Source organism: Rhinopithecus roxellana, chromosome 9 (genome assembly GCF_007565055.1).
Source record: "Rhinopithecus roxellana isolate Shanxi Qingling chromosome 9, ASM756505v1, whole genome shotgun sequence".
Classification (NCBI taxonomy): Eukaryota; Metazoa; Chordata; class Mammalia; order Primates; family Cercopithecidae; genus Rhinopithecus; species Rhinopithecus roxellana.
In genome coordinates, this window is record NC_044557.1 from 8,405,217 (window position 1) to 8,475,959 (window position 70,743).

Genomic DNA, 70,743 nt, shown 5'->3' on the forward strand with positions numbered 1-70,743 from the left:
TTTAGTAGAGACGGGGTTTTGCCATGTTTCCCAGGCTGGTCTCGAACTCCTGACCTTGGGTGATCCACCTGCCTCAGCCTCCCAAAGTGTTGGGATTACAGGCGTGAGCCACCAAGCCCGGCAGAACTCCTACTTTTTAGAAGAGGAGACAGAGTCACAGAGTGGTTCCTCAGATGCCGTAAGTACAGAGTATTGAGACAATCAAATGAAAAAGATGAATCTTGAAACAGTGGTTTGCTCAGCAATCACATGTCTACTGCACACCTACCATGTGGCAGGCACTGGAGATACAAATACAAAAAGATACAGATTCTGTGTTCAAGAAGCTTCTAGAACTCCTGACATGCAAACAAGCAAAAGAGTGTTTGAAGAGTGGTGCTCTGACAGCCATGATGTACAGGGAGACTGGCGAGAGACCAGGCAGATGAAGCCCGTTAGCTGAACCTGGGATGTGCGCTGGGAAGACGGCCCAGCTTGTAGGGGCAGCATGAGCTCTGCACAGAGGTTGGAGGCTAAGAATTCCCCCACGCTGGGGCCCCACTGGCATGCACCTGTCAGGCTGCAAAGGACGTTGTTTTGTCTGCATGCAATCTGATTGGTAGGTACCATGCCATATTGGGTTTTCTATATACACACATATATTTTATATTAAATATATATAATATAAAATATATATAATATATAATATATATTGTATATAATATATATTATAAAACATATATAATATAAAATACATATCTATTTTATATTAAACAATCTTTATTTGGAAAATAGCACCTTACAGTCCTAATGCTAGCTATCAAACATCAATGACAGCAATTTCAGCGGGAACTAATGAACAGTAGCTAAACTAACAGGGGATCCATCAAAAGTGCTTTAAAGGGAGGAGCACCAGCTGATGTTGTGCCAAGTCTCTGGGCATTCAGGACCTGGCTACAGGAAAGCAGAATCAAACTGGCAGGTGCTCTGGTCCCAAACCCTGGCATTGTGACCCGCCTCTCTCCTGGGATCCCTGAACGTCCACAATCCCCCTGGCACTTCCAGGCCCCTGTGGGCTGTGGGTGGAGCCCTAGGGGCCAAAGGGCCACTCAGGAAAGGCTGAAATGGCCTTGGAGGCAGTTGGCTTCTGCCTGTTGTGATCATTTTCTTTCTGGAGTACCTGAAGCCCTCTCTCAGTAGGCTCAGTGGCCATCCAGCCTTCCTGGGCCATTTTCTCATGGAAAAGGATCTCCCTCTCTCTGAAAACTGAAAGTATCTTTTTTCAATTCCTGGGCCAGGTCTCAGGCCACATTCTTGTAGTGGTCACGGGTCTGACATGCGTGGCTCATGTTTTTGTGCACGGTCTCTGGTGGAGGTCCAGGCAGAGAGCTTGGTAGATGAATGGACAATCAGATGTTGCTGACTGCAAAGCCTCTCCAGATTTCTCTCCCCAGGGACTGGCCTTCAGCAAAGCCAGATCTAGTGCAAAGCCAGCAGGATTTGGAGTCTAAAGATCTGTGCTTCCTGACCTGCAACTGGTCCCCACCACAGTGCTTTGGTGGCTGGACTGCTAGCCAGGGTCCCACTACTCTGAGTTTCTGTATCTTCTTCTGTCAAATGAAAGTAATGAACTTCTCAGCCAGCTCAGAGGCTTTTGGTGAGGCCCATATGGAATAATGCACATAGAGAGCAATTCGGAAAAGACTGCAGCAAGGCATCTTACTAGGCAACAGGGGATTCTGCCTTTGCCCAGGTGAGTAATGCCCCTTAAATGGCAGATGGCAGATGGCGTTATTCAGGCTGAGAGAAACTGTGGGGAGGAGGCTTCCCTGGATGGAGATTTGGAGGTGAGGCTTCCCCAGCTGAGGTCACCTGATCTTGGGAGCAGGGAAGGCTTTCCTGCGAGGAAGAAGTGAGATGATGGGTGCCCCCCCCGTTCCTCTCACCAGCACCTCATTTATATCCAGCTTGTTCCTGGCTCAACCCCCCGAGGAAAGCAATGCACCGTCTGGCTCCACTGCCATGAAGGGTTAGGTAAATAAGCACATGGCTCCTTGGGGAATGTGTCCCGGCATGGGCCACTGCCCTCCCCACAGCCATCCCGGCAGATTTATGGGCTTCAGGTCACCGAAGCATGTGCCACTTCACTTTCACTTCCCTGGGATTTCCAGAGGGGTAGGGGTTTCCTAAAGACCTGTGTCTGGTGCTCTGTGATGTCCCAGCCAAGCCTTGAGCCCCTTCGTCAGGATCCGACCCCAGGTGTCACACTGCGGAGCCCCCTTCTACCTTCTCTTGGTCCCCAGTCCCCACCCCCACTTGGCATACAAGGCTTCCAGAAACTCCAGCCTCCCAGAAGCCAGCCCCTGTTCTTATACAGCATAGCGTGGGGATTTGTGGGAATGGGCCACTGCATCGACCAACCCAGTCGCCTCCCACCCTCCGTGGAGCGACCTGCTCGGTGCAGGCCCTGGGCAGAGAGGAGTGAATCGGATGTGGCATTTGTCCACAGGGTCAGCTCTGGGATGGGAAGAGATCCAATAGAGAAGTCCCACACTCTGTTTGCTGTCCTTGTATAAGGAACCGATGATCAATTTCCTCAGGATTCAAATCTAGAAAAGATTTTCCTTTTCCAAAGACAAAGAGAACTATGGGAGCTATTCATGCTGGCGTATGGCCTTTGTTCTCAGAAAACATGGCACAAAATCAATGTGCAAGGGTAGCACCCCTAAGAACCTGAGTATTTCACACGTCTGTCTCCCCTTTGTTTGTTGGGGTGGGGGTAATTACTGAGCATTCTGTATATGCATGGCATTGTACTAGATGGTTGGAGATGTGGAATGGGTGAGACAAAATAAGACAAGGTCCTGGCCTCTAAGAGCTCACTGCACTGTACAAGGTACCCAGAAGGGACCAGTTATAAATGTAGACGGGAGTGTCTGCAGGCACAGAGTGGGGTGAATATGACTAGGAATGGAGGAGGTCAGGCCTGGCTTCCTGGAGGAGGCAACACTACTAGGATAAGTGGGCGGATTTGCCAGATAAAATATAGGATGCCCAGTAAACGGAATTTCAGTTCAACAATGAATAATTTATTGTATATGTATGCCTCATGTAATATTTGAGACAGACTTAATAAGTTTTTTCTTGTTGATCTGGAATTCAAATTTTACTGGATGTTCTATTTTTTAATATTTACATTTAATTTTTATTTTTAAAGACAGGGTACCATTCTGTCACCCAAACTGGAGTCCATTGGTGTGATCATAGCTCACTGCAGCCTCGAACTCCTGGGCTCAAGCGATCCTCCTGCCTCAGCCTCCTAAGTAGTTGGGACTACAGGCATGCACCACTGTGCCTGTAGCTAATTCTTAATCAGCTAATTCTTAAAATTCTTAAAATTGTGCCTAATCAGCTAATTCTTAAAAATTATTATTATTTGTAGAAACAAGGTCTTGCTATGTTGCCCAGGCTGGTCTCAAACTCCTGGCCTCAAGCGATCCTCCTGCCTTACTTTCCCAAAGTTCTGGGATTACAGGTAGGAGCCACGATGCCTGGGCATGGGTGTCCTGTATTTCTATTTGTAAATCTGGGAACCCTATGAGTAGTAGTTTGTACAAAAGTAGTGAAGGGCATTACAGATAGAGAAAACAGCATGTGCACACAGCATGAGCCCAGGATGAGAGGCAAGCGAGAAGCCATTGGGTGGGAAAGTACAAGTACTTCTGGAGACTAGAAACTAGGCTGGTGCGGGGTGCTGGGGAGGTGACGCTGGAGAGGTCATGGGGGTCAGGGCTGGGTCCTGATATTATCCTGGAGCTTGGGCTTTTTCCTATGGACAAAGAGTGTGTGAAAATTTTAATCAGAGAAATAGTCCATTTGATATTTTTATTTCTATTTAAAAAGTCATCTTAAAATACGCCTTTTATTTTTAGTTCTCTTCTTTCTAGGAGGTGGTATGCAAATCTTCATTTATTTATATACATAGGCATATGTATATAAATTATAGGCATAAATATATTTATAATATAAATTATAAATTAATTAATGTAGTAATAAATGAACAAAAATTGTCAAGCCCAGTTTGACAGAGCCTCACCTGGAGAGTGGGCAGTTGTCACCATCTGAACACAGGGGCAGGGACGGTGACCTTGGCCTCCCAGCTTGGGGCCGGCTGAGGGTGTCTTCCTGGCTGCTTATGATAGGAACTCATCCTACGATGGCCTAGTAAGAAATTATAGGGAGCAGAGTTTCCCTTCAAGGAAGGAAGAACATTCTAGTGGACTGTTTGAACTTGGTGACTATATCCCAAACAAGTAAAAGGGATGCTCCATTAGCTTCTGTCAAGAATGGTGCAGAGGACTAGGTGTGGTGGCTCACACCTGTAATCCCAGCACTCTGGGAGGCCGAGGCAGGAGGATTGCTTGGGGCTAGGAGCTCAAACCAGCCTGAATAACAGCAAAATCCCATCGCTCCAAAAAAAAATAATAATAAATAAAAATAAAAATAAAAAAATAGCTGGGTGTGGTGGCCTGCGTCTGTAGTCCCAGCTACTTGGGAGGCTGAGGTGGGAGGATTGCCTGAGCCCAGGAGGTCAAGGCTGCAGTGAGCCAAGGTCCTGCCACTGCACTCCAGCCTGGGGAACAGAGTGAGACCCCGTATCGGAAAAAAAAAAAGATGAAGAGGGAGGGGTGCTTACTCTAAGAAGAGATGGGGCTGGAATTTGCCTTCAACTCTGAATTTTTAAGATGCTTCCCAGACATTCCCAGAGTTCAGGTAGCAGGTCAGGCCAGTTCTTGAAAGAGTTAGAAAGGTTCAGGATTACACATCTACAGAGGCAGAATGCAGAAGCAGCTTGTCCAAGTCAGAGCATGACCAGGTTTCATGGCATCTGACATCAAATACCATTTTGGCCCTTTCAGACTTGCCTGAAAGTCTGAGGATGTGCCTCGAGTGACCCTACATGCTGAGAATTCACACTTGTGAGCTAGCAGGGCAGCTGGGCAGGCATTAATAGCTCCATTTCACAGATGAGAAAACTAAGGCCAGAAAGAGGAAGTGCGATTCCCGTGAGTCAACCCAGCCAGTTAGGAGCAGAGCTGAGGCTGTAGCCTGTGTCCCCTGACTGTGGACCAGCATGCTTTCCTTGGCATTGCCCCTGACCCACGGACACCCAACTTCAAGCGGAGCTCCCTCCCCAGTGCTGCTGGCTGAGGGAGAGTGAGGTGAGTGTATCTTTGGAGAGGATGGCAGAAATCACTGATGATATGATAGTGGAACACAATGGGAGCTATGGCTGGGAAGGCTCCCTTCCCAGTTTTTCCAGGAGAAGCCAGGAAAAAGCTCTGTGTGTGGGAAGAGGCCACCTGGGAGGCACCTGGGGGGACCCTCTGTGACCCTCTGTGGAGGCTGAAGAACTGAGAATGCCTCCTCAGGCTGGTATTTTGAAGCAACAGAGGACGTACTTCCAGGCTTCATGCATGGGCATCTAGCAGTGTGGGAAAATCAGAACTTTTGGGAAATGAGAAACGTAAGTTAAAGCTGCATTTTGCCTCTATTTATTTAAGCCATTCAAGAAGAAGGGAGGATATGTCTCCTGGACCACAGTTCTCATACTCAGGAACCCTCATATCTGGGAGCTCTGTTATGTCAGTTGCATGTTTAAAGGACCTTTGTTCCAGAATCTTCTCCTGTACACACAGGAGTGCATGCACACACAAACACATACACACTTGCCATTAGGAAACGGGGGACTGGATTTTGAAGTGCAAACATTTGACAATAAGTAAAAGGGCAAAAGTACTGTGTGTACCTCTGCAATACAAAGTCTTCAGGTTGTTCTGCCTGGCGCTGTTATGCAGCATGGGAATTGCCTGGAAGGGTGGGGGGCGGGCGGTCCCTCTCCCACATCCCAGGAATAGATTAAAGTCTCTCGGTGGGACTGAGGTCTAGGGTCTTTCCTCTCCAGCTGGGTCTGGGAGGAGTCAGGAATGCACTGGATATAGGATTCTGGGGTCTTCTCCCATCACTGCCTTTTCCACAGAGAGACAATTGTGTTCCTAGCAGGGGTCAGTAAAGCAGTAGGACCACTAGGGGTGGGTGGGGGATGTGGCAACTGGAGGTGATCAAAGTCTACTCGGAGTGAACAGACACAGGCGAGGTCTTCCCCTGAATGGATTTGTGAGATTTACTCTTGACTTGGGACTTCCAGGGCAGTCACCTGGATGAATTTCCAGCATTTAACGGTGGACAGACACAAGCTCTCCCGCCATTCGGGAAAACTGAAATGTGAGTGAGCGGTTGGCTAAGCCTGGGTTCAGAGGTGAGAGGATGTTATCTGCAAACACCCATCTTTTCAGTGAGCAAACAGACACATTTGGCTTGAGGCAGAGGACCTGGCTCTAGGAGACAAAAAGACCCCCTACCAAACAGCATTTTTCTCTAAATGCCCCTTGAATTGAGACACAGTTGCCGGGTCTCCTACGGTCTATTCTCTGTGAGGAATGTCTTCCTCAGCTCCACAGGCTGGCCTCACCAATTGTCTTGGGATTAACCCTTGGCCATCCAAATCTTGCTTTCTCTTCTCTGTGTCTTCCTCCCAGCCCCCATGTCACCTCTTGGGTGTCAAGGCATCTTCCATTGGCCATGAAATGACAGAGAAGTCAACCCTCTGCAGAAGCCTCCTGTGTGCATGGTGGAATCACTGTGTCTGTATGGGCACGATTGCTTTAAGAAAACAGCCCTGCTTCTTCACAAACTCTAGTCATTTCACTTGGAATCTGTCCATCAAGAAATTAGATTGCAGAGTCCAAAGCAAGCTCCCTAGAGCTTCACAAACAAGCTGGCCGGCAAGGCAGCGCCTCCTAAGGTGTCTCTGTGGAGCGCTAAGATGTGTGGCCCCTTTGCCACATGGGGTGTGCGCTCAGATTCGGTTATGAACATATCGGCCTCTCTCCACCCGTACTTAGGGACAGAAGGTGTGGAGACTCCAGGAACTTCATGAACTGTTTGCTGTGGTCTTCTGTCCCGGGATAGTCCGGGTCTCACTCCCAGCTCTCCGGAGCTTAACCCTCCCTCTCAGGGGAATGTTTGAAATCTACGAAGAATTCTCAGGAATTCGAGGTAGAGGGTGGCAGAGAGACTTCCGTTCCTGGGGGCCGAGCTGTTTGTGCTGATGCTGTCCTCTTGGCGTCTGCCCTAGTGGGGACCCTTGGTTCTGACTTGACGTTCCTGGACTGGGTCTGACCTTAGCATATGTGTCTGAGTGATGGACTTGGTATTCACACCAGCCACGCCGATAAGGGCACATGTGTTTTTAATGTTTTGTCTTTCCACACCACAAACACACAGATGTGCTGTCGCCTGGGGTAGGACTTGAGTAGAGTTTTTCTATTTAAATCTATCTATCTATCTATCTATCTATCTATCTATCTATCTATCTATCTATCTATCTATCTAAAAAAGTGTCCTCCCAAAGCTAATACCGTTGCTAGCAGGACTTCCCGCCACACCGGGCAAAGTCCACTCACTGCCCCAGTGTTGAGGGCCACCATGGGCGGCCCCACCTGGAGAGGTGGTGCTCACAGCAAACAACTCCAACTGCGCCCTCGCCTCGCCTTTCAGCGAGTCCAGCCAGGCCCGCTGGAGATTTACAAGCAGACCTCCCTCGCTTCAGCGTTCCTGACCCCCAGTTAGTTGGGAAACGACCTGTCTGCACCGCAGCTAGAGAACCGAGGAGAGGAGCCTCTAGTCTAAAGGGCTGTTGGTTGAAATTAGGAAACAGCGTAAAAAAGAAAAAAAAAAAAAAAAAAAAAAGTCTGGGAGGCCGAGGGCAGGCGGATCACCTGAGGTCAGGAGTTTCGAGACCAGCCTGGCTAACATGGTGAAACCCCGTCTCTACTAAAAATACAAAAAATGAGCCGGCATGGTGGCGCGCGGCTGTAATCCCAGCTGCTCGGGAGGCTGAGGCAGGAGAGTCGCTTGAACCTGGGAGGTTGCAATGAGCCGAGATCGTGCCACTGCACTCCAACTTGGGCAACAACAGCGAAACTCCGTCTCAAAAAAAAAAAAAAAAAAAAAAAAAAAAAAAAGCCTTCATAATGTCATGGGTTTGCAAGTATGATCCAGGCTCCTTGCTTCTCTGCAAGCCAGTGCGAGTTAATTACAGGGTCTGCCCTGGTCTCTCTCCACCCCACGCTGCGATCCATTCCCCCTCTTTTTTCCCCCTTGTCTCTTTCTTCCTCCCCCTTTTATTTATGTATTTTTGGTTTTGTTTTTTAAGGGATGTTGAGCTGTGCCTGGTTCTAGTAAACCGAACCCGCTCGCGAGGGAGGCGATTGGCTCCCGCGCCGGTGACGGACGTGGTAACCAGTGCGGCTCGCCCCGCCGGGAGCTGATTGGCTGCGCGGGGCGGCTCCGAGGGCTCGGCCGTAGGAGCCCCGCGCACTCCAGCCCTGCAGCCTCGCTAGTCGGTGCCCCACGCCCTCCGCCCCGCGCCTTCCTGCTTGCTGTGCCTCCTGGAGCCTGGGCGCACCCAGCCGCAGGGCCGCCTCCCCGCCCGCGCCGCCTCCGACCGCAGGCCGAGGGCCGCCACCGGCCGGGGGGACCGGGCAGCAGCTTGCGGCCGCACAGCTGGACAGCGCTGGGGACTGCGCCTTTTGTCCCAGGAGGTCCCTGGAAGTTTGCGGCGGGACGCGCGCGGGGAGGCGGCGGAGGCAGCCCCGACGTCGCGGGGGACAGGGAGCAGAGCCGGCATGGGCAGTGGGCGCAGCGCGGGGGGCTGCCGGGGGCCAGCCCTGGGAGTGCTGCTGGCGCTGGGCGCCGCGCTCCTGGCCGTGGGCTTGGCCAGCGAGTACGACTACGTGAGCTTCCAGTCGGACATCGGCCCGTACCAGAGCGGGCGCTTCTACACCAAGCCGCCGCAGTGCGTGGACATCCCCGCGGATCTGCGGCTGTGCCACAACGTAGGCTACAAGAAGATGGTGCTGCCCAACCTGCTGGAGCACGAGACCATGGCGGAGGTGAAGCAGCAGGCCAGCAGCTGGGTACCCCTGCTCAACAAGAACTGCCACGCCGGCACTCAGGTCTTCCTCTGCTCGCTGTTCGCGCCCGTCTGCCTGGATCGGCCCATCTACCCGTGCCGCTGGCTCTGCGAGGCCGTGCGCGACTCGTGCGAGCCGGTCATGCAGTTCTTCGGCTTCTACTGGCCCGAGATGCTCAAGTGTGACAAGTTCCCGGAGGGGGACGTCTGCATCGCCATGACGCCGCCCAATGCCACCGAAGCCTCCAAGCCCCAAGGTAAGGCTGCCCTCTCCCACGTACGCGAGCCGCCCCCGCCTCCCCCCGACTCCCCCGGCCGGGGCTGCAGGAGAACCCGCGCCATCCTACGCCTGCCCGCCGCTGGGTCCAGGCGCTGGGGACTGACGGCCCGAGGTTGCTCGCATGCTGTGCACGTGATTCCTAAGCGCGTCTGGTCTGTCCCAGGTATCGCTCAGCGCCCCTCGCGACCCAGGTGCACGGCGGGGCTGGCCCGGGAGCGGCGGATCTGCGCCTCGGCCTCGCAGGGACTAGCTGTGGTCTCCGGAGCCACTCTTCCTGAGATCCAGCTTCGCCTTTTCCATACCTGAAACAAAGCCTTGCGCTTTAAATAACAGGGAAGCTTCCCTCTCCTCTGGGAGAACTCCGAGACCCTATCGAAGTTTTTAACCTCCTAGACGGGAGGAAAAAACCAAAACCCAAAGTGCAGAAAGTTCAGGAAGGCCGAGAGAATGTTTGGCGCAGCTTTTGTTTATTTTCATAGGTTAGACAAAGATTTAAAAAATAAAACCAAGCCCTTTCCTTCACTGGTCATTCAGTCAAGTAGCTTCGGGATTGCTGCAGAACTGGCTGAGAAAGTTTAGGAACCATGGAGACTTCTGTTTCTCCACCCCTTCCAGGTACCAACTCTGCCCTCGCAGGGCTAGGGGTGGAAAGTCTTTTCTCCCTCCCTCTCGCGTACCCCCTGCTTCTCTCATTTACACAAATCCTCAGCTCATTAGAAAGATAAAAATGTAATTAGCTCATTGTTCATCTCCTCCCGGGGAGAGGAGCTCTGCAAATTGGAGACTTGCCTAACAGCCTGAGGGACCGGCCCAAGGTTCCTCTCAGAACCCACTTATTCTTGAGGGGGAAGAAAACAATTCTGGGAAGTCAAAATGAAATAAATATAAATATAAAATACACACATCACAGACCTGACTTCGATAGCAGTAAATTCAACCCAGAATTCGTTGGAAGCGAAGTTTAGGCTCTGAGGTGTGGAGAGGGTCAGGGATGGGGGAGCTGTACCCCAGCTGCGCTTAGCAACACACAGGCTTCCTGAGGGCTTTTTGAGGAGGGCCTTTAGGGTGGGGGAGAACGGTTGCCTACACTTAGCTCACCTGAAGTGTCTTTAACCTCTGTTATTGATGCTAAAAGAGGGGCGTACAGTCACCTGGCTCCTCAGAGTGAGGATTTGGGCAGGTTGGGGAAAGGGACACCCCAAATTTTGGATGCTTTTGCTTATTCTAAGGAGGGAGGAGATGGGTCCACAGTGACTGACGTTGGATGGCTGGGTGGAAACGGCACTGATTGTCCGCAGTGGCCAGGTCTGGGCACCGCTGCTCTCAGGGTCAACTGGTGGGAGTGGAGTGAGGGTAGCGGATACATCTGCACTTTGCGAGCGAAAACTGAGCAGTTACCTGGAGCAAACAAAGGGCCTTGTGTTCTGTTGGCGTGCACCCATCCCCTGAAGCCTGCGGGAATTTCCTTCTCCCCTTCCTCAGCCAGTGGGGATTAGCCCAGCCCTGCCCCGAGAGGCTGTGCCCAGCCCTGAGCTGGAGTCCATTCCCAATGGCCACCGATGGTCTCTTTCTGGGACTGGCTGCAGACGTGAGTAGACACCTTAGGGGGATCGGCTGCGGAAAAGGTGCTGCAGTCCACAGGGAACATGGGGGGATTGGACGGGTTGCCTGCAGAAGAGAGGAAAGAATCCTCACCCCAGCCCCCAAAAGGCTGTGATGGGATGGGGAAACCCCATAATCGCTGTCTTCCGGACACCTTTTGCCCCTTGGCTGCAGTTCCACCAGTCGGCGCCCTTCTCAGCCTGGCTGGGAACCGTCCTCACTCTCCTCCCAGCAGCGCTCAGGTAGTCACCCTCTCAAGACAGGTCTTTGAGGAACAAAGAGAAAAGCGGAGAGAGGGCCGGTCGGAAGTGGAGCTTGAGACTGGTTTTCCCCTCAGTGGTTTTGGTGGGGGGCTCTGCCCTGAGAGGGCACACCATCCTCCCCAGGACTGCAATCCCTGGTGTAAGGGAGCCCCACGTGATTTCCTCCCAGGTCCCTGTGGAGGGGAGGTGGGGCGTGTGTGTGTGTAGGTGTGTAGAGGGCAGGTCAAGACAAACCTGACTACTGATCCTCATAACCTTATGGCTTGTGGCTGTGGGGTAATAAGTGGTACTTTCCAATGAGAATACGTACGCATGCACTACTCTTTTATTCATTTATTCTTTATGCTTTTATTCTTTAAAATTAAAATGCATTTTCAAAGCAGTGTTGTATCTTTGCATACTGGTTTCTTTTCACACACTTGAGCATATTCAGTTTTGGGGTATTGGCCAGCTCTCCGTGGTCATGTGTTACTAAGGAGAAACCTGATAATGAGAAATGACTTGACATTTTTCTGCCCACAAAGGCCGATACCCAAGCCATAGCAGCTTCTGTTATGGAAGAGGCATTTGTTCTTTTTCTAGGGAAGTTATTTCTAAATTTGGCACTTCCATGAGAACTGTGAACTCCCAGGCTAATGCATTGTTGTCTCCCTCTCTGCCTGGTGTTGCTGGTTGAAGTTGTATGAGCCAGCGCACTGGGTTTGATTTTGTTGTTGTTTGGGCATGTGGTGCATTTAATCAGCCTGGCAGAGGCCACAGAGCCCTCAGTTCCCCAGAAAGCCTTCCTTAGGGCTCCTTTTTAGTCCCCCCAGGAACTGGCCAGGGAAGATTGTGGGGGTTGTATGTGAGAGAGGGAAAGAGAGGAGAGAGAGAGAGAGAGAGAGAGAGAGAGAGAGAGAGAGAGAGAGAGAGAGAGAGAGTGCACTTGTGTGTGTGGATTGATATATTACAAAAATCACTTAATCCTGATTCAGTTGTTGGGCTGTCTCCTCCACACCCCCTTAAATATTAATAAACACAAAATATTTTGGTTTTTTTTTTGTTCATTTGCTCTAAACATTATTTGAAACACACCTGAAAACAGCTGTTTAGTTCCATCTTTCAGAAAGATGACTGGGTGGATTTCTCCTGCAGATGCAGCCTGTATGGCCCTAAGACGTACCAATGAGGTGCAGATTAATACCACATCACACATTTCTCTTTCTCTCTCTGGATCAGTCTGCTCCAGAGTCAGCCGTTAGAAAAGATGAGATAGGGGAAAGCTGTGATAAAAACACACAGAGCCCACCCCAATGAGCTCCTGCCATTCTGAGAGGCACTGAAGTCAAAACATATTTGACTGGACTGAGGAAAATGTCCCTGAGAAGTGCAGAGCCATCCTTGGCCAGTTGGGTCAGGCAAACTTCAAGTGTCCAGAGGAGATGCAGTGAGTGTGTGGAGTGGGCAGAAATGTGCCCTTTATATTCGGATCACTGTGACTTCGCTATTTGGTCAAGATAGTATTCACAGAACCTTGCAATGTGTGTTTGTGTAAATCCCACTTTTCTTTTTTCAAAATAACCTAAACAAGGAAAACCCAAAAGCACAGTTCACTCTCCTTGTGCAAGTAACCTGGTCTTTTCCATGTTGTCACACTTCCTCTTCCCCAAGTGGAAGCAAAAACCATAATGCAAAATTCTTGTCTCCTTTGTGAGAATTACCACCTCTAGAACCCAATCTCAAGTTCTGGGTGCAAAGCAAATTTCCAGCATCTGGGCTAAGGACAGTCATGCCATCATCTGCTTGGAGCGTGGTTCTTAACTGCACTGAGAATCTGGAAGGTGTTTGCTCCTGGGTGCAGAGTAAAGGTGGGAGAAGAATGTGGCAATAAAAACTAAGGATGGGGTCTCTGCTGGGCCCTGCAGGGACCCTGCTTGGAAGTGGGGAGTGGTCTATGGGCCACCTGTGTCCTGAGGGCAGCCTTGAGCTGGGGGTGCTCTGCAGGTCCACTCTTCTCTTCCACTTGTGGAGCCTTTGCCTATTTCGATGTCTGAGCCATAGCGGGAGCTGATGGGAAGGGAGATGCTGCCACGGAAGCCACGGTGGAGGAGGATGAAGAACAGTGGGCTCCAAGCACACCAAGCCCCACCTGCTCTCCCTGAGCGCAGTGTCAGGTGTGACTTTCCTGTGCTCTTCAGCTCCAGCCTGGCTTGGCCTCCTGTGCTGTGCCTGGGGGTGGGGTGCCCCTAGAATGTGCTCATGATATTTCCTAGACAGTCAGTAAGCTCCAGGCTGCTTGATAGGTGAGGATGATGACAATGATGATAAACCACTTCAGCTCTTGGAGGAAAGCGCTGTCCCGCTCTCCCTCTGTCCTGGGAAGCAGGGGTCCTTTACCTCTTCCGACTTCAGAAGTATATTGGCTTGGAGGAGGCCTCTGCCCTGGCCTCAGATATCTCCTCCCAGGCAGTGGAGCTGCCTCCCAGCGTTATGCACGTCTGCCCCCACACACCTCCTCTTCAAAACACTTCACAGTTGCCCAGGAAAGAGCCTCCGAAGGGCCCCTTCCTATCCAGCCCTGTCCTCCCATTTGGCAGTGCCTGCTAGTGCCCCACCCCGCCCGCCTGCCCTGGCCTCCTGCTGCGGTGGCCCTTTTGGAGAGGAGGTGTTCAGGGGCTGAGGGTTGGAGTTTGTGAGTCTGGCTGAGTTTCTTTCTCTCTTGGCTCCCGGAGATCTGGTCAGAGGGATCAGCAGGCTAGCTGGGAGTGTGGAAATGGGAAGGGGGCAGGAATCAGAGGGTGGTATTGAAAGGAGAAGGGAGACGATGGGAAACAAACACCGGGAAGAGATCTCTGTGAGTTCGTAAGCCAGCTTTTCCCGGCACTCACAGCGTCCCACAAGTCATCATTCACGTGACCTGCCCCCACCCAGCCTCAGGTCATGCTGGCTTAAATAACTGTGTCACATTTAGCAGCTCTGGGCCAAAATGTTTCAAGAAACCTGTGCCTGCTCTGGTTGTAGACCCTGGGCTCAAGGCTTCTTCTTTTCAATTCTCAGGTCCCCTTCATAAGTTCCAGAAGACCTTTAGTCACTTTCAGCCTGGACCCAGGGCGGATCTCTTCCCCAGGGGCTGCTCCCTTCCTGCTCTGTAACTTACAGTTCCATTTCTCCCTACTTCCTTTCCCAGGCACAACGGTATGTCCTCCCTGTGACAATGAGTTGAAATCCGAAGCCATCATTGAACATCTCTGCGCCAGCGAGTTTGGTAAGAAAGCGTTTCTAGCTGCCTCTGGAAGGTTTGGAACCTCCTGGTCTGTGTCCCTGCCGGATGGAGGCCCTGCTGGTGTATCTCGTTGCAGCTTTCTACATTCTCTACCTCATTCCTCTCCAAATAGCTGCTTTTCTCAGGCAGATGGGAGACTAGACAGGGTTCAGAACCAGCCAATTTTTATGAAGGCCATACTTTGCCCTCCTTTGTGGGGGATCGCTGGACAGATTTTTGGGGATCTTCTCTGGGCATGCAGGGAGTCTGAATTGGGGACAGGTCGAGAGGAGCAGGGAAGGAAGCTCCTTCTCGGAAGCTGCAGGAGGTACAAGTTGCCACCTGTTCCTGCATCTGGTTGAGCCCGGCTTTTTCCGGACTGGCTCTTTTTTTTTTTTTTTTTTTTTTTTTTTTAACATCTACCCCTAGGTGTCAGCATGACTCTGTCCAGGATTTAAATGGCTGCCCTCCGGGTGCCTTCCCAGGGAGGGGAGATTTCAATGCTTAGGGGATTCAGAGGAGGGTCCTTACCAGGTTCTGCAAGGCAAAGAAAGTGGACATTCCCATAGTAGTGTGGTTTTTCTCTCTTCTTCCCGTCACTCTCCATCAAAAGAGAATTCTGAACCAGCACTCTAAGCTCCAGGAGGAGGAGGAGCTGGTGGGGATCAGGGGGAGGTGGGAGAGATGCCAGGGGCCTTGGCGCCTTTCAGGGATGGTCTGTTATAGTCTGACCTGCAGAAGACCTGAATTCACCACACCCTGAGAGTCTCTCCTCTGAGCCAAGTAAATGTATACGGCATTCCTTTGGAGGGCCAGCTCCCTCTCTTGCATGTCTATCTGACATGGATGCAGAAAAGTGGCTCTGGCCAAGCCACACTTTCGGAAGGATCAGTGTGATGCTGAACAATGTGTTTCTCATAATTCCTGCCTTGTGTCCCTGAGATCGGCTTTCTTGCAGAATTCTTATCTGGAAAAGTGTAAAGATAGGTGATGGGAGTCCATTCGGAGGCATCCCAGGCCATGTTTTCATTAATCAAACATGATAAAGTACATGGAAGGGTCTTGTTCCTGCAAAGAGCCCTGTCAAAGTAAGCTGCACACACGTGGGAGGACACAGGCAAGTCGGAGGGAATCATGCCTCATGACAGTCATTCTCAGGGTATTGCAATTGTGGATGAAGATGGAAGCTGGATGTAGATGGCCACCAGAGCTGAACTGGAGACCGTGTATCTTATTTCCAGGCATGGGGAAGATTGATGTGTTCTCTATGATGCAGCAGTGTGAGTTACTTGTCTGTTTCTGCATTAACTCAAATTTGTCAGTGAGGATTCCCTGTATACCTAGTGCTTTTTGAGTTCTATAGATACAGATTGAGGGTGAAACTCTCCTCTAAGTAAATGTAATACATGAGTATTATTTTTTTAAAAAGACAGAAATTGGAGGATTCAGACCCTTTGCCACATAGGCTGAAGAGGCAAGCCTTGGGAAAGAATTTGAATCTGGCAAGGTTGACCTTAAGGTGTAGGGCAGGGGTCTAGGGGGCACTCAGGTAACTCACTTGGAACAGACATCTTCTTCCCATGGCAGCAGGCACCTGCCAAATCAGCCAGCATCCTGTACACAGAAGAGGATGGAGGATCTCATGTCGATAACTAATCAGGGTTTGTGGAATCTGAGTGATTAGCTGTTTGGGATTGGGTTCCTTTAGCCCTGACAATATTTTCTTCTTGGGTTCACAGAACTTTTGGGTTCCTCCTAGACCTAGATCTTATCCAGTCCTCTTATTTGATAAAGAAGGAATTTGACTTTCCCAACTGGAGTCCTTTTACACTCTGCCACCTGGCCTCCTCACTTAAGAGTCGATGCACAGCCTCTGAGCTTTGCCACGGAGGCGCTGACCTCCTTAGTGTGCATATGGTGTATGGCAGGCTTCTTTGAGCTGGTTGCAGGAGAAACCTTTTTGGTTTTTTGTCTGTAATGTTCTCATAAAACAATATATAGGAATTTTTTTTCTTTCTCTCTCTGCAGGGGCTGAGCTTAGCTCTGCCCTTCTTAGCACCTCAGAGAATGCACCCTTGTCGAGAAACGTGTTTCCTAGCTCAGCTCACTTCAAGTAAGTGAGGCAGTCAGCCACACTGATGGGATTCAGTTAGGAAACAAAGAAATTGAACAATGCAAGCTGACACACAGCAGAGAAGAAAGAGAATGCTTGACTCTCTCCTCCAGGGATCAAACTTTGCATTAAGTGGCCCTGACATCCCCAGTGGGAAGACATCAGGTTGCTGGAAGGCTCTCTGTGAGCTCCGGGAATAAGGGGGTGCATTTCCCTGGGTAAGCAGCACCCTTGTCCCCCTGCCACTGCATCTGTGGTCCCTGGCAGCCTCTGTGGAGCTGGGCATGTCTGATCCATGACCTTCTCCCCATGCAGTGCGCTGTAACCCCTTGGCAGATCTGCTTAGTCACTCGTGTCTCCAGCCCTGCACTGTGCCCCCTCAGTTCAGGGCACATTTTTTCCCCAATAGGAAAAAACATGAGCAGAAAAGCCTGGGTGCTGATGCTCAGGAGTGCAGCTGATCAGCCTGGATCAAGCACCAGATGTGGGAGCCAAGACTTAGACTGGGCAAAGTCACCGCATTGAACATGGCGACCAGCCTGCCTGCTGGCTTCCGTCAGCTCGCAGGGCTCTGTTTTTTGTTCTCTCTCTGCTTTTCCTGCTCTGTGACAACAGGGTGCCACTCTTGCCTCTTAAATAGCCCAATATAGTATTTGCGAGCCGCCACACTAATCATCTTGCTGTTAACAGCTCAGCACTCACAGCCATCTTCCCTTTGGGTTGGTTTATTACAGGGATATGAGGATCTGATTTATTTATAATTGCGGTGAGGTTAATTCCTGCCTCTGGCCACTTTCTCTGGCTTCTTCTGCAGTATCTGTAAACACCCATAAGCTTTTGTGGGGGAAATTTGCATGGTGATAGACTTCTGCTAGGAGAGTTCAGAGCTTCCACTTGTACTGCTTTCTTCAGTGTTTTGAGCTTGAGAGTTCAGGTGGCAATTTCTTCAGCCCAGTATTTTCTCCTTATGGAAAAGGATTTCTTTGCCCCTAGAAACTTTCCTTGCCGTCTGGAAGGATTCTTTTTTTCCATTTATATATTTCCTCATAAAGAGAAAAGCTGTACTATGCAACATTAAGGTTAGTCAAATAGGAAGGAAAAGAACATCAGCTTTCACAGTTAGCATTAGCGAGTATTTCCTAGTAGAAATATTTTCAGAGTTTCCCACACCTACATACCTCCACTAATCTGTTCTCACTCTGCCTCCAACTTCTTTCAAGGTGTCTTGGCTGTGCTGCTGTTTGGGGGACAGTGTTTTAGTCTGACGGGCAGTTTGAGCTCTTGCAGAAAGTAGGCTCAGCCTTTCCAAAGCAAATCTTGGGTTTCCTCCCAAAGATGAAGCAAACTGGCTGCTAGCACAGTCACTGCAGCACCTGCAGGCTGCCTGAGAGCAGGCTCTGTGTCTGATGCCATATTTTACCTGGTGGGAGACGCCTGTTAATTGTGAGACACACTATTCAGTTTGTACTACTGACAGAAAAAACAGAAAAACAAAAAAATATACTTCTTGCAGAAATGCGCAGAAAACCTGTGTCTTGGAATGAACAAAGTAAGGCCTATTTGCAAGGCCTATTTGCACTCAAATAGTCCCCGGCACAGTGTCTTATACATGGTGGACATAAAATGAAAGTTTGTCAGCTGAGTGTATGAATGACAGGGGATACTGGATGTGGAATGGAATTTTTTTTTTTTTTTTTTTTTTGAGACTGAGTCTTGCTCTACCCTGGCTGGAGTGCAATGGCGTGATCTCAGCTCACTGTAATCTCTGCCCCCCCGGGCTCAAGCAATTCTCCTGCCTCAGTCTCCCAAGTAGCTGGGACTACAGGCGCCTACCATCACACCTGGCTAATTTTTGTGTTTTCAGTAGAGATGGGGTTTCACCATGTTGGCCAGGCTGGTCTTGAACTCCTGACCCCAAGTGATCCCCCGACCTTGGCCTCCCAAAATGCTGGGATTACAGGCATGATGGACTTTTTTTTTTTTTTTTTTTTTTAAAGGAGAAGGCTCTTTTCAAGGTGGGTATCGGCAACTTGTGTATTAAGTTCAGGGAAAACTACATGCCCTGTTTTGGGTGACTGAGCATATAAGCATCCAGAATCTCATTCAGTCAAATAAAATTAGACATGGAAGGAATTGTTACCCCAGGAGTGGAATTCGTAAGTGGAAAACAACTGAGTTTTATTGTTACTGAAAATACATATCCTATCCACAGATCTGTACGAAATGGAGCAGTTAGGATGTTTTATGTGCGTCAAAACCTGAGATTGGTCGATTGCTCAGTGCACTAGAGGGGTGACTCCCAGCTGAGAGCCTGTGTCTCTTTTTGAGCAGCCTTCTTGTGCATGGGAGGTGGGGGGTGGGGTGGGCGGGCAGTGAAGAGATGGAGGCCGAGCCAGTGTTTGTCTTTTTGCATCTGGCTTATTTTACTATGCATCATGTTCTCATCTTTGGATATGATTACAAACTCTCATAAGAAGGGGAGTGGAGAGAAGGATTTGCCCTCAAGTTCATCTTTATTTTCTGAAGCTTTTCTGGAGGTGAGTAGAGAAGGGACAAGGGACGAGTGGGACAAGGGGGCTGTTCACAGCTCATGCGAACTGCCCATTTCTTTGGGTGCTGTGTTGCTCACCTGTACCACTTAAATTTTTTTAATGGATATAAAATAGTTGCACATATTTATGGAGTATGTTTGATATTTTGATAAAAGCATCCAATGTGTAATGATCAAACCTGGGTAATTGGGGCTGGCATGCTGTCTCACATCTGTAATCTCAGTGCTTTGGGAGGGTGAGGCAGAAGGACTGCTTGAGGTCAGGAGTTCCAGACCAGCCTCAAAACCACAGGAAACATACTGAAACCCCATCCCCATTACAAATTAAATATTAACTGGGTATGGTGGCACACACCTGTAGTCCCAGCTACTTGGGAGGCTGAGGTGGGAGGATTGCTTGAACCCAGGAATTTGAGGCTACAGTGAGCCATGATCCACTGTACTCCAGCCTGGGCAACAAAGCAGGACTCTGTCTCAAAAAAAAAAAAAAAAAAAAAAAAAAAAAAAAAAAAAAAAAATTGAGTAATTGGGATATCTACTACCTGAAATCCTGATCTTTGTGTTGGAAATGTTCCAAATCTACTCTTCTAGGTAATTTGAAATATACAGTAAATGATCGTTAGCTATAGTTGCCTAGCTGTACTACTGAAGACTATATCCTACATCTTATCCTTTGAAAATACAGAACGCTTCACGAACTCACGTTTTTCTTACATGGTGGCCATGTGAATCTTCTCTGTATTGTTCCAGTTTTACCATGTGTGCTACTGAAGCGAGCCCCGGTACCACTTTCCCATTGTAAAGCAGTGTTGAGTTGGTTAGGACATCAGAGATCAGCCAGTCCATGCCCTCACCTTACTGACTGAAGGAAATAAGACAAAAAAAATAAAGGAGTTAGGCATTCAATGACCCAGGAGCACTGTACCTGGAACCCTGTTACTGCCCGCCAGCACTTCCCTGGCAGCCAGGCCAGATTGCACACCCTTGCTCCTTCCCAGCCTCTCACACCCATCACGGTGGACAGTAGTTGAGGAGCTTCCTGGGCAGGGGCATCAGGTGCTCCTTTACCCTCAGGGTTTGTAGAATTTAAATGGACTGATGTCTGTGCCCAGCACACAGAAGGAGCTCAGCAATCAGTGGCTCCCTTATTGGTGGGAAAGCCAGCAGTGTAGCAGAATGGAAAGAACACAGGCTCTGGGCCAAACAGACTTGGATTAAATCCCAACCCATTAAGCTAAGCGACCACCAGAAAGTCTCTTAACCTCCCTCAGCCTGGCTCCTCATCAGCCAACTGTGGATGAGAATTCCTACATGACTGTGTTGGGAGAATTGGATTTAATCAAGTGTGGACAGTTCCTGGAATATGGTGGCTGTTCAATCTGTAATAATTATTAAGTCTTCTTATTGGAAAGAATTGTTTTAGGATGAAATTTAGCCCAGGAAGGAAAATTCTAGCACTAATGAAATCAGCTTGTTGGGGGAGAAGTTTTTGAGGAAGAAGAATGGAATATGCTAGTTAATTCTCTGGTTAACAGAGGATTCAACTGAAGAAGTGTTTTTAAAAACCCATTTGGAAGACCTTTAATAGCTTTAGGCTGCTGGGCGCAGTGGCTCATGCCTGTAATCCCAGCACTTTGGGAGGCCAAGGTGGGTGGATCACCTGAGGTCAGAAGTTCAAGACCAGCCTGGCCAAAATGGCAAAACCCCATCTCTACTAAAAATACAAAAATTAGCCGGGCATGGTGGCAGGCGCCTGTAATCCCAGCTACTCAGGAGGCTGAGGCAGAAGAATCGCTTGAACCTAGAGACCAAGGTTGCAGTGAGTTGAGATTGCGCTGCTGCACTCCAGTCTGGATGACAGTGCGAAACTCTTTCTCAAAAGAAAAAAAAAACCCACAAAAAAACTGCTTTATGCAGCTTCAAGGTGCTGTAGTTAACAATAACAATAACAAACAACTCCCCCTCGGAAAGCCAAACCCTAACTAGAAGTTAGGAGAGCTGGGTTTTAGTGAGATGACATCCTTATGTCAAGGTAAACCTGGAAGCCTCCAGACAGTGATGAGGGCTGAATATGGGAGCTGTGACTGCCTGGTGTTCCAGGATAGGGCCACTGAAGTTTCATTTGTGTGTTTTTTAGAAACCCTGTACCTAACGTGTTCTCCTTCTAATTTAGCAGGACTTATGTACGAGGGACTTCAGAGCCCCTTTGTGCTGTTTTACTTCCCTCTGTCCTCCTTTTTTTTCCAGCAGTATCTCTGGGGCAGTTTTCCCTTCCCCGACCCCAACACCTGCCTTGTGATATTCACTTCCTTTAACTAAAAAATAGACTATGCATTATAAGGCGAATGAGCGTTTAAATATTGGTAAGTTTCATCCAGTTTTGCAGAAATGTGCTGGAAGCCCCAATCTCTCTGTGTGTGTGTGTGTGTGTGTGTGTGTGTGTGTGTGTGTGTGTGTGTTTAAGAAGAACAAATGGCCAAGGAAATGTCAGACTATTGCCCTGCCTCGACCTTAGGGCAGCCAATTAAACATGCGTTCGCTTTGGAAGGCTTCTCAAAGGCCTGTAGATTGTGCTTGAAATCTTTGTTTAGTCTTTCAGAACACTGTCACACGGATGATTTATCAAAGAAAGTTGTTTATCTGGCAGTAAAATAAACTCTGGGCCTGTTCAGACTAAGATTTCCCGTGAATTTTTACCAAGGTAAACACTACTAACTGGCAGGTTGCAAACTCCGTGTGAAAACCAGACACATACAATACATATTTGAACTACAGCTTTGCTGTGTATGGGGTCTGGCCTGCCGCTCGTGCTTGTCACTCCCACCGTGCTCAGAGGACCTGGCACCGCAGTCTGTCTGTCTGGGAGACCAAGAAGAGGGACTTGCCCCATCGTCAGTGTGTGCAGGAGCTGCCCCTGTAGCGTGAGCCTCCCTGGGTTTGAGTGCCTCTTACTGCTGGCACCTGGGGACTTCCTAATTCAGAGGGGGCAGGCTCAGGACAGTTCCCCTTCGCATCCCGCAAATAGTTGGTGATGAGTTATGAGGACAGTGAACCAGAAGCAGCCAGCTTAGGTTTCTTTGAAAATAGACATTTGTTGAACCACCTTGGCAGGGGACTGGACATGTTGACTGATTTGGGAGCCGGGACCAGGGCGTGGTGGTAGGGAGTGAAGTCATCTTCTGGATTCTGCTGAGTGTTAATGACAGTGGCAAAAAAAAAAAAAAAAAAAATTGCTGCAGATACTCCCCCAGTGTCTCTAGCTTTGCTAGTGGGTGGCTGTGGGAGACCCATTCGGGAATTAGGTAAGTCGAGTTCTGTGAGTGCCGTGCCGCAGCACATATTTAAGTGAGGGGGTGGATGGACACATGAATGGTGATGATGGGGAAGAAATGAAATGAAGTCTTCCAGGTCTTTCCAGGGAAGGTACTGTAGTGATTTTTTTTTTTTTTTTTTTTTTTTTTTTTTTTTTTTTTTTTGACAGCCTCTTGTTCTTGTCGCCCAGGCTGGTATGCAGTGGTGTGATCTCAGCTCATTGCAACCTCTGCCTCCTGGGCTCAAGCGTTTCTTCTACCTCAGCCTCCCAAGTAGCTGGGATTACAGGCACCCACCACTATGCTCGGCTAATTTTTTTTCTTTTTCTTTTCCTTTTCTTTTTTTTTTTTTTTTTTTTTGAGATGGAGTCTCTCTCTCTCGCCTAGGCTGGAATGCAGTGTCGTGATCTCAGCTCACTGAAACCTCTGCCTCCTGGGTTCAAGCAATTCTCCTGCCTCAGCCTCCTGAGTAGCTGGGATTACAGACGTGTGCCACCATGCCTGGCTAATTTTTGTATTTTTAGTAGAGACAGGGTTTCACCATGTTGGCCAGGCTGGTCTCGAACTCCTGACCTCATGATCTGCCCACCTTGGCCCCCCAAAGTGCTGGGATTCCAGGCGTGAGCCACTGCACCGGCCTGTAGTGAATGATAGTGGTTTTTTCAGGGAGACTGCTGGATTATAAACTGCTTGTTCTTACAGTCCCAGCCAGCCCCAGATGCTGGAGTTTCCGTGTCCCACTAGCCTTGGGGTTCTTCCTGCAGGGCTGAGTTTAAAGATGGTTGTGGGTAGCTCCCATAACTCATGCTGCACCCTGGGTCCTTCTCATCCCAACTCCTCAAAGGGGCAGGAGCAGGAACTGGGGACTCCTGAGAGAAGGTGACATTTGTGTCTGTTTGGGCTTTTGGGGTTGGGATCTCGGTGCATGTGCAGAGCTTCCATATAGATGTTTGAGTCTTAAATGTAAAAGGTGTTGGTCTGTTAGGTTTGGGGGGCTGTGAGCTTGAGAGCTGAGGTTATTTGACAGCTCTTAGGGACTGATGTGCAGGTAGTAGATGCTTACTGACTTGCATTTATTTGAAGGCATAAAAGAGGTATTTTCTGTAGGGCAGGAATTAAGGGAAATCATTTACAAATTCTGAAAGGATGTCTGTGAGTTGTAAAGAGATGCCAAAATAGTACTTTGGCAGTGGGGAGAAAACGAGAAACCAGCTTCCCTAAATGATGTTCTTTCTCATTCAGGCAGGATTATGAGGGGGATTTTCTCTCTCTTGTTTTCTCTAGCCCTTCCATCAGCTTTCTCCGCAGGACATTTCCTTTTGGGACTACCTCAGATGTGTTCTCTTCTCTTTGTGAGCTCTTTGAAAATTATTTCACACTGGTGTCTTCCGCAACGGGTGCATTCAGCTTTGGGGAATGGCTTATGGCTGAAGGAAATCCCCAACTGTATGTCGGTGGCACCAGAGCTAGAAACAAGCCTGGATAAGCACTTTAAACCCTGAGAACAGCTGGTGCCTGGAGAGCACATTCCCTCCTGCGGTACTCCATAGGGTGGCCGTGCCAGCCCGCTGTGCTTGCCTCTCAGGCTCATAGATAGCCTGGGCACCCTCCACTTTTCCTTTGGTCTCAGCACCATATGGAGGACCCTGTTCTTGCCCTCGACATATTTAAGAATCTGGAGGCCAGGTGTGGTGGCTCACGCCCGTAATTCCAGTGCTTTGGGAGGCTGAGGCAGGAAGATTGAGCCCAGGAGTTCAAGACCTTGTCTCTACAAAAAATAAAAAAAAAGCCAGATGTGGTGGCACATTGTGGTCCCAGCTACTTGGTGGGACATGCATTTGAGCCTGCAAGGTCGAGGTTGCAGTGTGCTGTGTTCAGGACACTGCACTCTAGCCTGGGTCTGAGAGAGGGCGAGACCTTGTCTCAAAACAGAAAGAAAAACAAACCCCCCCACAAAACCCCCAAGAATCTGGTGGGTGAGACAGGCCTTTGCCACGCTTGTTTGTCTCTGTTCTTTGGTATCTTCAGATGCCTTTGTGTGTAGTTCTAGCTCTCAGACCTGAAGGAGGGAGGGGTCTTCGGTGGGGCCTGGAGAAATTCAGGGAAGTTTCCTGGAGGAGATGAGGATCTAACTGTCAGGCTGAAGATTAATGGAAAAAGTAGAGGAGGGCATTCCTGGTGTCAGGAGATGAGGACAGGGAAAGGAAGTTAAGACTCAAAGCAAGTAGTAATTCTTCAATTGATGAAACCTAAGCTGGTAAATAAATACAGAGGAGAATGTTGGTTTGTCATTTGTCAGTTACAACAACTCACTTCCCATTCTGTGTTCTGGTTAGCCCTGGCCCACAGCGTGGGGACTCAAAGGCTGGATCGAGGTATGGGAGGGGGAGTTGCTTCTTCCGATTTGCAGCTGTCTGTGTACCCAGCTCAAAGGGTGACGAGGTCCCAGCAAGACTGCACCTGCTCCTGTGATGCAGCAGTTGGAATGAATGGCCCATGTGTTTCAGGGGTTCCTCGTGGTTGTGGCCATGAGCTCGAGTCAGAGATGACACCCAGGGAGTGCATAGCTGCGAGGGGAAGGAGTTCAGTCAGGTAGGTACTTGTTGTCAGCCCTGGGCAAGGTGCTGAGAAGTGCACAGGCAAGATTTGAGCCTTGAGAGTGGCCTCTCATCTCCACGTAACTCGCAGCCACTGCTTCCACTCACAGGATGCAGGGCTGGCTGGAAAGAGTCCTGACCTTTGTTCTGAGATGTAGAGGCACTAAAAACCAAGATGTCCGCACAATGCCAAATGCCAGCCGGCACCCAAACTCTCCAGTTACAGGGTCTTTACTCTTAACACACATTCATTTAAAAATAGGCTCATGATGTGTGTTTTTGCATGTGTTTTCTTTTGAAAATCTAACCACCTGCAGAACGTGTGCACTCTTGCAGAGATAATTCAACAATCGTTGGGCTTTTACTGAGTCCTGCTTAGTCTATACCACATCTGTTGACTAGAATCCACATCCAAAAAGATTTTAGCTATGTAGACAGAAGTGTTGATATCATTTCTTCCCAGGGCTTGGGAAGAGGGAAGTCTCCATAATTGTATTAGTTTGTTCTCATACGGCTATAAAGTTACTACACCATTCTGGATACTTTATAAAGAAAAGAGGCTTAATTGACTCACAGGTCCACATGGCTGGGGAGACCTCAGGAAACTTACAGCCATGGCATAAGGGGGAGCAGGCACGTCTTACATGGTGGCAGGTGAGAGTGTGTGAAGGAAGTGAAGGGGGAAGAGCCCCTTATAAAACCATCAGCTCTTGTGAGAACTCACTCACTATCATGAGAACAGCATGGGGGAAACTGTCCCTGTGATCCAGTCACCTCCCACCAAGTCTCTCCCTCAACACCTGGGGATTATAGTTCAAGAAGAGATTTGGGTGGACACAAATCCTAACCATATCAATAATCAAAGCCAAAAAGGGCTGCTATGGGGTCCTTGCTGCAAAGAATTCTGCAGCGTCTCCTCCCTCCAAGTGCTCTGAACCCGAGTTAAGCCCTGGGTAAGGAAGGTGAAAACTCTGTTGGCCATAGATAGCTTTTACCTGCACACCTGAGTCCAGGAGTGGAGGTTTTTAATGGTGTAATTCTGCCTGGGGTGTGTTGCCTTTGAAGTGTGTTATGAGTGTGAAGCCCTGCAGTGAGCCTCGGGCTGGCCAGACACGGGCTGGTGAGTTTTGGAGGAGAGGTTGAGGGTGTCTGTATTGAGGGTCCCTTGGCCACACTGGGGTACCTCGCTGTCCGCACTCTTGGGGCCTGTTTGAGGCAGAAGCTTTGGGTTTGTCACAGGCTTCGCCAAGGTGCCTCTGTCCATGCTCCCGCCCTGGTTCACAGTGCCTTTGTGCTGCTCCTCATGGTGTTTCCTGCCTCAGGGAGGAAACGCCTGGATTAACCTAATCTCATGTTAGTGTCAGAGACCCAGTCAAGGCTAATTGCATGGTGTGCGTGCTGGGCTCCACGCTGGTGAGTGTCCAGAAAATGGTCATGGGGTGTGACTGGGAAGTAGTTCTGCTCTGCCAGGACTTACCATCTAGAGGAGGTCAGGAGATGCAGAGATGCCTGTGATAGAGAAGAGCTGGGAGCCACGGGAGCATAGAGCAGGGAGCTGGTCTTCAAGGAAATGATAAAGGGGAGCTGCAGAGATGAGAGACCCTGTGCTGTCCTCCATGGACCTGGTAGGCATTTGTCAGGCAGCAAAGGTGGGCCTAGGAAGATAATCCCAGCGGAGATCAGACCAGGAGCTGCGACGCTGCACTGGGGAGTGGTGAATCTCTTTGTGGTTAGCTTATCAGGCTGTGGTGGTGAGTGTCCAGAAATGATGACAAAACAGGCAAAAGACAGCTTGTGCAGCTATCTGACTGCTTTCTTACAGAATGGAGATTTGGCCTTGTTGGCAACACAGAGACACTGGGAACCTATTTTAAAACATGACTGTCTTATATCTTTAAAAAAGACCTCAAAAAAAAAAAAAAAAAAAAAAAAGGAGGAGGAAGAGGAGGACAAGAAGAGGAAGACCTCATTAATCAAATAATAAAGTCCTAATGGCAGAACTGCAGACACCAGTGGTGAGACGTTTTGGACAGGGAGCCTCTGAGTGAGGGTGGGAGGGAGAGAGGAGCCCTGGAGCCATGTCCCTGAGGAGAGGGCTCGGGGTGGTGCCTGTTGGGTCTGGGCCTGCTCAGGGCCACCCACTTGAAGGAGCCCTCGGGAGGTGGCTGATGAGGTCAGCATAGCTGCCCTGGCTGTCAGGGAAGGGGCCATCTGCAGCGGTCAGTGCCCCGGGACACCTGCGTTCTGCGTGTGCAGTGTGGGAGCCAGAACCTGTAATCAACTCATATATGGGTCACTGCAGAACTGGCCGTTACCAAGAGCAGTTGGTCATTAGGATCCATAAATGGCCCGGACTTTTCTCTCCAGACCTTGTTATTGACCAGGGGCAGGAGGCACAGTGCCTCCGGAGCCAGCCCTAAAGCATTGCACTGGGAATGGCATCCATGAGGGCCTGTGGGGCTGGGTTAGCCCAGGTGTCTGGAGCTTCCCTGAAAGAGGGAGGCAGGAGAGGCTGCAGTGACAATAAGGGACAAGGGGAGGTGCGTGTGTGGTATGTGTTTATGCCTCTGTGCACATGGGGCTATGTCTGCGAGATGTGGGTGCCTGTTGATGCCTGTGTGTAGCCGGGGGACACAAGGGATCACCTACTGTGCACACATGTGTGTTTGTGTCTGTGTTTGCCTGTGTATGGGTCAGTCTGTGAAGTGTGGGTGTAGACAGATGTGGGTAGTGTGTGGTGTGATGGGCTGTGTACATGTACCCTCCTGCACGTCTGTCTGTGTGTGCATAGCACATCTGCCTGGTGAGCCTGGCTGTGCCGAGCAGCTGCCTTTTCCAGCTGACCTGACCTTCCCAGGGACTTGGTCTCCACTGGTGAGACCCGAGGCTCACTTCGTCCCCCAGCACTTGAGAGAGACACTGTCTAGAAGATGCTGCTAATCCACCATCCTCCAGAAGAGTTTCTGACAAGCCCAGAAGGGATTTCTTTACAGTGATGCCATTATACAAACTGAGTGCCATCTTTGTAAGTTTAGGGAACACTCCTATGGTCTTGGTATTTTGTTTATTACTTTGAGTGCCAAATAGACCTCTTTTATTTAGGTTTCAGTGTTTGCAGCAAGTCCATTTAGAACTGCTGGTTCTCTGGGCAGGAGTCACTTCCTTAGCTGATTCCAGCGGTTAGCAGGGATTGGCATAAAGGCTGTGCTGTAATCCCTAGGATTTAAAGAGTGCATTGGAAAGAACACGTATAGCCTTAGGAGTTGTACAGGTATGAGCCCAGTGCCTGGTTCTACCACCTACTGTGTCAGCACCCGCAAGTCACCAAAGCACTCTGTGGCTCAGTTTACCCACTAGTTAAAAAACAAAAACAAAGACTTCTGCAGATAAAATATGGAGTAAGAAAAAAATTAACACAAGTTCTGGAGTCCTGGCACCTAGTTTCTGCACTGCTACTGAACTGTTTATGACTTTGGGCAGTCAGCTCAAATCTCCAAGCCTGTTTCCTTAAGCGCGTTGAAGGGGTCACCATAGGTGATCTGTGAGTCTCCTCCAGCTCTGCAGTTGGGTGGTTTTGTTCTGTGGCAAAAACTCTGTGACTTGCTCTCTAGGTGTAAAATCTTGGTTGGCACCTCCTGCTCCCCAGGCAAGGACCCTGGGAACACCGGCCTTCACCTTGAGTGCATGGGGAAGAGAAGCCTCTATGTGCCTGAGAGGGTGGAGCAGATGAAAACTGAGTTGGACGCATTCATTGAAGGGTAAAGTTGGGGTTGCAGTGGAGGGCGTAGGACCACTGCAAAGGGCAGTGCATTGTATAAACTGTGAATCAGTGGTCTCTGACCAGAGCTGGGAGCTACTGGACATCGTGGTCCTAGCGCCATCTTCTTGAGCTGGTCCCTGCATTTGCATCCTCTCTCCTGAATGTGTCTCTGTGCTGCTGCTTCTTCCCGTGTTCTCAGAAACCCAGCGACAGACGTCATAGGAGCCCCTTCCCTTGCATAGGGTAGGAGAGAGCCTCCTTTGGGGAAGCAGTTTGGAAGCGGTTACTTTCTAAAACTCAGAACTGAGTTTTCATTCCTGCCCACAATTTACTAGTCACATGGCTTTGGCCAAAGGCAGTGCTTGGAACCACAGTTTTCTCATTTGCCGAATGATGGCCATCATGCATCCCCCACAGAGCTGGTGTGTAGACCCCATGAGTGTATGGAAGAGTCTTGGAAACTACAAAGTGCAATGTAGTTTTTATTTATTGGACAGGGTCTCTGTTGCCCAGGCTGGACTGCAGTGGCACAATCACGGCTCAGTGCAGCCTCGAACTCCTGGGCTCAAACGATCTTTCTGCCTCTGCCTCCCAAGTACAGGGACTACAGGTGCATACCACAACGCGTGGCTAATTTTTATTTTTATTTTATGTTTTTGGAGACAGAGTCTCATTCTGTCATCCAGGCTGGAGTGCGATGGTACAATCTTGGCTCACTGCAACCTCTGCCTCCCGGGTTCAAGTGATTCTCCTGCCTCAGCCTCCTGAGTAGCTGGGATTACAGGCACCCACCACCACACCTGGCTAGTTTTTGTATTTTTAGTAGAGACAGGGTTTCATCATGTTGGCCAGGCTGGTCTTGAACTCCTGACCTCAGGTGATCCACCTGCCTCAGCCTCCCAAAGTGCTGAGATTACAGGCATAAGCCTCTGTGCCCTGCCAAATTTTTAATTTTTTAAAAATAGAAACGGGGTCTCGCTAGTTGCCCAGGCTGGTCTTGAACTCCTGGCCTCAAGTTATCCTCCTGCCTATAGGCATGAGCTACCATGTCCAGTGTACAAAGTGCAGTTCTCCTCTAACTCGTCATTCACCCCGTGGCGGCCAGTCCCAGCTGCCCTCTCACAGCTCCGTGTGGCATCCCTGGAAGGGCTTCCTGGTTATGAGAAGGCTGTCAGGATGCCCTGTGGCCCCTTCCCTTAAAGCATTTGTGACACATGCTGCACTTTCCTTAAACCATAACAGGTGAATGCATTTTATAGATATACCAAATTGAAGCCAGGATAGTAAAGGTAATGTATTTCTCAGAGAAGTTTAAAAAGAACTTCAGAGGTTATTATAATACACACCGATCTATCCCCTCACCTTCTCTGTGGACTCACAGGGAGAGCACATATTAGCTGAAGACCCCAAGATTGAAAGCATTAAATCAGAGAGGATGCTTGAAAAATCCAGGCTTGAGATGTAGAGCCAGGCTCACCCCCAAAGAGGGAACGGAGCCCAGAGCAGGCCCTGGTACAGGTGGGATGGATGCATCGGGGCCACCAGCCTGCCGTGGTACGTGACCTGGTGCTCTTACCTACCCTCCATGCTGTTCCTGTGAGCCGATGCCAGCATCTAGAATGAGCACTCAGCATCGCTTCGGCCATGGCGGCCGATGGCAGAGATTTTGTGTAAGAGGAACTGTGAGCTGAGAGAAAATGAGCTGGCACGCCTGTCATTCCTACACATTTCCCACTTTCTCAGGGCCTGGCCATTCTCTTCTCCATGTTCCCCCTTCAAATGGACAAGCCCATGTGTTTCAGGATGTCCACCTCTTAGGACTGCAGGTGTTAGGAGGAAAACAGATGTGAGGGCCAAGGCTGTGCAGTCCCACAAAGGGAACACTCCTGTGTGGCACCGGCAGAACTGGGCTTGAGGAAATGAAACTTTGTTCAGTAGAGGGGCGGACTGCCTTGTTCCGTGGTAGGGTCCCACTGTGGAAGTTATTCAGAGACCTGGCGGCCTTTTAGCTGTGATACCTGGAGGCCTGCACTGGACAGGAAGCCAGAGGCATGACCCACAGGACTCTTTTGCAGCCCTTCAGATGCCACACTTAGGGCACTCACTATGTGCTTTCTGGCTAGTGACTTCTCCCCAGAAGTTGGCTGTGTTGGTGGGTGAACCTTTCTTCTGGTGGAGTGTAAGATTATCTTCCTGAGGAGGGTAGAGGAGCCAACTAGGGACCCCATCTTTTTAGGCCACCAGCAGTGTACGAATCCCACCCTTGAAATTAGCTCCTAGCTGCCCCCGACCTCGTGTGTAGACCCACTCTTCAGTGAAGAAAGAGATGACACCAGGGTATGTAAAGACAGAATCCTGGAGTCATTCCATGTTGCGTGTCTTGGAGAGGAAGGCCAGATGGCCTGGAGCATTCTAGTGGCCGTGACTCTTTGGGAACGGACCTCCAGTTGCCAGCAAGGAGGCCCCGTGGACATGGAATGAAGTCCAGGCCCGGGGCTGAACCCCCTCCCCCTGCCGCTATTTCTTTCATCCAAGGAGGAGCCACTGGCCCCACACTCCCTCTGCCTCCTTTGGTGTCGATTTTCCTGATGACTTTGGAAAACAAATCCTTTTTTGCCTTTACAGTTGTGTCCGCGTGTGTGTGCAGCGGGGGAGGCGGTGGGAAGGTTGAGCTGGAACCGCCCCTGCCTCGGAACAGGAGTAGAATCCATGTATTGTGTTGGGTTTTCCCTGTGACTGACAGCTCTTTGCCCGGAGCCTTCTTCGCTTACAGACTTAATGTATCTCCTGGCAGGTTTCCTTGTTTTGGATGATTACTCGAAGTCGGGAACAGGCAAGCCCAGGGAGGAACACAGAGTGTTTCTCTCTCTCGGGTTCATCGTCCCCATCCCTGTCCCCCCATTCCCGATGCTCTTTGGGAGTGGGGTGGTGCCAGGAATCAGTTCTGGGCCAGCTGGAAACTCTGCGCTTCTGCCTTACCCACCCACGCCCTCCCCCTGCCTGGTTCCATAGAATGAGGACCCTGAGTTGGACTGGAAACGTTACCTGTGCCTCCTCTGGAGCCCTCAGCCTAAGAGTTCCTGGGGACTCACACCCCAAAACTCCACACAGAACACCAAAGGGTGGCCACTTCCGAGGCGGCTGGGAGGGATCATTGGCACCCCCGACCCCAGCCTGGACCTGGCCATCCCATCCGGTAGAGCCTCCATCCTGCTTGAGCTAACGGAGCACGCCTGTCTGTCCTAGGTCCCTGCCTCACCCCAGAATGCTCTTCAGAGGAGGCAGGGCAGGGGCACTCCCTGGCACTCGCAGGGGTTCAGTGCTTCCTGATTTGGAAGGGCTGGAGGGCTGGGCCACAGCTTGGCTGCTGTATCTGACTGTGGTCCTGGGATGAGTGCGGCCAGGCGGGCTGACCTCAGGGTCCGTGGCTCCCGGCTTTCCTGCCTCACTGCAGCTGCATTTCTGTCAGGAAATAACTTATCTGATAGTAAGCTGGGGCTGCACTTCTTCAGCCTGGAGTGGGGCTTAGTTCTCTGGTTTTTGGCATTTTGTTCTGGCAGGGAAGTGGGGAGCGGCTTGCTTGCATTTGTGGAAGAAAGGAGGGAGGCTGACTGAGCCTGTGGGGCTGGAACCCGAGGGGCTGGGGCGTCACCCTTCCAGAAATGTGTGCCTGAAGGGAATAGTGTGTGGGGAACGAGGGGCAGGGGTCAGCAGTGGCTCCAGGGAGTCGGGAGTCCTGGTTCTGGTGCAAGCTCAGATGGTGACGGCTGAGGGGCTGGGGGCCTCATTTTCTCTCTGGGCCTTCGTTTTCTAATTGGTAAAATGAGACTTTGGTTAGGTGGCCTCTTAAATCCCGTTGTGCTTTAATATTCTGTGCATCTATATGTGAGGCTCGTGTTCCTTAAACACTCATGTGCCACAAAGCACAATTTTTCTTCAGAGGAAATCTCACCTGGAACTCCATTGTGGAAAACCAGGCAGCATAGGCCACCAGGTTGGAAGCAGAGGGGACTAAGTGTCAGGCTGGCTTGGCCTCCACTTACTCTTGGGGTACATCTGTGGGACATGGGGAAGAGTGAGTGTCTGACCTCAGGGAAGAAGGGCAGAGTGAACTCAATGAGACACTGAATCTGTACTTTCTCCCTGGACTGGGGCATCGGCCCTGGCCTCACAGCCTGGGGGTACGCATGATGGCAGGCCATGTCAGCCTGCCAGCCTGCACTTGCCTGCACTTTCTAGCTGCTCCCAGAGGCTTTGCCTCTGCCTCACCCCAGAATGCTCTTCAGAGGAGGCAGGGGAGACCCCTCCCCCTATGCCACCCTCCCTAGGCTCTGTAGAGTGAGCAGGTGTGGTCCTGCAGGCTGGGCTCTGTGGAGTGAGCAGGTGCAGTCCCTGCAGGTCACTTCATTTGCTGCTGTCCTGAATGGCTGTCCTGGCTGCTGTCAGCCATGCTGGAGGTCCCTGGGTATTTGCAGCCCAGCATCTCCTGAGCGGTAGTTCCATTGCCAGCGTGAGGGTCCCTGTAGCACTCTCAGCCATCACAGTGCCGCCAGAGCACTGTGTCCAGCGCATGAATGGGGTTCACTGAGGGTGGGGCCCTCCAGCAATGTTCTCCGGGCCCTGGTGTGTCCCAGCCTCTCGTGAAAGAGCTCTTCAGTGTGATTACCCAGCACTTTCTTCCTGCAGTTGTGGCTGGTTTCCATAGTAGCCACTGTGCTGCACCTGGAGCTGCTGTTCTCCTCCTCTTCTTCCATTTGAGTCTGGGCTAATGAACCAGACTCTTTCTTACTATTCTTGGATTATCTAGCTTCCCATCCTCATTCAGTGATGAGGCTCCGGTCAGCCACTCTAGATGTGCCTGCCTAGGTTTGGATCCTACTTGCTGACAGTCTTTAAGTTTGCCATGGCAAACAGGTAATGCTGGTGGGGCTGTAGGCAATCCCCCAGAGGGTCCCCTGGCCCAGCTAGGATACCTTGTGTACAGCAGTAGGTTGGATGTAACAGTCAGGCCGAGCAAAGTAACAAGCTCTAATCAACTCTTTGTGTTAGCCCAACTCATCAATAGATACAAGAAAATTGGAGGAGTTTGGCCGGGCGTGGTGGCTTACACCTGTAATCCCAGCACTTTGGGAGGCCGAGGCGGATGGATCACCTGAGGTCAGGAGTTAGAGACCAGCCTGACCAACATGGCAAAACCCTGTCTCTACTGAAAATACAAAAATTAGGCAGATGTGGTGGCGGGTGCCTGTAATCCCAGCTACTCTCGGGAGGCTGAGGCAGGAGAATCACTTGAACCTGCGAGGCAGAGGTTACAGTGAGCCGATATTGTGCCACTGCACTCCAGCCTGGATGACAGAGTGAAACTCTGTCTCAAAAAAAAAAAAACAAAAGAAAGTTGGAGGAGTTTAATTTTTTTTAGTTTCTGTAAAAATAGCATTGATCTGAATGATTTTTACAAGTTCAGCTGCTGACTTTGGCCTGATCTTCTGATCACTTCATTGAATTGTCTTTAAGTAAATCTTGAGCATGGCTGAAACAGCATTCGGGGGCTTGCACGTTTTCTGTCTAGATGGTCTCATGGGGTTTCTTATCCGGCCAGCAGGTCTGTCTAATGCAGATAACGTGACCTATTCGCAGGACAAGGCCTAACGATCACCCTTCTCCCATTCTGTGGGAGGCACACACACTCTGAAGGAGACTCGGGGGAGGAGATAGATGTGACACCTACCTGGTGGTCTAATTCTGACACCTGTCAGGGAAAAGTGCTTTTTACTGTAGCAAAGGGAAGGAAAAACAAAGACATGACTGACTTGAAACTTAATAAAGAAAGATATTGAAATCTACATCTAGAAAGAAAGGAAGAAACAGGATGGAGACTCATGTCGTCCAAGGTCATGTAATAAAAGCAAGAATCTAAATTCAGCAGTGCTCTTACCGGTGAGATACGTTGGAATCTTCGTTCTTTTGGAGTGGAATGAAGAAGAATGAGATCATAGATCGCCACAGAGAGCTTCTTGAAAGAACATAAGGAAATGAATCAAAATTTCTAAAGCTGGAGTTATTTTGGCCCGATCAGTGTAAAAAAACGTTATTTGCATGTCTCTGGCTTTTCCTGAAAGCAGGGCAGTACTTTAAAATTGGACAGAAAGCTAGGAAAATAAAATAAATGAATGGATGAATAAAGTATAGATAAACATGTATATAACTCTGTACATATATTTGTGTGTATAATTTAGTTTTGAATATGTAGTTTCAAAAAGGCAATGTATTCACATTGTGTAAAATAAAAAATGTCCAAATAATGCAGAATTAAAAGTAAGAGGAACATGTTGCCATGTTCAAAATGCTTTCCCATGCTTGACCTTATTTTCATTTTATTTTAAAATTTATTTATTTATTTCTATTTCAGATTTCCAAACAAGCATTTTTTTTTTCTTTCGTGTTTTTGGAGGCAGGGTCTTGCTCTGCCTCCCAGGTTGGAGTGCAGTGGCACAATCATAGCCTGACTTCCTGGGCTCAAGCAGTCCTCCCACCTCAGCCTTCTGAGTAGCTGGGACTACAGACCCACACGACTAAACCCGACTAGTTAAAAAAAAAAATGTAGAGACTGAGTCTTGCTATGTTGCCCAGGCTGGTCTCAAACTCCTGGACTCAAGCCATCCCCCTACCTTGGCCTCCCAGAGTGTTGGGATTATAGGCCTGAGTCACCCTGCATGGCCAAAACCTAATTTTTAACATTACAAAACACAGAGTTACAAGGTGCACACATCTGAACACCTTCGGTGAGAGTCCCTTTGCCATGCAGGCAAACCAGGGACAGTGAGAGGCAGATGTGGGAGGCAACCAACCAGCTACCCAAAAGGCCCTTAGCAACCCAGTCCTACAGGGTGATGAGAGGAATGGAGGGGCCACCTCTTGTGCCCCTGGCCCTGAGTCTCTGAAGGTCTCCAGCAGTCTTGTGAATTGTCCTAGCAGTTAATTTCAAGCTCTACATACAAATGAGGACCCTTTAAAAGCTGTTTATTTGTTGACCATGAGGCACGACATATGCATTTGCCAGAGGTGCTCTGGGCGAATCATGGTCAGGGTAGGTGAGAACACCAGAGAGCGGTCAGCAAGGTTGGAAGGGGATCCTAGAGTTTGAGACTGTGCCTTTCCCAGTTGGCCATGTATATGAAATTTATCACCTCGTAGGCTGTGGGGGTTTCCCCTGTGCACAGCACGCACCTCCTCAGGTTACTGATCGTGCTCAGCCAGGGTGTGTGCGGTATGCGAGGGATGGCTTCACAGTGAGCCCTCAGTCAATGACTGATTGACCCTGTGACTGTTGTTTATATTATGCCCCTTTAGACACATCCATCCACAAGAGATAGGAGCCACAACGGTGCCTGGATAGCTCCTGAGGACTGACTAGCTGCCTCCACATCCTTAATGTGTCTGAACTCTTTGGATGGCAGCCGTGGGCTGAACCCTTCTGTACTCTGAAGGGACTTTGCCTCTAGCTATGGGTGTGTGCGAGCTGACATTTGTCTTTTATTTTCCCCTGTCTGTGGCTGCAACATCAATCCCCCAATGCTGAGGGAGTGAGGGGCACTGCACTCCCACTCCATTGGCAAATCCTTGAAGGGCCTGCCTGGCCCCCTGGATGTGTCCAGCTGCGTAACAGGGCAAAGCTTGCTGGTGAAGGCTGGTGAGGTGGGCTGTGATAGCAGCCCTGATGCACACTGGAGGCTTTGGGGAGGAGGTGCAGTAGAGAGGACTCCCACTCCCTCCCTGCACAGGGTGGAAGGCCACGAATGAGGTAGGAGCACTTGGCAGGCGGCAAGAGAGGCTGGAAAAGGAAATAGAGGAGAGGGAGCTGTATACATTAGAGGTGGTCATGCCTGCTGGGAGCTCATGGGCCTGTCCCATGGGACTCAGCCTTGGCCCCCAAACCTGGATGTTGACTGTCTTCAGTAGGAAGAGAAGCATGGTCCCTGGAGAGTACTTGGAACATTGAAAGAATCTGTCCGTTGTGAAGCCACTTGGTAGAGATACTTAGAAAGCACTTGCCTTCTGCATGCTAGGGGCGCATCTGGGAGTTGGGGAAGGTGTTCCAGATTGCGGGCTGAGCACTCGTTCCTGCAAAGCTCTGTCTCTGTGTGCCCTGAGTCTTGGCCCATCCAGTAGCCTTCTGTGGTCTCCTGTAGGGCTGGGGCTGTTTGTCCCTCTGTGGGTGCTAATTTGACCCCGTGGGTCAGCAGCCCCTGCCGCCATGGGAAAGTTTTTCATTTGTTTCTTCTCAAGAAATGGCTTCCTGAAGAAGCAGAAAGGGTGTGCAGAGTTGGGGTCTTATGGGATTTTATTGCCGCTTGCTCCCTTCAGCTGTCAGAACCTCTGCCCTGTGACTTGTGTGTAGGGTCCAGATGGGTTGAGAGAAAGGAAAGACCCAGGGAGGGTCCGAGGACCTGGAAGCAGGAGTCAGGGCATTCAGCTTGAGGTTGATGCCACCTGGCTGCCCTGAATGCGTGCCAGCAGAGTAGGGCAGGGAGTGCAAATTCTAGAAAATAGAGGTAAGGCCGGCTTTGAGATAGGACTGGGTGCCGATTCCTCTTAACTTTTTAGATTCTTGGCTTCAGCCAGACCTGTCTCAGGCCAAGACACTTTTCAGTTTTGAGAGGCCAGCGTTCCTCTGCATCCTGTTTGGTGTACGTTGCCATCTCACTGGATGATTGTGTGCCTCTGGCAGGGCTTTACTGCACCGCCCCCCGACCCTCCACCCCACAAAGAAAAACTGTATGAGCTCTGTCAGCCCTCCCCCGCACCCCCCTGACTTGGGAGGGAAGCCTGGTGCTGCCCATCTTATGCTGGGGAAGGTGTGCAACTTGGGCCCAGGCTCAGACTGGACCTCGTGCCCACCAAGGGCTGGAGTCGGAGCAGGCCGCCAGGGTGCCTCTGTCTTCAAGCCTTCCTGCTGTTGACATAAAGCCTAGAAAGATGAAAAAAAGAAAGAGACTATTCAGGTATAGAAAGTTGGATAAATAGGTGGGGTCAGAAATGGGAATAAGCAAGAACCTTGAACTGTGATTGTGACACTATCAGGTCCAGAGAGACGAGGCCTCTATTTTTGCTTTGGAGAGAATCGTGTGATGGCGAGGATGAAGGATTTTGGACATAGGTATTTTTTGTGCTTTCTTAGCTTTGTATTTTGGAGCTGTCTCTGATGGATCAGAGGGATGTTTCCCTCTCTAAATCCCTTTGTACCTAGAAAGCTCTTGGAGGGAAAAGGGGCCAGTGAGACCCTTCTCTGCCCCTAGGCCTGAAAAGCAGCTATCCCCAGTAGAAAGGGGACCCCAAGACAGAGGCCTCCTGTTCTGCTTATGTGGTTCATTTTGCTTCTGATAGTATTTATATGTTGTGAGTCAGGCTTCTGGGATCAAAGTCCAGCTCTGCCATGGACTAGTTGTGGGATTTGAACCTTTCTGTCCTAGTTTCTTCATCTAGAAACTGGATGTCATTATTGGAGTATCTGCCTTCTAGGCTGTTAGAGGTGTCCCGGAGTGCATCTGCTGATAGGTGCATAGACCAGACCCCGGCCTGGGCGAGCACTCAGTGACCACTGGCTCTTGCTGTTGTTGTTAGTGCTGAAGTGGAGGTCTGTGCAGAGAGTTCCAGTCTCATGAGTGAGTCTATGAACATCCAGGCAGTGGCTGAGCTCTTTCCATCTCTCTGTTCATTTGTGTGCCCCATGAGTGTTTAGCTGAGCCGCCTGATGCATCGGGCATTGCACTAGTCATTGAACAGAGAGTGGATGAGTTGTGGGCCATGTCCTACATGAGCTCGCAGAGGGGAGGAGGAGAGGTGGGAGCACTCCTGGGTCGTTCTCCTGCAGAGCTCTGCTGCATCAATGTTGAGGCAAGGAGAGCCAGGAAGACCAAGGCTAGACTGGGCTGGGGAGGCATCAGGGAGAAGATGGTCTGTAGCTTAGCCTGAAGCACAGGTGACCTGCACCCCTTTCCTTCAGAGGGAACAAACCGAGAACATGATAAAGGGAGAAGAGTGAGGTGCACCTGCTGTCATTTTGCAGAGGCATTGGACTAACTTTGTCAGAGGTCTCTCAGTGAAGGGGTCAGCAGTCCCCTAGGTCTCTGCTCCCCATCTGTCACATGGGATGGCACGAAGACCTGCTGATTATTATGTGTGGAGTGTGTCAGGTGTTTTTCGGGAGCTGTCTTTGAGTTTAGACAACTTTGTGACCAAAATGGTGCTCTTGTGCTGCTGTGTGCCCTGGAGGGCTGGCCTCAGGCATATACAAGCAAGGCCTCTGGGGGTGGAGCGGCTTGGGCATTGTTGCCATCTGAGATGTGGGATGTTCCCATTGTGTGGTCTGGGATTCTCTACCGGATTTCAAAGACAGGGAAAGGAAATAGGAAGATGCAGCTGTAAATCGCCATTTCAGGCAGGGAGACTGAGATGAATGGGTCCATTTCAATGAATGAATATATTCATTTTGCAAATGGCTACGCTGGGAGCCAGAGAAGTAAAATGATTTTACCCAAGTTTATGCTAAAGGTTAATGGTGGAGTCTAATCCACTAAAACGTGGGTGGTGGGGTTGGTCAGCTGGGGTCTGCTGACTCTCCACGTGGGGTCCTTTCCTCTGAAATGTCCTGCTTCTTGCTATCCAAGCTCTTGTTTTCTTGACTTTGCAAGTACCCACAGCTCTGGAATAGACCTCAGCAATTCTGTAAGTAGTGCTGACCACCTTGCCCTAGCTCCGCTGTGTCTTGGACAGGCCTGTGCCAATTTTGCTGGCTTCCACCTGAGCTCCAGTGGGTTTGGGGGGCTGTCCTGGGCCTCTAGGATATTTAGACATCATCCAAGAAAGAGTCCTTAAAATAAGGACTGTGTCACTGTGAATAACCAAAGTGACAAATCAAACAACGCACCCTGTCCCAACCCTCAGACTCTTTAAACCAGTGGTTCTCAAGTGTGATCCCCAGACTAGCACATTAACATCACTTGGGGACTTGTTAGAAATGCACATTCCTGGCCAGGCACAGTGGCTCATGCCTGTAATTCCAGCACTTTGAGAGGCCAAGGTGAGGATCTCTTGAGGCCAGAAGTTTGAGACCGGCCTTGGAAACATAGTGAGACACCATCTGTACAAAACTAAAGTTTTTTTTTAATTAGGTGGTGTGGTGGCTCAGGCCTATAGTCCCAGTTACTCAGGAGGATCCCTTGAGCCCTGGAGCTCAAGGCTGCAGTGAGCTGTGATCGCACCACTGTACTCTGACCTGGGCGATAGAGTGAGACTCGGTCTCTAAAAATAAAAAGCAATGCAGATTCCTGGGCTCCGTCTCATGGCTGCTGACTCAGAAGCTCCAGGGGTGGAGCCCAGCGGTCTGCATTTTTAACAATCCTCCAGGTGATTCTGATGATGCTCACTCCAGCATCTCTCAGAGCGAGGGATAGTTTGTGGCTTTTCTGAAGCCCACTCCCTATCTTTTCCCTCCCAGGAGACCATCCCACATTTCAACTTGCAGTTTGGGCAAACACCAGGGGGTAGATTGGAGAGGAATGAAAAGCCAGTGACCCCATGGTAGGAAAAGCTGTTTGCCTTGGCAGGTTTGCTGGACTCAGAGCCAAGATTCTATCAATCCTAGTGATGGACTTTATTTACATGATTCTCCTATTCTTCTCTCTCTCCCTTCAGCGCAGGGTGGTGGCGGGGGTGGGGGAGTGGGGGTGGAAGAGGCTAAGGTGCACACTGGGAAGGGGAGGGGCCCCATTTCTTCTCTGATCCACTCTGAGGCCCAAGCCCTTGCTCCCCAAGATGCGTGGTTTCCCAGATGAAACCACATCAGGCAACATTTTGCTCTCAAAATGGGGTTTTCATTTTGCACCATTAGCTGAACTCAGTGGGGATTTAACACAATCCAGGAAATCAAGCAGTTAGCAGCAGGATTCTGGATGACTGACGCTGATTCTGCTGGTGTGTATACATTGATGATGCCGGCGTGTGTGTGCGCATCTGTACACGAGCTTACGTGTGTGTGTTCATATGTGAGTATTGGGGAAAGGGCTCTGCAAAGTTGCAATCTCTACTCTGCTGCCTGGCCACCTTCCCAAGGTGTCTGGGGTCCAGAAAACAGGACAACTTCAATTAAATAATTTGTCCCAAATGAGCCACTCAGGAGCATTTTCCACATCTGCTATTTTTTGTTTGTTTGTTTGTTTGTTGGAGATGAGAGAAAAAAAAATCTGCTTTGGATCTTGTTTTTTTAGTTTAGTTTTTTTGTTTTCTTGTGTGTAACGTATGTCTTGTAGTCAGCAAATGCATCTAAGTATGCAGCATGTGGCTTGTGGTCAGGGGAAAGACGCTGAGTTATTGTGACAAAGCACAAGCCCCTTTCTCTGCTAAACGAATTAATGATGCCAGACATCAGCTCCTGCTGGGAACAGAGGGGTCTGTTAAGCTGCCATTGCAAGGCCATTGTCAGTAGGACTTATCTGGGCCCTAGTGCTGCAAAGCCAGCTCGCCATGGTGCCCAGACCTCTGCTGAGTGTTGGAAGGAGGTTGTGGTTGCTTTCAGCCAGACGCTGTTACTGAATCTCATTTGCACAATTGGACTTGGGGAGGGTGCTTTCTGCCTCAGGCCTCAGGGTTACTTACCCAAGACATGTGTGATCTGGGGCTGGGAGGCAGAAACCAGTGCTCTGTCTTCACGGTTTAGTGAGGCTTTGGTATATGAACAGACTTTTCCACCTGGAGGCTCTGTGGGTTAGGAGGGGTGGAGCAGTCCCACGGGACTGGTGCATTGGGGTGCCTGTCTATGGGCCCTTCCCAATCAACCAAGCTGGGCTAAGCCACTCTGTAGAGTTTACAGAATGGTATGGTGGCTCACATCTTTGAGAGCACTTTGAGAGGCTGAGGTGGGAGGATCACTTGAGCTCAGGAGTTCGAGATCACCCTGGGAAAGATGGCAAGAACCTGTTTCTACACAAAAATTAAAAAATTAGCCGGGTGTGGTGCTGGATGTTTGTAGTCACAGCTACTCAGGAGGCTGATGTTGAAAGATCACTTGAGCCCAGAAGATCAAGGCTGCAGTGAGCTGTGATGGCGCCACTGCACTCCAGCCTGGGCGACAGAGCGAGATCCTGTCTCTTAAAGAGTTTGCGTCTCGGATCACGAGGTCAGGAGATCAAGACCATCGTAGCTAACATGGTGAAACCCCATCTCTACTAAAAATACAAAAAATTAGCTGGGCATGGCAGTGTGCACCTGTCGTCCCAGTTACTCAGGAGGCTGAGGCAGGAGAATTGCTTGAACCCAGGAGACGGAGGTTGCAGTGAGCCGAAATTCTGCCACCACACTCCAGCCTGGGCGAAAGAGCAAAACTCTGTCTAAAAAAAAAAAAAAAAAGAGTTTGCCAGCCTCACTGTGACTAACTTGCCCTCTACTTCTCAGGTCATCTGTCTCTTTGGGAACTTTAGGCCCCTCTGAAAGAGAAGGCATTTAGGGAAAAAGCAAGTCTCTTAGGAATCAGAGTGTGTGGTCTGGTATCTGCTTCTGGGTGATTTTTTATTATCAGCACCTTTCGGAAAAAATTGATCCAACTGCTTGCCCTGTCATCCCAGATGGCTAGGTCCCGATTCATCCCCTCTTGCTCTCCTACTGGAGGAACTGCCGTATAAAACACAAAGCTCTGGGCAGAGAGGCAGGGAGCAGGTTCCAGGCAAAGCTAACAAATGACTTCACTTTTGAGCATCGGTTGAACCAGATTTAATGTATCTTCCAGTTCTAAGTAAATAATTCGCATTCTAACCCAGTTGATTTTGTTATCTGAAAAATGATGGGGATTGACTAAATCAGTGGACTGCCTCCCTCCTCCTTCTCAAAAAAGAAAAAAAAAGGAAACAAAAAGCTGGTTGAGAAAGCAGAATTCTTACTCAAAACCCTTAAGAAGTCCTAACTATAGCCAAGTTGCTCCAGCTGAATGGAGGGTGAAGGGTCTGGAGATGTAAAATCTCTGTATTTCCTTCATGATCTGACATTTTGTGGTTCATTTACGTTTTATATATACTGACATTCTTTATTAGAGAGTAAGTTTTTTAAATTTTAAATTTTTGATTCAAAATAAATATAGTTTAAAAGGTTAAATTAGAACCAAAGGTTTTTAACAAAAGCTGCAGTTCCCTTCCCACCTCTAGTTCCTATGACCTAGAAGTAATAATTTTCAAGGATTTTAGTGATTTCTTCATATTCAGCAAACTGGAGCAAATAAATAACATGTTTATAATTTGATTTCTTATTTTTAATATTTAGACATTCTTTATTGATTTTCTGTTATTGAAGTTAAAGATTTCTCTCTCTTACACTGTCTTTCCAGTATAGTTATATCACATTTTTGGTTAATATTCAGTGTTTAATTTATTATAATTATGTAAATATTATTTGCAGCTGAGCCGTGTAGTGTACTGCATATTTATTTCCTTTCTTTTACATCGTTTTGTTTTTCCTGGAGATAGTAACTGCCCCATTTTATTCGCCCACTTACTTATGTTTATCTTATGAATTCAGCCCCAACCTTTCTGGCAGATATGCATCAGGAAATCGGCCTGAGTTCTCTTTCCTGCCATTGGTCTGGGCTGATGGAGCTTTATGCCTGTTTGTTAGACAGGATTCTTCAGAGAAACAGAACCAACAGAAGATGGGAGAGGGAGTTAATTAGGGGCATTGGTTCACAGGATCGGAAGAGTCTCACGATAGGCTGTCTGCAAGCTGGAGAACCAGAGAAGCCTCAGAACAATGCAGCCCCCAGTCTGAGGCTGAAAGCCTGAGAGCCCCCAGGAGGCCACTGGTGCAAGCTCCAAAGTCCCAGAGCCGAAAAACATGGAGTCTGATGTGCAAGGGCAGGAGGAGAAAAACAGCCATTATTGGGAAGGGAGGGACAGCGGAAACTCCACAAGCTGAATACCCATCTTCTTCTCCCTTCTTTGTTCTGACTGCCCTCACAGCTGATTGGGTGGTGCCAGCCCACATTGAGGTCTGAATCTTACTCTTCCAGCCCACTGACTCACGTGTCAGTCTCCTCTGAAACATCCTCTCAGACACACATATGTCTCCAGCCTTCTCAGCATCCCTCAATCTAAGCACATCACAGCCTGCCACACAGTTGTTCTGGAAAAACCATCCTAAGCCTTCCTTTTCCTTTCTTAGGTTAGAGCTTTGGTTTCCTGAATCCTGTGCCTTGTTTAATTCTGCATTTTTAAAAATAGGGAAGTGAGATGATGGACATGCTAATTAGCTTGATTTAATCATTCCTTCTTATATACAAAACATCACATTGTAACCCATAAGTGTATACAATTATTGCTTTTCAATCAAAAGTAACATTAATAATGCTTTTTTTTTTTTTTTTTTTTTTTTTTTTTGAGACAGAGTCTTACTCTGTTGCCTAGGCTGGAGTGGCATGATCTCAGCTCACTGCAGCCTCTGCCTCCCGAGTTTAAGCAATTCTCCTGCCTCAGCCTCCTGAGTAGATGGGCCTGCAGGTGCACACCACCATGCCTGGCTAAGTTTTTGTATTTTTAGTAGACAGAGTTTTGCTATGTTGCCCAGGCTGGTCTTGAACTCCTGAACTCAGGCAATCTGCCTGCCTCGGCCTCCCAAAGTGCTAAGATTACAGGTGTGAGCCACTGTGCCTGGTTAATAATACATCTTATAAATTAAAAAATTCTGCATTTTTGTAGAGCACATCATTGAGTAGTTTCCTAAGAAAAGACACATGGGAGATGATGTTTTAAAACTTTTTAATGCCTGAAGATGTTTTTATTCTACTCTTGCATGCTGATTGATAGCTTGTCCCAGTATAAACTTTGGCAATTTTAAAGACATTGATTCATTATCCTTCAGCTTCTAGTGTCTGTATTGATAAATCCAGTGCAACTGGGATACTGATCCTTTGTATTAGATGTCTACTCTTTTCTCTTGAAGATTTTAAGAGTTCTTTTTGTCCTTCATATTTCTAAATGTCATGATTCTTTGAGCTGGGTGTTGTTTAACCTGAGGACTCATGTTCTTCATTTCTGGAAAGTTTTCTTGCATTATTTCTTTGGTATTTTCTCCCATTTGTTTTCTTGGTTCTCTCTTGCTATATAATACCCTTTTCTCAGATGTTGAAACTCTTGGATTGATTCTCTGTCTTTTTCTTTCCTCTATTTCCCATCTCTTTGTCATTTCGTTCATCTTTTCAGGAAATTTCTTCAACCTTATCTTTTAAAAAACGTTTTAAAAATATTCTTGAAAAATTTTTTTTTAGACAGTTGGGCTCTGTGACCTAGCCTGGAGTGCAGTGGTGTGATCTCAGCTCACTGCAACGTCCGCCTCCTGAGTTCAAGCGATTTTCCTACCTCAGCCTCCCAATTAGCAGGAATTATAGGCACATGCCACCACACAGGCTAATTTTTGTATTTTCAGTAGAGATGGGGTTTTGCCATGTTGGCTGGTCTGGTCTGGTCTTGAACTCTTGGCTCCAAGTGATCGACCTGCCTTGGCCTCCCAAAGTGCTCGGATTATAGGCATGAGCCACTATGCCTGGCCTCTTCAACCTTATCTTAAAACCTTTATTTATTGATTTTCTGTTATTGAAGTTAAAGATTTATCTCTTTTATACTATCTTTCCAATATAGTTATATCACACTTTTGGTTAATATTGAATGTTTAATTTATTAGAATTGTGTAAATATTATTTGCAGCTGAGCCATGTAGTGTACTGCATATTTATTTCCTTTCTTTTACATCTTTTTACTTGTCTTGAATTATACATTTCTTCTTATATTTTAAATTTCCGAGTAATCTTTCCTAGTCTCTGAACATTCCTTTTAATAGATTTCTGTTCTTGTTTTAGGAATACAAAAGTCTTATCTAATTTATTATCATTTAAAAGAATTTTTTTGAGGGAGGGTCTCACTCTCTCACCCAGGCTGGAGTGCAGGGGTGCAATTATAGCTCACTGCAGCCTCAATCTCCCCAGACTCAGGTGATCTTCTCACCTTGGCTTCCTTAGTAGCTGGGACTACAGGCATGCAACACCATGCCTGGCTAATGGTTTTTTTTTTTTTTTTTTTGGTAGAGATGGGGTCTCACTATGTTGCCCAGGCTGGTCTCTAACTCTTGGGTTCAAGTGATCTGCTTGCCTCAGCCTCCTTAAGTACTGAGATTACAGGTGTGGGCCACCATGCCTGGCCATATTATCAATTTTTTAAGTTTTTTTTAATTTTAGTTTTTATTTTATGTACAGAGAGCTACTATGGTTTCTTTCCTTTGGTGGATGTGCTGGATAATCCATTCAAGGAAGCTCACTTAGTCTAACTTAATGAAGCCTACCTCCTCTGCATACTGATGGAAACACTGGCAGCACATGTTGAGGCCGTAATGATAAGAGCGAGAACCCTGGCCTGATTTTTTTGGGTGACTCCAGGAGAGCCACTGGTGACCCATCTTGCTTTTAGGAGTGCAACAAGGCAAAAAGCGATTTTTTTTTTTTTTTAATACTCCCTGCGTTGTCTCTGTTATCTCTGAATTCCTTTTCTTCCTTTTCTGTTTTGAATGTTCGGTCTTTGCCATTCACATTTGGAGGCTTTCCTCAAATACCTGCCAGACCTTGACTGTCCATTTGAATTTAACAGCAAGACACGAAGTTGGAAGCTCTTTGTGTACATGCAGGGCCTGTGATTTGTTGGGCCTCACTGGAGAATTTTGCGGAGGGCCCATAGGCCTTTTCTTTTGAACTACTCTTAGGTTGATGCAGAAGTAACTATGGTTTTTGCAATTGAAAGTAATGGCAAAGACCGCGACTACTTTTGCAACAGCCTAATAATTTCTTTAGAGAAAATCCACCCAATCCTCTGACACAGGCATATAAATGTAGTGTTCTAAGACCCGAGTGTCTCATTCTTCACTTTGCAGACGTTCATGTAACTCTTTGGTGTTCACACAGCAGCACCCTGTCCTGTCCTCCTCTGTGTCTAGTATACCCCAGCCGCAGGCTGTCTGCAGGTTCAGGCCTCCTTTGAGATGGAGTCTTGCTCTGTCACCCAGGCTGGAGTGCAGTGGTGCAATCTCAGCTCACTGCAACCTCCACCTCCTGGGTTCAAGCGATTCTCCTACCTCAGCCTCCCGAGTAGCTGGGATTACAGTCCTTCTGTATGGAATGAAGCCTGTGGCTATTGCTGGAGTTGGTGAGGGCAGCCACCTGGACTCAAGGCCCAGGGGAGTGGGTCTGAGTGTCCCTATGTGAACTTGCTGCCAATCCCAGGAGTGTCCAGGGGCCCCAGTTCAGGAGCATTTGTGGGACCTGCTGTGCAGATGGGCTTGTTTCTTACTGGCGTCCCTGTCTGTCCCTCTTTTTCTTCTTTTCTCTGTACTTTACTGGCATCTCTGTCTGCATTTTAGCTTTTCTTCTCCCTTTTAAGCTAGATTCTACCATCCATTTACTTTCTATCATACAAAATGTTGTTGATACGATCTTGTTTCCTTTACCACTTTCTTGCATGTGTTTGTAACTTGTTTTTTTGACTATAATTTTAAACTGAGTTCAAGAAGAGTGGGAACGATTGCATGTGCTCAGTCTAATCCATGTGGCTAGTGTGCCTGGGAATGCTCCTTCACACTCAGTCCGGAAGCTTGGTGGGATGGCTTCTGTCTTCTTTTCCCTTCCCGTTGGATTTTTGCTCTCTGGAATTTGCCCTCACCACTCTGGATCCTGGCCTCCTATGGGTTGCCATAGCCCCCTAGTCACCCAGTTAAGTGGTCTAGTTTCAGACTCATTCTTAAGCTCTTCGGCCCTTGGGGTTGACGGGTGTTTCCTCCATTTAAATGGACCCTGTGGTTTTCATGACACTGGGCTGCCTGGTTTCCCAGCGGGGCCTTTCATTGCATTTACATTAACTCTTCTTCCTTTCACCTGATGAAGGTGCTCCCTGGTGTCCCTCTTTCTCTCTGTACTTTACCCTTCATTACTACTATCATCTGCACTCAGATGAGTTATAGATTGATTCCTAATGCAACCCCATGCCATCTTTCCCCACAGACCCTTCCTGGATTCCTACAGCCATTCCACAGGACTGGTTATGAAATGACTGGCTCTGGGCCAATGGTTGCCTTACATTCAAAGTCATCAATAGGATGTCTCAGGCTTGGGAGGGTTGGAGGCACCATTTGTAGAAGCAGGGAGTCAGGAGGAAGAGACGGCTTTGAAGAATGTGAGGGTTTGGGATGGTGTGTGATGACTTCCTCATTCTCATTTCAGCTTCCCAAATAGGGCCAGGCTTCTTAGGGGAGGCTACCAAGGAAGTATAAGTTGTGAGCAAAAATGGTTTGTGTGACTGCAGGCGGAATGAAAGCATAATGGCTTACTCAAATGTAATGGATTTCCTGAGAAAGACCCAGACAGGCCCTTGTTGCAGCCTCAGATTTTGAGTTTTCAAAGTTTCTGGGTCTCTGAATTCTTGCTGGCAGCGATGCCTAGGTGGGAGTCATGTCTTACCCTTGGAGGATGTTGAAATTTTGCTTAAGAAAAAAAACACATAATTTTTAAATTTTGTTGTTTGGTTTTAGATCAGGGTCTAACTGTTACAGGGAACTGAGATCCAGGGCCCAAGGTGGTAGTTTAGCCCAATGAGGGAAGCATGGAGGGAGCACAGGGTGGGGATAGTGCTGTAGATAAGCCTTGCCGTCTCCCGGAAGTACCCAGCAGGGGCTCCTCAGATGGTTGATCCACCAGGCCTGCAGTCGTATGGTGCCCTGCACTTTACAGAGAACTGAGACTTAAAGAAGAACCCAGGACCTAGGACTGTATCCAGTGGTTGCCCCAGCTGCTACCTTCTGGGCTTCTGTTTGTCCACTACCACCATTTACATTGCAAATTCAGCCCATGGGCAACATCACTGGGGCCCTGTGAGCAAGATGGGATGGGGTGGTGGTGATCAGTTCCGGGCTGCTCCTGAGCCAGCACCTGCCCTCGCCCCAGCAGCCGTGGGATGCAGCATGGTGGGAGTCTGCACACACACCCACGAGGAAAAATCCACCTGGGACAGCTCATGATCTTTTCAACATTGTTGGTAATCTGCACCCCTAAGACAAACTCTTGAAAGACAGAAAGATGTTAGTAATTTCTGGCCATATGTGCCTTCTTCCCTGCTCTCCCCACCTCAAAAAAGAAAGGGGCCAAGTGGCAAGACAAGAAGTAAAATCTAATGTGTAACACATTCCCATACTCTGATTTCTCCTCCCTCACTGCTCCCCCACCTATGTAAACTACATTCCTTTACATGGTCATGGCAAAGGAACATTAATTTTTGATTTGAATTGTGATTGAAAGCAACACAATCAGAAGAGTGAAATAGTTTCCACTGAAGCAATATCATTTCTAACTGGGTTGTGGTATGTATGGCAGGAGAGAGTGGTTTTGGGGTTAGGTGTGGCTTCTGATCCTGATTCTGTCTCTTACAAACTGTGGCCTCATGCTGTTGTTACTTAACCTGAGTCCTTGTCCTTGATTGTAATAAAGTACTATTGATGCCTTCTTAACGTGGTTGCTGGGAGTATTAAACAAGGAATCATAGATAGACATATCCCATTCTCATCTTCAGAGCCCAGCACGTGGTGGGTACTGTACTATGATGGCTCACTTCTCTGCAGAAAAGAGGGCGCCTGCCTTGTCAGCTGGAGTGTGTATTGATTTGTCCCATCTCTAATAAATACAATAAATTAAAATATTAAATAATAAAGCTTTCACAAGTGCAGTTTCTCCTTTGCCAGAGAAGTCTCTTTCAACCAGGAAGCACTCTTTTGCCATTTCATAAGTGAAGTCATTTTGAAATGTAGGTGAAACTGGGAAGAGGGTCTGAACTCCTCTCCATGATCTTCTTGGTCTATTTAATCAGTACTCCAAGTTTGCCATTCATTCTAAAGAATTTTGGAACCATAGAGTCAGCATGGACAACATCCAGATTAAAAGTGCACATTTAGGCCGGGCGCGGTGGCTCAAGCCTGTAATCCCAGCACTTTGGGAGGCCGAGACGGGCGGATCACGAGGTCAGGAGATCGAGACCATCCTGGCTAACATGGTGAAACCCCGTCTCTACTAAAAAAAAAAAAAAAAAAAAAAAAATACAAAAAAAACTAGCCGGGCGAGGTGGTGGGCGCCTGTAGTCCCAGCTACTCGGGAGGCTGAGGCAGGAGAATGGCGTAAACCCGGGAGGCGGAGCTTGCAGTGAGCTGAGATCCGGCCACTGCACTCCAGCCTGGGCGACAGAGCGAGACTCCGTCTCAAAAAAAAAAAAAAAAAAAAAAAGTGCACATTTAGACATGGGTTTCAACTTAGGATTAGTGACTTTAGGCAAGCCAACTTAACCCCCTATGCCTCAGTTTTCTCATCTATTAGATGGGAAAATAATTATGCCTTCCTCCTGGAATTGTTAGAATTGACTTGAGGAAATGCACGGAAAATACTTAGCATGTGTTCTGGCAGGTCACATGCTTTCATAATTCTTAGCCACTGTGATTTAGTTCAGGTTCAAGACTTTCCACAGGGTGTGTGGGTGGAAGCCTTGCGTCATTAAAAAGAGGGGGCTTGGTAATTTTCTATTAAAAAGAATTCAGAGGATATGCAAATTACCTGGTGACTGGCACCTAGAAAGTGATTTCCAACTCTTTTGGGAATATCTGGGGTTGGCCAGTCTTAAAGGGGAGTTGATTGTACCAGCGACACTGTGTGTTCAGTCTGCTTTGTTTATAGAGCGCGTCCACGCTCATTTATCTTCATCAGTAGCCCCTGTGGAGCCACTGCTACAGGATGTGGCTCACAGGTTAACACTGTTAATTCAATGTCCATTGGGACAGAGAAAAGAGAAAGCAGAGCTGGTGAATGGACCGGTTTCCCATTCTCCTGGGAGTTGAGAACAGAAGCAGCCCTGGTACCATATTGGATTTGAAGAGAGCTCATCACCTGGATTTATCAATTAGGACTTCACCAGGACTTGCTCTAATCAGCCAGGAAGTCAAAGTAGATTTGGATTTTGTGTAGGTCTTCTCAGTTGGCAGAAGATTAGTACTGCCTGTCAGTGGGGATTAGTGGTTGATTAGCGATTGACTGATACTAGCAGTACCTGCTATCTTACCATCATAGAGACCCAGTAGTAGAAACTGATTTCTCCCATGTTGTGGTTGGACGTTGATGTTTAATGCAGGAAGCATGACCATTTGAAGCAATCTTTAACTTTCCCTTGCTGAGTGCACACACATAGTTCTGCCTGTCATTTTATAGGACTCAATTTTCAAGGAATTGTAGGTCTTTCAGTGTTAAAATACTAAACCAGTAACTTGCTCTTTAAAACAAAACCAAACAAAAAGAAAACCTCATGGTCAGGCATGGTGGCTCATACCTGTAATCCCAACACTTTGGGAGACTGAGGAGGGAGGATTTCTTGAGTCCAGAAGTTCTGGGCAACATAGTGAGACCCATCTCAAAAAAAAAAAAAAAAAAAGCCAGACATGATGGTGCATGCCTGTAATCCCAGCTACTTGGGAGGCTGAGGTGGAAGAATTGCTTGAGCCCGGGAGTTTGGGGCTGCAGTGAGCTAAGATCGAGACACTGCACTCCAGCCTGGGTGATAGAGTGAGACCCTGCCTCCACAAAGACAACAATAAAAAGCAAAAACACTCAGGGTTTTTTGTTTTTGAATGTTGAGATCAATAGCATCAGATTGTGTGGATTAAATTGGGTTATAGGACCCTTTTTTCTCTTAAAGCAGTGCATGATATTCTGAGTCACTGTATTTTTAAAAAGAGCAATGTGATTTAGTTTTGAAGTTTATTTGAGGATCTCCTGGTACCGATGGCCATTACAGAGAGATACCACTGGATATCACAGAATAGGGGGTGGAGGCAGTGGCAGAATGGGTAACTGAGACCTTTATTGTTATTTTTATTTTTGAGATGGAGTCTTGCTCTGTCCCTCAGGCTGGAGTGCAGTGGCGCAGTCTCGGCTCACTGCAATCTCTGCCCCCCAGGTTCAAACAATTCAACTGCTTCAGCCTCCTTAGTAGCTGGGATTATGGACACCTGCCACCGTGCCTGGCTAATTTTTGTATGTTTAGTAGAGATGGGGTTTCACCATGCTGGCCAGGCTGGTCTTGAACTCCTGCCCTCAGGTGATACACCCGCTTTGGCCTCCCAAAGTGCTGGGATTACAGACCTTGGTTTTTATGGATAAAACTGCTGGTTTCTTGACTTGCTACTTGCCTTTCATTTTCTCCTCCACCTCAGCTGTACACTTGGGTCATTGTTCTAGATGAAAAGCTTTGTTCTACAGTAAACACTGGAGAGTCCTAAAGACGTGAGGGGGGATGACCGACACTGTAATTGCTGCTTGGGCGATGGGATTATTAGAAGCCCAAACCTCAGCATCATGCAATATCCCCATGAAACCAACTCTGCACGTGTGCCCCTGAATCTAAAATTAAATATATATATATTTGAAGGAAGAAAGTATAAGCAAAAAATAAAATAAAATGATAAAACGCAATCACTTGGAGGCTCAAAAAAAGAAAAGCTGTGGTCTAAATGCTTTCTCTTCCCCTCTTTTCTTCTGTCCTCTCTATCTCTAGCACTGAGGATGAAAATAAAAGAAGTGAAAAAAGAAAATGGTGACAAGAAGATTGTCCCCAAGAAGAAGAAGCCTCTGAAGTTGGGGCCCATCAAGAAGAAGGACCTGAAGAAGCTCGTGCTGTACCTGAAAAATGGGGCCGACTGTCCCTGCCACCAGCTGGACAACCTCAGCCACCACTTCCTCATCATGGGCCGCAAGGTGAAGAGCCAGTACTTGCTGACAGCCATCCACAAGTGGGACAAGAAAAACAAAGAGTTCAAAAACTTCATGAAGAAGATGAAAAACCACGAGTGCCCCACCTTTCAGTCCGTGTTTAAGTGATTCTCACGGGGGCAGGGCGGGGAGGGAACCTCGGGTGGGGTGGGGGCAGGGGAATCCTGTGGGCCACACACACGCACTGCGCCTGTCAGTAGTGGACATTGTAATCCAGTCGGCTTGTTCTTGCAGCATTCCCACTCCCTTCCCTCCATAGCCATGCTCCAAACCCCAGGGTAGCCATGGCCAGGTAAGGCAAGGGTCATTTAGATTAGGAAGGTTTTTAAGATCCACAGTATGGGGCAGCAGCCACTGCACAGGAGGAGGTGACAAACCATTTCCACCAGCGATGCAGTCACTAAAATACAAAAAGGGGGATTGGGCAGAAAGTGAGAGCCAGCAGCAAAAACTGCATTTTGCAACTTGTTGGTGTGGATCTACTGGCTGATCTATGCCTTTCAACTAGAAAATTCTAATAATTGGCAAGTCACGTTGCTTTCAGGTCCAGAGTAGTTTCTTTCTGTCTGCTTTAAATGGAAACAGACCCATACCACACTTACAATTAAGGTCAAGCCCAGAAAGTGGTAAGTGCAGGGAGGAAAAGTGCAAGTCCATTATGTAATACTGACAGCAAAGGGACTGGGGGAGAGACATCTCCGGCTTTGCCCACAGTCTCTCCGTGTGATTGCCTTTGGATCTGAATCAGCCAGTCTCAGATGCCCCAAAGTTTTGGTTCCTATGAGCCCAGGGTATGATCTTATCCCCAAGACATGTGGAGGGGCAGCCTGTACCTGCCTTCGTGTCAGAAAAAGGAAACCACAGTGAGCCTGAGAGAGACGACGATTTTCGGGCTGAGAAGGCTGTAGTTTTGAAAACACATAGTTAAAAAAGAAACAAATGAAAAAAATTTTTAGAACAGTCCAGCAAATTGCTAGTCAGGGTGAATTGTGAAATTGGGTGAAGAGCTTAGGATTCTAATCTCATGTTTTTTCCTTTTCGCATTTTAAAAAGAACAATGAAAAACATCCACTTATTTTTCAAGGTTTTAAAACAGTCTCCATTGAGCATTTAGAAGGTGTGCTAGAGCAAGGTCTCCTGATCCGTTGGAGGCTGCTTCCCAGAGGAGCAGCTCTCCCTAGGCATTTGCCAAGGGAGGTGGATTTCCCTGGTAGTGTAGCCGTGCGGCTCTCCTTCCTGAAGAGTCCTTGTTTGCCCTAGAACCTAACACCCCGTAGCAAAACTCACAGAGCTTTCCGTTCTTTTCTTTCCTGTAAAGAAACAGTTCCTTTGAACTTGATTGCCTATAGATCAAAGAAATTCAGAACAGTCTGCCTGTCTGTCCCCCTGCACTTTTTACATATATTTTTTTCATTTCTGCAGACAGAAAGTTGACATGGGTGGGGTGTCCCCATCCAGTGAGAGAGTTTCAAAAGCAAAACATCTCTGCAGTTTTTCGCAAGTGCCCTGAGATATTTCTTAAAGCCCTTATGTTTAATCAGTGATGTATATAAGCCAGTTCACTTAGACAACTTACCTCTTTTGTCCAATGTACAGGAAGTAGTTCTAAAAAGTGCATATTAATTTCTTCCCCCAAAGCCGGATTCTCAATTCTCTGCAATACTTTGAGGACTTTTATGATTGTCCCTCTGGGCCAATGCTTATACCCAGTGAGGATGCTGCAGTCAGGCTGTAAATGGCCCCCTGTGGCCCTAGCCTTACCCAGAGGAAAGGATGGTAGATTCTGTTAACTCTTGAAGATTCCAGTATGAAAATCAGCATGCCCGCCTAGTTACCTACCTGAGAGTTATCCTGATATAATTAACCTGTCACACTTAGTGATCATATTCTTTTAACACCTTTTTTTGTGGGGTTCTCTCTGACCTTTCGTTGTAAAGTGTTGGGGACCTTAAGTGATTTGCCTGTAATTTTGGATGATTAAACAATGTGTATATATATTAGCTAATTAGAAATATTCTACTTTTCTGTTGTCAAACTGAAATTCAGAGCAAGTTCCTGAGTGCATGGATATGGGTCTTAGTTCTGTTTGATTCACTCGAGAGTTCAGTGCTCATATGTATCTGCTCATTTTGACAAAGTGCCTCATGCAACCAGGCCCTCTCTCTACAGCAGTGTCCTTAGTGGAGGGGTTTACCTGGAACATTAGCAGTTACCACAGAATACAGAAGAGCAGGTGACTGTGCTGGGCAGCTCTCTAAATGGGAATTCTCAGGTAGGAAGCAACAGCTTCAGAAATAGCTCAAAATGAATTGGAAATGTGAATTGCAGCTGCAGGTTTTACCACCTCCTCAGAGTCCCAGGACCTTGAGTGTCGTTAGTTACTTTATTGAAGGTTTTAGACCCATAGCAGCTTTGTCTCTATCACATCAGCAATTTCAGAACCAAAAGGGAGGCTATCTGTAGGTCCAGAGCTGCACTCGCACGAACCTTTGTTTTTCTCCACAAAGTATCTAACAAAACCAATGTGTAGACTGATTGGCCTGATCATTGGTTTCCGAGAGAGGAGGTCTGCATGTGATTTGCTAATTATCACTAAGGCCAAGGTGGGATTTGTAAAGCTTTACAATAATCATTCTGGATAGAGTCCTGGGAGGTCCTTGGCAGAACTCAGTTAAATCTTTGAAGAATATTTGTAGTTATCTTAGAAGATAGCATGGAGGGTGAGGATTCCAAAAACATTTTATTTTTAAAATATCCTGTGTAACACTTGGCTCTTGGTGCCTGTGGGTTAGCACCAAGTTCTCCCCAGGGCAGAATTCAATCAGAGCTCCAGTTTGCATTTGGATGTGTGAATTACAGCAATCCCATTTCCCAAACCTAAAATCTGTTTTTCTCATCAGACTCCGAGTAGCCGGTTGCTGTGTCATACATAACTTCATAGCTGCAGGAGGCTCAGGCGATCTGTTTCAGGAGAGCACCCTAGGCAGCCTGCAGGGAATAACATACTGGCCGTTCTGACCTGTCACCAGCAGATACACAGGACATGGATGAAATTCCTGTTTCCTCTAGTTTCTTCCTGTAGTACTCCTCTTTTAGAGCCTAAGTCTCTACAAAAGCTTTGAATACTGTGAAAATGTTTTACATTCCATTTCATTTGTGTTGTTTTTTTAACTGCATTTTACCAGATGTTTTGATGTTATCGCTTATGTTAATAGTAATTCCTGTACGTGTTCATTTTATTTTCATGCTTTTTCAGCCATGTATCAATATTCACTTGACTAAAATCACTCAATTAATCAATGATACTGTGAGCTGTGACTTTTTTTTTCCCACTCAGCCATACACTTCTCACCTTCTCCAGTGAAGCACATGTATCTTTCTCCTCTTGAGTTTCTTCAGTGATGCTTTCTGGTCCCAGTTCAACAGCTTGCAAATGGTAACTGGGTGTGGGTGGGCTGAAGGAGAACTTGGGAGGCACCACAGGCTACCCACGCCCCCCCCCCCCCCCCCCCCATTTACCATCTGCTCCTAGAAATAACTTCCAGAAGTGTTTCTCCTGGCTGTGTGTGTTTCAGATCAGAGAGAAGGTTAAATGCTTGCTCTACAAGAATGTAGCTTTCGGCCCTGCCTGAATTTCTTTTCCATGTTTCTCATGGAAACATGCTGTTTCCCCTCCGGCTCAACTCAATGTTAGAATTACCAACTAGAATTGGAAAACTTGTTCGTATCTGGGTTCTTAGACACATAGGAGGCCTTGGAGAGGAACATATGCACCCTTTTAACATAAGATGGGGTTATAGCTGGGATTTCCCAACTAGTTTGGGACTCCCAGGTCACTCGCCTGGTTGGAATTATAACCCAGGGCTCCTGCATCCCACTTGCGTAGGCGTGATGTCTGCGCTCCCTGCCGAGCTTCCCTTTGGACTCAGAGTGCTGCACCACACCCAGCCCAAGCTGTTTCATGTTAGGTTATGTGCTTCTTGACTGAGGAATTCTTCCATGTGACTTCTAATTCTGCAAGCAATTACAGTGACAACTTCAATGGACGTAGTTCTCTGATCAATAAGTCACCTCCAAACCACAGACAATGGGCAGTTTTACCCAGAAGTGATAAAATATTCCCAAGTTACCCAAATCCATGCCCAAGCACAGAAACACAACTTTTTTTAAGATGTGGTGTGAGGACTTGTAAACATTCTATCAAAGTCATGCTCTAGTCCAGAAAGATTCTCACATACTAATGTATCTGACTGGTGAAATAGTGAGATACTAGCCCAGCTACGAAAAATGTCCATATTTCCTTTTAGTTCCCCTGTGGTTAATAAGAAAGAAAATTTATTCAGGCTGGGTGAAGATGTCATTGCCAGCCCCCGCCCCCACACCCTGAAGCTCACCACCATGACCCACCATTTCCATTTTTTTTTTAATCTGCAAAAGGATGATGAAGTGTGTGCAAAGGTATCTCAGCTCCAGCTGCTGGAGTCACTGTGGTGGAGTTTGGGGTACCCAAGGGTCAGGACTGCTTGAGGCTTGTGCCTCAGAGACACTGGCAGCACTTGGAGCCACAGGCTTGTCCTCAAGCTGCATGGCACCTGAACCTCTTTAATGAACAATTTCGGCACTCCCCTAGGCAGGAGGTATAAAAGACCAAGGGACACAGAGGTAGGCTGGTCTTAACTTCAAAAGCTGTCTCCCCACCTTGGGTCCAGAAATGCTAGCAATTCACTTTTGCTCCTGACGGAGGGACATTGTACTAATCATCCAATAGCAATTGAAGGGCAGAGGGAGAATTGTTCTTAAATTTCAGCCTATGTGAGTATAACCAAGGAGAGCTTGCTAATATGCGGGTCTTGGCTCCTACCACCAGACATTCTGATTGGGAAAGTTTGGGAAGGTTGGCAAAGGGGCTCTAGAACCAAGGTGCTAGGTTTCTCTGATGGCAGCAGTCCACGGGATCTTTGCAAAACATTCTCATAGGAGCTGCGTGGCCTGGGGATGAGAGGCAGGAGATTATTTTGTAATCTCCCTCTCCCCACATCCACACTTCATATTGCTGCAGTCCCTTCTGAAGCTCTGTGAGTTCATCTTACCTGGCATCAGCTAATAGAGGGAAGTTAAACGCAAGGGGAAATGAGCCCTCTTTCCTTAAAGCTGGGTACATTTGGCTGTCCAAGGAGTGCTTCTCATATTTTAATATGTATGTGAGTCACTTGAGCACCAGTGTTAAAATGCCAATTCTGAAGGGTAGGTCTGAGGCAGGCTTGAATTCTGCATTTCTTTCTTTTTTTTTTCCTCATTTTTTCCCAGTTTTATTTGTGTAAAGACATACATGGCCTATCCAGTGGAGCTCTGTCAAATAATCCGTAAGTACCTAAAGCACACATGACTCGTAATGCTTTTAATATCAAAAGAGGTTATTTTTCTCTTTTTTCTTTTTTTATTTTATTTTATTTTATTTTATTATACTTTAAGTTCTAGGGTACATGTGCATAACATGCAGGTTTGTTACATATGTATATTTGTGCCATGTTGGTGTGCTGCACCCATCAACTCGTCAGAGGTTATTTTTCTTAATCCAAAGATTACTTCATATAATTATTCTTTTTTTTTTTTGCAAACTACTAGTTGGCCATATTAACAATTGAATAATCTTTAAAAAATTTAAATATAAATTTTGGATTTGGAGGCACATGTGCAGCTTTGTTACAAGGGTATATTGCCTGATGCTGAGGTTTGGGCTTCTATTGACTCTATTACTCAGATAATGGACATAGTACCCAACAGGAAATTTCCCAATTCTTACCCCTGCCCTTCCTCCTTTTGGAGTCCTCAGAGTTAATTCTCTCTATCCTAATGTCCATGTGGACTCATTGTTTAGCTCCCTCTTATAAGTAAGAACATGTGGCATTTGGATGTGACTGCAAAGGACATGATTTTGTTATTTTCTATGGCTGTGTAGTATTCCATAGTGTATATGTACCATGTTTCCTTGAGTACCTGGGTGAGGCTGAAGCTGTGAAGCTGTCAGTGTGCAGAGTGTACTTTGTGTAGGGAAGCTCTAACAGGTTGATGGTTTCAGGCGCGTCCTCACCCCCTGTTACAGTATCACCATCTCTATAATCAGCACAGCCCATCTCCTAGGGACTCAAAATATTAACCATGCTTTGGAATGGGAAGAAAATCAAACCAGAGAGTCACGCTTTGAGAATCACCCAAAGCTGGGGCTTATCTTTTCAACCCACTCATTAGATTTCATTCTTGTCCCAGACCTTAAGAGTTAAATCTTTTCCTTCAGACTCGGCTCATTATGGAAACTCAACAGGTCCCTTCCTATTTTCCCCCCCATTAGCATTCTGGACTGTGCCCTTTACCAAACTTCCCAGTCCCCAAACCCCATCCCCAGACCCACCAGGGATTGGTGGAGTTAACCAACTGGTGGTATTTACCTGGACAGCTAAAGTTATATAGGAATTTGACAACAGAATTGGGACTTTTCCTGTTCCATTTGATCATGTCCGGGCAGTTTCAACCTCAGGTTATGGGAGGAGCCAATAAAGAGGGGGGAAATTGAAGTCTTTGGAGGGAAAATCCCACCCCTGATACATTGAGGACAGCCTGCCTCCTGGGCTGACTTATTAGGGGAGCAGGCGGTAGGAATTGCTGTCAGCAGGGTCTAAGGGAGGCCTCTTGTTGTAGGTTTGGAGAAGACCGGCACCAAAACAAGCTCCGAACAGGAACAGAAAGCACCTGTGTCTTCATATATCTGCAGACTATTTAGATAAGAAGGGGCTGTCTGCTGTCCCTAATCATGGAGAGTTGTTTGCTTAAATAAAGGAAAGGAAAGCTGCATGTGTGTGTGCTTAAGGGGAGAAGGAGGAGGTGATAAGAAGGAGAAAGGGGCCAGGAATTTTCCACAGCTGAAATCCACCACATGGTTATCATTAGGATGACCTTCCTATCACCTGAGCAACAGGACTGGTGGATGGGGACTGGTGAGGAAGGATTCAGGATCCGATCCCTGGGATTTCAGCTAAGTTCTATGTGGCAATTGTAAGCACTAAGGAGAAGTTCTTATCTCCTGCTTCCCTGGAGTGCCTGAGTCCACAGTCCTACAGCTGTGAACCCTCAGGAAGCCTGCCCATTGGCTGGCCAGGTAGGATCCAGGGATCCAGCTTCTCTGAGACCCCTGGGTGTCAGGCTTAAATATAAATAAAGCAATCAGAACCCAGAGCTTGTTGGCACGGATGCAGTGAAAAGGGAATGCTTATACACTGTTGATGGGAATGTTAGTATAACCTCTGTGGAAAACACTATGGAGATTTCTCAAAGAACTAAAAATAGAGATACCATTAGCTCTAGCAATCTTACTGCTGGGTATCTACCTAAAGGAAGAAAAGTCATTATATCAAAAAACACCTACACTTGTATGTTTGTTACAGCACAATTCACAGTTGCAAAGATAGGGAATCAACCTAAGTGTCCATCAACCAATGGGTGAATATTGGAAATGTGGTATACATACACCATGGAATACTACTCAGCCATAGAAAATGAAATAATGTCTTTTGCAGCAACTTGCATGGAGCTAGTGGCCACTATCCTAAGTGAAGTAACTCAGGAATGGAAAACCAAATATTGGCATATTCTCACTTTTAAGTGGAAGCTATGCTGTGGGTATACAGGGGCACCAGAGTGGTATAATGGATATTGGAGACAGAAGAGCAGAGGGTGGGAGTGGGGTGAGGAATGAGAAATTACCTATTGGGACAGGTACACTGTTTAGGTGATGGTTACACTAAAAGCCCAGACTTCACTATAAAATTCATCCATGTAATAAAAAGCAATCTGTACCCCTAAATTTATTGAAATAGAAAAAAAAAAAAAAACCAGAACTGCACAGTAAATTTCCTTATAAGGAAGAGAATTAGAAAGAAAACAGGAGATTCTGCTAAAATGCTTTGCACATGATCCCCATCTCTATTCCACTTTTTATTTTATTCTAGTTTTATTTTTTTATTTTGAGACAGGGTTTTGCTCTGTCGCCCAGGCTGGAGTTCAGTGGTGTGATCTTGGCTTACTGCAGCCTTAACCTTCCAGGCTCAGACAATCCTTCCATTTCAGCCTTCTGATTAACTGGTACTACAGGCATAAGCCACCAAGCCGCGCTAATTTTCAAAATGTTTTGTAGCGACAAGTCTCACTATGTTGCTCAGGCTGGTCTTGAAATCCTGGATGCAAGCAATCCTCCTGCCTCCACCTCCCAAAGTGTTGGGATTACAGGCATGAGCCACCATGCTCGGCCATCTATTGCACCTCTTAATGATTTACACTAGCACCTGCTGTTATTGTTTGTACCTGGGAATGGATTGAGGGTAGAAGGGTGGTTTAGGGGCCTCAGTTTCCATTTTTGCTGCCTAGTTCTCTGGGGGGGCTTATGTAGATCTAGGTAATCTCGTCCCATCACCTAGATGAGTAGGCCCATCATCTGAAGGAATGAAGAGATCACACACCACAACCCAACCCACAACCCAAGTGCCTGTTTCACAGTGTGGCCCAAGGACAACTAGGGTGGGTTCCACAGATTTAGCTGGATTCCTCTGGGGTCAGTGCTCCCTCCCAAGGCCAGCAGTTAAGGCCATGGGAATCCAAACTTGGCAGCTAGTCTTGACAGGTTGCTCAATGATTCCTAGCTGCACAAATCAAGCCCTGAACTGGGCCAGGCTTGAGGGAGGCCCCAGGGGCCCTACAGAAGAAGAGGAGCAGGAGGCAGCCAGTAGTTGCCTAGAGAAAAAAATAAGCACCAGCCTGTAAATTGTAATGTATGTCATTGTGAGGCCTTGCTAGCTCTGCTCACCCCTTGCCAACCACTGCCACGCAGAAACTCCCTGCATTCTCTCCAGACTTCCCCAGGCTGCCGCCTTATTTTCAGATGCCTCCTCCCTGCAGTGCCAGAACCAACAGCTGTGAATGAGAAACACAGGCTGGAGCTGGACAAGGAAGTCATCCCATAATGGAGACTGAGTAGATGTGCACGAGGACCCAGAGACTTGCACCGATTTTCACTCAACTGATGGAAGAAAATAATTTACCTTTCTAACCTTAGGAACTAGCTTGACTGTTCTGTGGATCTTGATGAAGAAAACAAGGAAAGCTGGTGTGTCCTGGTACGTTTGGCTCCACGCAAAATATTTCTTTCCTAGGCCCTCTTCATTGAAAACCTGCCTCTGCCCTGAGTTGGAGAAGACAGGCCTTTTCCCCTGCTGTGCATGTTTTCCCACAGTGAGAAAATCCTCTCCAGTTTTCTCACTGTTTCCTCCCTGCCTGGTGGATGGAAACCAGTTTGCGCAGGAGAAGTGGTTTCTAATGCAGGGATAAAAGATCCAGCCTCTAAGTCAAGTCAAATAAAATTCATGTGTTAGACACACACACACACACACACACACACACACACACACACAGTCACACAGTTGCCCAGGGAGAGGGTCGTAGCTCTGCCCCAGAGGACAATTTGTTTTAAGGTGCAAGCTGCCCCAGCTTTCAATTTGTTGCTCTCATTTTTATAATCACTGTTGTGTTCCAATTGTTGTAAGTGGCACTGGGAATGTTTGTTCTCATGTAATTGCTTGTTTCCTACTGAAATTTCCATGTCAGACCCCTTCATTGTTCTCAGTATCGCTTGCCTCCCGTTCTGTGGGGTTGGCATGGATTATCCTAGTGGTGTGGCTGGCAGGGCATGTAAACACCATTCTGCTCAGTCCTGACCCAGCTGAGGACGGCTGGGTGTACTGGTCCCGGCAGCTGGGCCAAACGCTGGGATGAGAGAATCTTGACAAGGGCCTGGCCTGCGTCTTGATTCTGGACTAGGCCAAATTCGGAGTGCATTTTGCACCCCCACCCCCAAGTATTTCAGAGGAAATGTGACCCTGTGTTTCTGATTCATGTGCACTTAACTCGTTAAAATGTTGATTTACAAAGGGTGGGTGGTGTCCAAATAAACCTCTGGAGCCTCAATTCCAAGCCAGCTTTTTTTTTTTTTCTTGGTGACTTTTTGTGGGGAGGGTAGGTGGGAAGAAGGAATCAAAGATTTTGTCTTTGATCGGGAAGTTACATTCCAACAGGAATGAAACTTGGACCCAGCAGGCAGGAACAGGGACCCAGACCTTTGCAATTGATTGGGTTCTCTATTGGACGAGTTATGTGCTTCCAGACCTAATCAGAACCACCTGGACTTCCTCAAGGCTCATCACTGTCCACGCTGCATGAAGCATTTGAACTTGACCTGTGCTGAAATTGAGCCAGGGTACATAAAACAAAAGCCCAGCATCCACTTACAAGAATAAATGAACATCTGCAGAGAGGACTTGGAATTCTGCAAAAAACACTCTGAGCTTGGTGCTTCTCTTCTTCACCTGGAATTCTAGCAGCTACCTCCCATGAACACTAATCTACTCCTTTAAAAACCCCACCCCTTCCAGGAACTTGCGGTGTACATTTTATAAGGTACATATGAAACCTGTCTAGAGTGGGGCAAAAGACGGTGATATGTTATAAATTCAGCCGTGCTGTCTTCTTGGGCCTCCAAACTGCTTTAGGAAGCCCAGGGCTTTTCTCCATTTATCATTTCTTATTTATTTATTTACTTATTTTAGATACAGGTCTTGCCCTGTTGCCCCGGGCTAGAGTGCAGTGGCATGATCATAGCTCACTACAGCCTCAAACTCCTGGGCTCAAGCAGTCCTCGCAGCTCAGCCTCCTGAATAGCTGAGGCTACAGGAGTGCATCACCATGCCTGGCTAATTTTTGTATTTTTTGTAGAGATGGCATCTTGCTATGTTGCCCAGGCTGGTCTCCAACTCAAGCAATCTTCCTGCCTTGGCCTCCCAAAGCACTGGAATTTCAGTTACGAGCCACCATGCCCAACCCATTTATCGTTTCTTTTAGGAGAGGAATGTTAAAAAAAAAAAAAATGTATCCCTGCACTGGTGTGGGAAGAGCACATCCCTGTTTTAGGGTGCGTGTTTATGCGTGTGGGTGCATATCAGTGTCAGCGTGTGTGGGTGCTGGCATTGCGATGTGTGCTTGTGTTTACGTTGGTGTCTGTGTGTACAATGTAGCTCTAACGCCAGACCACTGGGACTGCCCCTCCTCACTGGCCCCTCTGCTGGAAGCCCCTACCATACTTGGGGTCGAGTGGAATGTTAAACTGTGGTACCAAGTCTGCATTGTATTGATCACCTTTGTTTTTTTTTTTTTTTTTTTTTTTTGAGATGGAGTCTCACTCTGTTGCCCAGGCTGGAGTGCAGTGGTGTGATCTCGGCTCACTGCAACCTCTGCCTCCCAGGTTCAAGCGATTCTCCTGCCTCAGCCTCCTGAGAGTAGCTGGGATTACAGGCACCCGCCACCACACCCATCTAAGTTTTTGTATTTTTAGTAGAGACGAGTTTTCACCATGTTGCCCAGGCTGGTCTCAAACTCCTGACCTCAGGTGAGGCCTGCCTCAGCCTCCCAAAGTGCTGGGATTACAGATGTAAACCACCCCCTGCCCGGCTTGTATTGATAACTCTTTTTCTTGAACGTCCCTTCATTGCTTCCACTTGTCTGTCAGCACCATGAGGGCAGCTGCCATGTGTAATATGAGCTCTGTGTCTCCCTCCCCACTGCCATTGCCCTCAGTACAGTGCCTTGCACTTGCCTTAAATTCAAGAAACTTGTACGGGGTGGTTAAGAAAGAAGAGGAATGAATTGAACCAATTGGACTTCAGAGTGTGGCAGAGCAAGGCCTGGTGGGGCTCTCTGGGGAAAAGCAAGTGACTTTAAAGTGGGGAGAGTTGGGCAGCACTCCAGGACTTTTCCTGTCCCTGCCTGGGAGCCTCTACCCCACCCCCTGTTGGCACTATTGGGTTGACGTCGTCTTCCATTAAACTAGCTTTGCTTTTCCATTACGAAAGGAAAATGATGCACTCATTCCAGTATATTTGGATGTTTTAAAGGTTGGTCTGGCTTCACAGACGATGTCCATCAGCGGCTGACATACCAATGAAACTGAAGAAAAGCTGGTTTTCCAGTATTTCTTTGGCAGAGAATCCAGTGGCTGACACTGGATCAGAATTAGGGCTCATAAAACTTAGAGCCAGGACCTTGAATGCTGAGCACTCACTTATAAGATGCTTCCAAGTCCTTATCTTGCAGAACAGTTAAATGTCTGCATCTGGCTCACTCCCCTTGGGATCACTTTTTAGAATGATCCCTGCCAGTGCAAAGTGTGGAGAGCTGAGCTGGCCAGCAAACCTGGGATGTTTTCTTCTGAATACGTTGTTCATTTGAATCTTTTATGTGAAGTTAATTCTGCAAGAGTCCTTGCTGCAGCACTTGAAAAACCATAGTCAGAAGGCAGAGATACAAACCAAAACACCACCAACATCAAAACAAACCCAACCAGACAACGAAACAACAAAAAAGCCATAGATCTGCAAAGAAGGAATTTCTGGGAACCTCACATACAGACTCTGATAGGGAAGGTAACAGAGGAGGTGGATTTTGTCCTAACTTGGTCAATGAGCTCCGGTGAGGCTAGGCTGAAATACTGGTGGATGGGGGTGCACACACTTTATAGTCATCAGGGCATGGTTTTATCTTGTTTCTCAATTTTTTTTGTTTGTTTGTTTGAGACTGAGTCTTGCTCTGTTGTCAGGCTGGAGTGCAGTGGCACGATCTCGGCTCACTGCAACCTCCGCCTCCTGGGTTCAAGTGAAGTAAGCCAGTCTCAAAAAGACAAATACTATATAATTACACTTATGTGAGGTATCTGCATTAGTCAAAGTCAAAGAGACAGAAAATAGGTTGAAGGTTGCCAGGGGCTGGGGGAAGGAGAAATGAGGAGTGTTTCTTGACTCCCCTTCATAGCTAAAGATACCGTCCTTGTCACAGGACTCCGGTTTTGAGGGGTGTCACAGCAGGAGTTCATGCTGGGGACCCTCTCCCAGGCGGCGCTGCACACAGGGAACCTGTCCCGGCTGTGGGAGGCCAGGCTGTCTCCTCCTCCAAGGCAGAGCCAGATGAGGCTGTCCGTTCTCCTTGCATTTCTCTGTCACCTTGTTCAGACAGCCTTTGACTTGGGGGGAGCCACGCTGATTTACAGCAGGCGCATCACAGCTGGATTGCAGGAAGAGCCACCTCTCTGCTGTGGGGGCGGGGGGTGTGGATTGGTGCCTGTGGGATGAAATGTGGCACATTGGGCCTGGTCGCTGCCATCAGTCCAGGGGCATTCTCAGATGCAGGAACACAAACAAAGCACGATTGTGTTCCAGCCTTGTGGTGCATTCCTTCCACAGCTCATCACCCTGTCATCATGCCTCGTGCCTGCCACACACACCGGGGGCTGAAACAAAAGCCGTTTCCCTTCACACTGCACTGAGCTATCTTCCATCTGTCGGGGCCGCTTCCCCATCCTGGGACAACTGGCAGTGGGCTCTGACACCCTGCTAGGGAGTAAGAGGCCCAGGAGAAATGAAAGGAGACATCCTGCTCAACTGAGACAGGGGACAGCTGGTGTCCTCGTTTTCTGAAGGGCTCAGAGAGGCACAGAGTCAGTCAAAGTGTCCACTTAGCAACCGACCCTTTTCCCCAGTGCTGAGGGAACTTCCCGGGCTGGGGGCCTTCAGGGTCTGGGCCTTACTGGCATTCGAGGTAGGAAGAACAGACAAACAGCTGCTTATCTCTGTCCAAATGACTCCATCTAGATTCAGGGATATATATATATATATATATATATATATATTTTTAAATTTGAGACAGGGTCTCACTCTGTCACCCAGGCTGGAGTGCAGTGGTGTGATCTCAGCTCACTGCAGCCTCTGCCTCGTGGGTTCAAGTGATTTTCCTGCCTCAGCCTCCAGAGTAGCTGGGATTACAGGTGCACACCACCACATCTGGCTAATGGTTGTAGTTTTTGGTAGAGATGGGGTTTCACTGTGTTGGCCAGGCTGGTCTCAAATGCCTGACCTCAAGTGATCCTCCCAACTTGGCCTCCCGAAGTATTGAGATTACAGACGTGAGCCACTGTGACTGGCCTTACTGTTTTCAATCATTAATAAAAGTCAGTGGTTTGACAGTAGCCACTGTACCAACTCTTATGAAGGATGCAAAGATAAGTCAGAAATGAATTCTACCTCCAAGGATTTTACAGTCTCACAGGGAAGGTAAGAGGTTGGTGTAAGAACCCCAGTGCTGAGTAGGAAGTGAAATGAGAAATAAGAGAAGTGTGGATGAACTCCCCTGAAAATCCTCAGAGTGATGGTATCGGGAGAACTCACAAGGTGGGGCAGTGAAGTGGAGCCTGAGAGTGGTCAGGACTGGATACGTGAGGTCAGGAAGAGGGCACAGCAGTCAGAGAAGGAGGACATGGATCCATGCTGGGCGGTCTGCTGAAGGCTGATGCCAGGGGGACTGCTCTAATCAGAAGTGGCTTTAAGGAGGCTGGAGAGGCCAGCAGGGAGACACGAAAGGCATGGCCTAGGTCTGCCAAATGGCCTGCAAGTTTTAATGAGCAGCCTCCTGGGCAGTGCAGTGGCCAGGGTTGGCTGCCATGAACAGTCCCTGGCAGGGCTGGGGCTGCTCACAGCGTGGTCCGTGGACTGGCTGTGGCTGGTCCATGAAGAAATAAGTACAGAAATTGTAATTTGATGGAGTAATTTTATGTCCATCCAATCTAATAATGCACATTCTCAGCTTGCATTTTGTGTGCTTTGTTTTTATTCAATTTTTCCTAATAACTCATTTGTATTGCATTTTACAAAATATAGACCTGTGACAGATTGGACAGAAAAAACAACTGGTCTTTCCTGACAGGTGGTTTGAGAAGATGTTCTTCATGGAAGAGGCTCCTTTTTCCTAGGGTGACGCATGCTCTAGCCTCATATGGTTTGCTGAGGGCTGCTGACTGACACCTGATCTATTTCTTCTCTCCAGCTGCAGTGCAGGTGCCTGTCATATCTACATACCTGTGCTAGGATCCCACATGGTTAGGCAGGGACACAGGTCTTCAGGTGTGTGTGGGAGCTAGGGCTGGTGTTTCTGGCTCCACCCTGAGAGTACCCTTGGGTCATGGGGAAGGTCTAGAGCCGAGGACTGCCACCAGCCTGCAGGTGAGGCCATGGGTTGGGGGACTCAGGAAAGACAGAGCAGCCTGGAGGGGAAGCCATGGGGTGGAGTACAGGGGAACTCAGGGTGGCCGGCAGGGGAAGCCACGGGGTGGCGGGGCACTGAGGGAAGTTAGAGCAGCAACCTGCTCTTTGTCCAGGACTCTCGGCTCCCATCTCTTTTCCTGTGAAGATTTTTATGCATCTAATATTTGTAACTGGTTTACTGAAGGAGTTAGGCTGGGGCTGAAATAATGAAATAGTTTTCTATTTTCCACCTGGTTGCCTTTCCCGCCTGCTCCATTGGATCCCTGTCCTGGGGGCCTCATTTAGATTCCATTGCTTTCTGGTCCTTTGCAGGTACTAAGACACCATCTCGTCTTCCTGTACCAAATAGTCCAGACTAATCTAAGGGAGTTTTCAAATGTTTTTATTTTATTTTATTTTAGTTTTTGTTTGAGATGGAGTCTCACTCTGTTACCCCGGCTGGAGTACAGTGACGCCATCTTGGCTCACTGCAACTTCCTCCTCCCAGTTTCAAGCGATTCTCCTGCCTCAGCCTCCTGAGTAGCTGGGACCACAGGTGTGCACCACCATGCCTGGTTTATTTTTGTATTTTTAGTAGAGACAGAGTTTTACCATGTTGGTCATGGCTGGTCTTGAATTTCTGGCCTCAAGTGATCTGCATGCCCCAGCCTCCCAAAGTGCTGGGATTCCAGGCGCGAGCCACCGCACCCGGCCTTAACATTCTTATTGAAGTTAAACTTTCCACTCCCCCTGCCCCACAGCCTCCTAAACCTGCAGTAGAGGAAGGGGTATGTCTTTTCCCTCTCCATGCCTCTTCCTCCTCCGTGATAAAAGAAAAACCTTAAACAACATTAATTTTTTTTATTATACTTTAAGTTCTAGGGTACATGTGCACAACGTGCAGGTTTGTTACATATGTATACTTGTGCCATGTTGGTATGCTGCACCCATCAACTCATCAGCACCCATCAACTCGTCATTTACATCAGGTATAACTCCCAATGCCATCCCTCTCCCCTTCCCCACACCCCATAATAGGACCCAGTGTGTGATGTTCCCCTTCCTGAGTCCAAGTGATCTCATTGTTCAATTCCGACCTGTGAGTGAGAACATGTGGTGTCCGGTTTTCTGTTCTTGCGATAGTTTGCTAAGAATGATGGTTTCCAGCTGCATCCATGTCCCTACAAAGGACACAAGCTCATCCTTTTTTATGGCTGCATAATATTCCATGGTGTATATGTGCCACATTTTCTTAATCCAGTCTGTCACTGATGGACATTTGGGTTGATTCCGAGTCTTTGCTATTGTGAATAGTGCCGCAATGAACATACGTGTGCATGTGTCTTTGTAGTAGAATAATTTATAATCCTTTGGGTATATACCCAGTAATGGGATGGCTGGGTCATATGGTATTTCTAGTTCTAGATCCTTGAGGAATCGCCAGACTGTTTTCCACAATGGTTGAACCAGTTTACAATCCCACCAACAGTGTAAAAGTGTTCCTATTTCTCCACATCCTCTCCAGCACCTCTTGTTTCCTGACTTTTTAATGATTGCCATTCTAACTGGTGTGAGATGGTATCTCGTTGTGGTTTTGATTTGCATTTCTCTGATGGCCAGTGATGATGAGCATTTTTTCGTGTGTCTGTTGGCTGTATGAATGTCTTCTTTTGAGAAATGTCTGTTCATATCCTTTGCCCACTTTTTGATGGGGTTGTTTGTTTTTTTCTTGTAAATTTGAACAACATCAAATTTTTTAAAAAAACATTAAATTTAACAGACTTTAATTGAACAAAGAATGATTCACACATTGGGCCAACCCGGGAGCAGAATAGGTTCCAAGAAGCTCCAACATAGCCACGTGGTGGAAGAAAGTTTATGGACAAAGAAGGGAAAGTGAGGAACAGAACACAGAAATGAGGTGCAGAAACAGCAGGGTGATTGCAGCTGGGCACTTGCCTTATGTGAACAGAGTCTGAACAGTTGGCCGCCTTCAATTGCCAGAAACTCGGTGATTGGCACAAGAGTAGGCTGCAGTCTGTTCAGCCTCCAGGTAGCTTACAGCTCACTATGCACGGAAAGAACTTGAGGCCAAACTTAAAATAGTCAAAGAGGCAGTTTCAGACCAGACTTAGTTCAACAGCCCCTGCTGGCTCTCCTGCTTGTTGGGAGGTGGGTGAGAGGGAGGTGGGGAGCCATAAAGGGGTGAAGTGGTCATCCTTGGCTGGCGATAGGAACTGAGTAGGTGCCTTCTAACTGGGCCGGTTGGTGCCCAAGGCAATGCTTTCTCTCTGGAGACTTCTAGGAATTATTGGACACTCTCTCCCCTCCCCTTGGGGACCTCCCATCTTCCACGTGACACTGTTCCCTCAGTTCCTGCTCCTGGAGGCCCGGCCTGTACCTGTCTGCTGGGGCTATCTGGTCCTGGAGGGTGCTCTTGTGAACACGGCCTTTATTTTTCATTTTATTTTATTTTATTTTTGAGACAGGGTGTCACTCTATCACCCAGGCTAGAGTGTAGTGCTGAGGTCATGGTTCACTGCAGCCTTGATCTCCCTGGTTCAAGTGATCCTTCTGCCTCAGCTTCCTGAGTAGCTGGGACCACAGGCAGGCACCATTAGGCCCATTAGCCCAGCTAATTTATTTTTATATCTTGTAGAGACAGGGTCTTGCTATGTGGCCCAGGCTGGTCTTAAACTCCTGCCCTCAACTGATCCTCCTGACTTGGCCTCCCAAAGTGCTGGGATTGCAGGCATGAGCCACCATGCCTGGCTAGCATGGCTTACCCAGAGGAAGCACCTGGCTCCTTGGCCCTGCCAGTCCCTGAGAGGCACTCCAGGACAACCCTCACATCGCTGGCCCTTCCACATAGCAACACATGCTTTGGCCGTCTGACTCTCCTGTAAAGGTTGGACACTTGACCTGGGGCCTCTCAACTCCAGGGAACACCTTGTGGGCTCCCCTGGGAACTCTTCC

General features: G+C 48.0%; 1 protein-coding gene and 1 non-coding gene across 2 annotated transcripts; one reads left to right on the forward strand and one right to left on the reverse strand.

Annotated features, from left to right (window-relative positions):
• Positions 1-8,416: 8,416 nt before the first annotated feature.
• On the forward strand, positions 8,417-55,906 carry SFRP1 (secreted frizzled related protein 1). Its single transcript, XM_010354607.2, has 3 exons — positions 8,417-9,273; positions 14,328-14,405; positions 52,389-55,906. Exons 1-3 carry the CDS (start codon positions 8,730-8,732, stop codon positions 52,709-52,711), a joined length of 945 nt encoding a protein of 314 aa, XP_010352909.2. The 5' UTR covers positions 8,417-8,729; the 3' UTR covers positions 52,712-55,906.
• LOC115899780 lies at positions 19,742-19,846 on the reverse strand. Its single transcript, XR_004059385.1, has one exon. It is a non-coding gene; the product is annotated as a U6 spliceosomal RNA (small nuclear RNA).
• Positions 55,907-70,743: the final 14,837 nt, after the last annotated feature.

Bases quoted from the DNA above. Each gene is read 5' to 3' on its own strand.
- SFRP1 (XM_010354607.2), top strand. From the start codon at position 8,730: ATGGGCAGTGGGCGCAGCGCGGGGGGCTGCCGGGGGCCAGCCCTGGGA. The intron at 9,274-14,327 runs GTAAGGCTGCCC...TTCCTTTCCCAG, and splicing joins CGAAGCCTCCAAGCCCCAAG to GCACAACGGTATGTCCTCCC. The intron at 14,406-52,388 runs GTAAGAAAGCGT...CTCTATCTCTAG, and splicing joins TCTCTGCGCCAGCGAGTTTG to CACTGAGGATGAAAATAAAA.